Source organism: Sorghum bicolor, chromosome 10, assembly GCF_000003195.3.
Source record: "Sorghum bicolor cultivar BTx623 chromosome 10, Sorghum_bicolor_NCBIv3, whole genome shotgun sequence".
Classification (NCBI taxonomy): Eukaryota; Viridiplantae; Streptophyta; class Magnoliopsida; order Poales; family Poaceae; genus Sorghum; species Sorghum bicolor.
This window is the reverse complement of record NC_012879.2, coordinates 53,842,209-53,911,924: the sequence shown is the minus strand read 5'-3', so window position 1 is coordinate 53,911,924 and position 69,716 is coordinate 53,842,209. Positions and strand designations below refer to the sequence as shown.

The 69,716-nt window shown below is 44.0% G+C and overlaps 6 protein-coding genes across 7 annotated transcripts; all 6 read left to right on the top strand.

The window, feature by feature from the left end:
• LOC8067668 (cinnamoyl-CoA reductase 2) lies at positions 15,058-24,491 on the top strand. Its single transcript, XM_002438652.2, has 6 exons — positions 15,058-15,381; positions 21,647-21,816; positions 22,428-22,613; positions 22,890-23,052; positions 23,280-23,469; positions 23,884-24,491. Exons 1-6 carry the CDS (start codon positions 15,120-15,122, stop codon positions 24,014-24,016), a joined length of 1,104 nt encoding a protein of 367 aa, XP_002438697.2. The 5' UTR covers positions 15,058-15,119; the 3' UTR covers positions 24,017-24,491.
• On the top strand, positions 28,419-33,998 carry LOC8067667 (cinnamoyl-CoA reductase 2). The gene is made up of 6 exons (XM_002438651.2): positions 28,419-28,628; positions 29,706-29,875; positions 30,427-30,612; positions 32,219-32,381; positions 32,572-32,761; positions 33,502-33,998. The coding sequence occupies exons 1-6, from the start codon at positions 28,508-28,510 to the stop codon at positions 33,632-33,634; spliced, it is 963 nt and encodes a 320-aa protein (XP_002438696.1). The 5' UTR covers positions 28,419-28,507; the 3' UTR covers positions 33,635-33,998.
• Positions 39,039-42,575, top strand: LOC8067666 (cinnamoyl-CoA reductase 1). Its single transcript, XM_021449903.1, has 6 exons — positions 39,039-39,180; positions 39,308-39,477; positions 39,628-39,813; positions 41,214-41,376; positions 41,476-41,662; positions 42,310-42,575. The coding sequence occupies exons 1-6, from the start codon at positions 39,039-39,041 to the stop codon at positions 42,440-42,442; spliced, it is 981 nt and encodes a 326-aa protein (XP_021305578.1). The 3' UTR covers positions 42,443-42,575.
• LOC110430864 (cinnamoyl-CoA reductase 1-like) lies at positions 51,047-53,241 on the top strand. Of its 2 annotated transcripts, none has more exons than XM_021448995.1 (6): positions 51,047-51,296; positions 51,411-51,583; positions 51,684-51,869; positions 52,359-52,521; positions 52,623-52,809; positions 52,942-53,241. In XM_021448995.1, the coding sequence occupies exons 1-6, from the start codon at positions 51,158-51,160 to the stop codon at positions 53,072-53,074; spliced, it is 981 nt and encodes a 326-aa protein (XP_021304670.1). In that variant the 5' UTR covers positions 51,047-51,157; the 3' UTR covers positions 53,075-53,241. The 2 variants fall into 2 exon arrangements, with proteins under 2 accessions (XP_021304670.1, XP_021304671.1); XM_021448996.1 differs by having other exon boundaries at positions 51,148-51,296; positions 51,411-51,572.
• LOC8067664 (cinnamoyl-CoA reductase 1) lies at positions 58,470-60,480 on the top strand. The gene is made up of 6 exons (XM_021450448.1): positions 58,470-58,723; positions 58,868-59,037; positions 59,140-59,325; positions 59,521-59,662; positions 59,754-59,970; positions 60,077-60,480. The coding sequence occupies exons 1-6, from the start codon at positions 58,576-58,578 to the stop codon at positions 60,207-60,209; spliced, it is 996 nt and encodes a 331-aa protein (XP_021306123.1). The 5' UTR covers positions 58,470-58,575; the 3' UTR covers positions 60,210-60,480.
• Positions 64,367-66,034, top strand: LOC8083469 (cinnamoyl-CoA reductase 1). Its single transcript, XM_002438647.2, has 6 exons — positions 64,367-64,517; positions 64,621-64,790; positions 64,893-65,081; positions 65,188-65,350; positions 65,538-65,730; positions 65,802-66,034. Exons 1-6 carry the CDS (start codon positions 64,373-64,375, stop codon positions 65,932-65,934), a joined length of 993 nt encoding a protein of 330 aa, XP_002438692.2. The 5' UTR covers positions 64,367-64,372; the 3' UTR covers positions 65,935-66,034.

Genomic DNA, 69,716 nt, shown 5'->3' with positions numbered 1-69,716 from the left:
AGTGCCGAAATCTGAAATTTTTTCGAAAGTAAACAAGGCCTAGGCCTTGTTTAGTTCCAAAAAAATTTGCAAAATTTTTCAGATTCCCCGTCACATCGAATTTTTAGACGTATACATGAAATATTAAATATAGATAAAAATAAAAACTAATTACACAATTTGGTCGAAATGGACAAGACGAATCTTTTGAGTCTAATTAGTCCATGATTGGACGATATTTATCAAATATAAACGAAATTGGTACTATTCACATATTGCAAAATATTTTGGAAGTAAACAAGGCCTTAGTTCACCCTGAAAATCAAAAACTTTTTAAGATTTCCCGTCACATCAAATCTTGGAGCATATGCATGAAGCATTAGATATATACGAAAATAAAAACTAATTACACAGTTTGTCTGTAAACCACGAGATGAATCTTTTGAGTCTAGTTAGTCTATGATTAGATAATATTTGTCAAATAAAAACGAAAATGTTACGGTGCCAAAATCTAAAAAAATTTCAGAACTAAACAAATCCCTATCTGATCATTATGATGAGGAATCGAATAAAAGCCAACAGTGTCAAGTACGTACAAGTTCTTTGAATAGAAAAAATAAAAGCATTGACACTTTCAAATAAGACCAAATATTCTCTGAATAACAAAATAAAATGAAAGTACAGGTTCCTTGAATCATTATAGTAGTAGTGCGATGACAAATAAAAGTGAAATTTAGCTAATATAAATCTGGGTGTGATGACAAATAAAAGTGAAATTAGTTGATGGAGGTTTGGAAGTGGGTCTACTTTTTTAATTTTACTAAGCACATATGGCAAACTATTGGAGAGACTACAAAATTACATTTGCCATATGTTTTAGCAACTTGCCAAATCACAAGATTTGACAAGTAAATTTTGGCAAACTCTTGGAGATGCCCAGCAGCGACGCTCTTTCACTTTCCTTTTTATTTTTTTTCATTTTATTAATATTTAATTTCTTATTGTTTATTTCATTTATATTTAATTACTGTAATTTATTTATTTTTATTTTTGTTTCTATATAATTTATACCATTGTATTCTTGTATCCATGGTGGTGATATTCACTTGAACTATATCTTCTATATATAATAAGACTATTGTCATAATATTCATGAGGTATATTTTCATTATAATAGCTATGAGATGTTCTCATTGTATTCTTGAGATTTTCCATGCTATGTTATGTTTTTTTAACAAATTGTTGATATTCTATAAATGCCATATTTTTAGTACAATATTCATTAGATGTTCCATGATATACTTTAGGTTGTTATTAATGTGTTTTAGATTGTTCACTTCGCACGATAAAATGTTTTATTATGTATTGATGGATATTATGGAATAAAACTAAATTATTATCCTCGTGAACTTAGAATATTTTTCTTATGAAGACAAATTTTTTTTCAAACCTATAACATTGTGCATCTTATTAAAAATGTTATACTTTCATGGGAAAAATGTTATTCGATGAAATATTATCTAAATTTATTGAAGTGGGTCGTGTTTCTAAGGATATATTAGAAGAAAATTTAATGTTGCAATCGAGATTTAATTGGGTGCTAGGTTTATAAACTATAATTGTTTTAAGTTTAAAAATGTTAGCACATCCACGTACGAAAGATGTTCTAGTCGACGGTACCACACGTATTGCTAAGTGTTGCAATGGTGGCTGGGTGTGTCAGTTCATTCTCGGCGTAGCGCTATTTGATCCTGTTGTCTAATGTTTGTCTAAAGTTTATTTGAGGACAGTCAAAAAAAAAGTTTAGTTGAGGACTGAACACTTTAGTTCTCTTACATGATCTAAAGTTTTTGTGAGGTTAACTAAATTTAGATAACACTTTAGACATTCAGTTTGGATCCTCGAGAGCTAAGAGTATCTCAAAAAAACTCTCTATATCCTTCCTAAATGCTATAAATAGAGACTTTAGTGAAAAATATCCTCCAACAGCTTTTCTAAGACCTTGTTTAGTTCCTTGGGTGAAAAGTTTTTGGGTACTGTAGCAATTTCGTTTGTATTTGGTAATTATTGTCCAACCATAGAATAACTAGACTCAAAAGATTCGTCTCGCAAATTATAGGCAAAATGTGCAATTAGTTATTTTTTATCTATATTTAATATTCCATGCATGTGCTGCAAGATTCGATGTGACAGGAAATCTTGAAAAAATTTTAGATTTTGGAAGAACTAAACACGGCCTAAATTGTTATGTAAATGTAGCCATCTTTTATTTTAGTTTTTTCGGTAACTAAAACAGAAGACGACAATGGCTCTGAGTGCACATGAGATGTAGGAAAACTGTTGAAGAGTGAAAAGATATAGAGAGCGTATTTTATGCAAATGATTGTCCAAATGATGATTCAGAGGGTGAGATTTAGAAATGCTCTTGGAGATGATCTAAAGCGATCTAATGTTTAGTGGCTAAACTTTGAACCATAGATGATAATAGGGCTTAAATCGTATTATATATCTAAATGGTCTTTCAAATCACATCATTTATGCCCTACCGAGTAGTTATCTATATAAAACTAAGCTTGAGCAAGAGATTAGGCCACATAGCTTCATTTTCCTTGCCTTCCGATTTGCATGCCAACTCTGATATAGGCATCTAATCCGGTTCTCTGCCTCTAGCATCTACGCTATCCTTCTCTTCTCGCACGACGCTGCTGCCCCTTCTGTCCGGTGGGCCACTTGGGCCCTCACATGCACCCTATGCACCCTATACCCAATGCAAGTTCCACAATATGGGTAGACGCACTCGCACATCTTGAGGAGCTGATGGCACAACTCGAAGCTGCATGCCCAGCCACGACCACCACTGCATATCGAGCCCTAACCACATGCTACAACTATCTAGATCTGTTGTGTTGCAGCGCCACATAAAGACCACATGTGAAAAGCCAAACAGCCAGCAGCTCTCATGGAGAAGATGACGACCGATAGCTCAGATAGGGAAGTGCTCGCTCTCGTCATGCACCTCTTCTACCACTGGTGGCTCATGGACACGTAGCAACAATCCGAATAAACTACATTGTTGAAGAACACTGCGAAGTGGGAAGGGCCCCATAGAGCACTGGTACAAGATCATCTACGTCACTTTCTTTTACATTGTTGTCATGCAACTAGTTATGACCATGAGGATGCAACATTTTCATATACACATAGATCATAGATATCTGAAATGGATTGTATTTCCATTTCAATTTGTGTTGATGGCTAAAAAGTGATTAGGGAGTCAAATTAAAGATGGAATTAGAAAATCACATGCAAAGATCAAAAGGAGCTCCTCCAACTCTTCATGTCCAGCACGTCTCTTGATGAGAATGAGATATGACGATGTTCTAGATAACCTTGCCAATTTTATAGTTCCCTTATTGTGCAACTACTTAGCTAGTCTTATCAGGAGGTGTTTATTATGGTGTCAAGTCAGCCTCATCGACTTGCTGTTTGGTTTCGCCATTTAGACCTAACTCCCCTATGTATATTGTTCGTGTGCAGCCTACACTAGGAGACAAAACTTGAATAGTTTATTACAGTGTGATTAGTAATTGCTGTGTTTAGAACCTTCGGACGAGGGCGACTCCCTGCTCCGTCCATCTCCCGGCCATCGTCCGGCGAGGAGCTCGAGTTCCAGGGGCTAAAAAGTAGGAGAGACAACTCGGGAGACGACGCGACATCATCGGGACCGGTCAGTTTTCCGTTTCCCCCTCCTCCCCTTTTGCTTCGTTGCCGGTTTGGTGGGGCATGGTTGCCATGGCGGGAGAGGCGAAGCTCTGTGACGTCTGTGATGATCCTGCAAAATTTTTTTGTCCGGTGGATTCGGCTTTCCTCTGTGGTGATTGCGATGTACAAATTCATGAGGCGAACTTGATAGCTTGCAAACATCAACGATTGATGGTTGGTCTGATGGAGGATTCTCAGAGAACTGATGGAGGGGTGATTGCTTTGAACTGTTGGCTTGATTCTAAGGGAGTAATGCTGAATTCTATTAGAGGCTCTAGTATGGCAATGGGTGTTGCATCAACTCCAGGGGGTTTAGGGGGAGGAATCCGGGAGAAACAAAATCAAGGAAAGGTAGTGGATCCGACTCATGGTGAGTCAGAAGAATGGCCTCGGCTTGGTGCTAAAACAGAATCAAATCTCTCAATCCACATACAAACCTTCTACAACAGAGGGAAAACTGAGAGCTAGTCGTCTGCTTGCAGAAGAAATTCGTCAACAAATTTTTTCCCCCGAGAAGGAAAAAATGTTAGTTGAGCTTGAGGGATCTTATCAACAATTGGAATCATCTATGGAGAAAATGAAGGAAGTTCAATGGGGGAGTGCTTCTGGCAAACAGGACTTGTCCCCTCGAGGGGGAGGGAGAGAAGTCGCTGATGACCAGGTAGTGGATGTACGCTTTAACCATTCCTGGGTGCCTGATGGGCCGGGCCCTGGACCGGGTTGGTATTGGATACCTAAAGGAGACCTAACTTTGGATACCTGTTATCCTTTAATACAAGTGTTGACGGTCCTTAAGTATCAAATTTAATTATCAAATAAATAAAGAAAAGGATCCAAATGAAATTAACATCTAGACTTAGGGTTTTATCTGACAGAATTCCACGAGTTTTGGTGTTTGTCTATTTCTGTAGGGGGTTATCAGGAAATATGGAAGAAAGGCCCACATGTCGGGATTACGTAAAGATATTAACGTGCTGCGCAATTATCTTACATCTAGAAGACTCCAGAAGCCACGAGACCGAAGCGGAGGTGAAACGGGGCCAGAGGCAGGGCGCCCGCCCTGTCCTACTGGGCGCCCGCCCCCTCCAGGAGTCCAATCAGGACTCTGCTTTGCGGGAGATCTCCACCGACCTAAAGGATGAATCTAAACCATACAATCTATGTCGGTTTGATCCAATGGCCCATATTCACTTGAAGGGACTATAAAACCAGACCCCCTGGCCCCTGGAGGAGAGAGCCTCTCAACCCTAATTCATTGTTCCATCAAGAGAGAAGAAGCCTCTGATCAAGATTAGAGCCACCACATCAATTAGACATCTAGATTAGCATAGCTACATAGGATTAGAACTAGAAGGAGTCAATCTTCGATTGGTTTCCGGATCTGTCAAGAGGATTCTTGGTAATTCTCTAATTGTGCTTCTAATTGTTCTTCTAATTATATTTGTTCTTCAATATTATGAATATGACTTTGTTCTACTTCAATATATTGCTTATGACTTTGCTCTACTTGCTTATATTCAAGATTATATTGTTCTTAGTTTATCATAGTTATGTACTTGGCTTAGTTAGATTGGATCTATATACATGCTTAGGATCGTATAGCGTTTATCCATCGGATCCATGGGTAAATGATAGATATTGTGTAGGCGTGGTGCTTATACCGTATTTATCTGCGATTGTACCTAATATGCCAGATCGTGGGGTGGTTCGTGATAGTGACAGCTTCATTGATTCTTATATAGTCCCCCTCTCGTGTATTGGGCTGGCAGAGCAACATTATTACAGGGGAGTGATTGCTATGTTTCTCATATTCCTTGCTAATATCACTATGCATGGGCGTAGTCTTGTCTCACAATGATTGCTAAGTATGCTTGCACTAACTATGATAATGCTAGACTATATAGTTGAGAATAACTTAGGGAATATTCTTGTAGTTCGTTCTAATACCATGCTAATGACTTTCTAGAGTATCTAATTGAGGTGCTTATCATATTTATTATGTGGCTAGATCAGATTAGTTATCCTTGTCACTATTATTATTTCATATATCTTTTATATGACACTTATCCCTGTATGAAGAGTTAGATATAATGTTCTCAATTATACATGCAATGATAGATGCTCAATTTCATATTCTATTCTGTAATCATTAGTGATGATTTCTAATCCCTTCCCATTGGTAAAAATATAAATAACGATACCTGGAATACTTCCCGGTTAAAATGCTGCATCGGTATTAATCTGTACGCTTGCAGATCCAATTCATTATTTATTTAGAAGAGCAATTGCATATTTCAATACCGCGTCTCTCATGTCATGCTGGGGATGACAACTTGGCTTAAGTGGTGTGAGGGATAGGTTTGGCATTTTTGGCACCGTTACTAGATTTAGAGAACTTAGTCTACTTTTGGTAATGATGTTAAGAATACCCAACAACAAGGAGAGATAAAAAGGTTTGGACATCTAGCCAGGAGAGTTCGGCGTCTCCCACCTCCTGCGCCGCTATTGAGCTCTTTTGCCAAGGCTGTGGGGAAAAGCATGGCGAATCGGGGGTTGGATCGTCCGATGAAAAGAAGACAAGAAGACTGGCGGCAAGAAGGCTGGATGGATGAGGATGACCTTCTCGAGGAAGACTTCAAGCGGGAACAAGATCTACGGAGGCAGCTGCAACGTGTGGTGAGAAAACCAGGTGAGGGTGCTGTAGGGAGAAGATTGGAGATCCCAGGGAATAGAGTGGCTGGCTTTGGAGATCGTGGTCAGGAGTGGGCTGTGACGGGCAAGGGTGCCTTGGTTGCTCGACAGGAAGGAAATCAAGTGCAACAAGGGGGTTGGAGCCAGAATCCGAGTGGCAGATCCCAAGGGCACCAAGGCGGATGGGCTGAGTCTGAGCGTCGGCATGAAAAGGATGGTGCACGGGAGCGTGGTGGGTTCAGCAATGAAGCCAAGGGGAAATCTTCTGAAGGTTATCGCTCTATCCCTAATCAAGATATCAGGTGTTTTAGATGTTTGGGTACTGGACACCATCAGATTGACTGCACAAATGATCTTGTGTGTTACAAATGCAAGGAAAAAGGTCATATGGCAGTAGACTGCAAGTTGCATGAGGCAAAAAAGTTTAAGATGTTTGGTTTTGGGATTCCAGGTCAAGGCTTTTATGCCTTAAATTTCCCAGATTCCAAAATCAAGACCCACCAAGCAACTGGAATGTTAACTATCCTGCAAGGAGAGGCTTCAGAAGGAAATTTTGACAAGGAACTGAAGAATCTGGTCAGAGAGAAATGGGATTTCAAAGTGAAACAAATTCATCATCAAGAATATCTGGTGGTGTTCCCGGATAAAAGCTCTCTAGATACGTTTGCCAAATTCTCTGAGTTTCAGATGCCTTTGTATGGTCTCAAGGGGACTATTGAGAAAACAGAGCGAGATTCAGAAACTTCTTCTTTACTGCAAACTGTTTGGCTTAAAGTTCATGGGGTGCCAGATTTGGCAAGAGAGGTTGAAGCAGTCAAAGAAATTGTGGGACTAGTGGCTGAACCTTTAGTTATTGATGAATTGAGCCTTATTAGAAATGAACCTGTAAGGGTGCAGGCTAGGTGCAGGAAACCAAGTGCTATCAGAGGGTCTATAGAAATTTTCTTTAATGGGGTGGGTAAGATGATTGGATTTGAGGTTGAAGGAGGAAATCAGGGAGTTACTAAAGGAGGAAAAGGGGATCCTTCTAATACAGATAATCATGATGACAATTTCGACAAAAGAGGAGACAAAAATCAGCAAGAGGATAAGAACAGGAAGAGCTTTGAGAAATCTGATAGGTTTGGGAGAATTGACAGAGAGATGGACTCTAGCCATGAAGAGTCTATGGAGGAAGAAGGAGAAAATGGGCATAATGGAAACAAGTTTTATAGTACTCCTCTGGCTGCTTTTCATCCTACAGTTGGAATGATTGAGATGGTCCAAAAAGAATTCAAAGCTGGGTCCATGACAGAAAGGGGTCTGTTAGGAAACTCAAAAGGTATTTCTCAAGATAAAAATCCAGATATAACCTCAGACATGGATGATCATTTCATTCAAGTACATGATAGAGATGGAATTTACTTGATGGAGAAAGATAAGTGGCCTACCTTAAGGCTTCCTGATGAAAATGAACTGGGGGAAGTCCTCACACAAGAAGAATCCCTGCTGAAGCCGCAAGCAAGGGTTAATACTGAGCCATATAATCAAATCCATGAAATTGCACCTGAGGTTATGGGAGAAGATATGATGGACTCTCTTTCCATTGTGGGTAAGGATTCAGACAAAGATGATGAATGCCATGGGTGGCAACCCCCCAAAACAAAAAACACAAAAAAGAAATTCTCCAAGCAAGTGGTGATTGCTGCTCGTACAAGCAAGAGACTACTCAGAGGCAACTATACTAAAGCAGAGAATTCTTCCCCCAAGGGTTCGACCACAAATTACACAGCAGGTATATCTTCACCCAACCAGTTTACTGTTCTTGGCAATACTTCTCATGATATATTAGAAAATGTTTTGAATGATTTGAACTTAGTGGTTAATAATGTTGGGGAACAAATAGGGGTTTTTAAGGCAGAGGAGAGAGCTAGAGCAGCATTAGCTGAAGCTAATTACAAAGTTTTTTTAGAGAAACAGAAAGATAGAGATGAACCAAGGGAAGAAGAGCTTGATACTGACCTATCCATGGGAGTTATTGATAATACTTTGCGAATGAGTGGTGAGTCTCAACTTGATGATGAGATGACCATGGAGGTCGACCTCAAGACTGTGATTGATAATGTCATGGATAATTCCAAGGGTGGAAAATCCAGTGACAGAAATGCTTACCCAAAATTGAATCAATGAGGATTCTTTTCTGGAATGTTAGGGGTTTAGGGAAATCTTATAGGAGGAGATGGATCATGGATCATATCCTCACTGAAGACCTTGACATAGTGGCTATCCAAGAAACTATTAAAAATGATTTTACTGATTCAGAGTTGAAAGAACTCTCAGGGAACAGAGATTTCAATTGGATGTGGGTGCCTGCTAAGGGTCATTCTGGTGGGATCTTAACAGGGGTTAGAACTGATGAGTTAGAGGTAGAACATACTCATCTGGCTTCCTTTTTCTTGGCTGTTTTGATAAGACACAGAAACACTAACTTCAGGTTCTGGGTTTTAAACATTTATGGGCCAACTCAGCACACTTTATCTGAGGATTTTATAAATGAAGTTAAGGATTTTTGTAAAAATGAAACTCTTCCTATTCTTATGGGGGGTGATTTTAATTTGATAAGAAGTAATAAGGAGAGGAACAAGGGACAGGGGGATCCCAAGTTGATGGATCTTTTTAACTCTTTCATAGGAGATTTACAGCTGAGAGAGATTTTTGTTAGCGGTTTGAAATTCACGTGGTCTAATAAGCAACAAAATCCTACTTTAGTGAAGCTAGATAGAATTTTAGCTACTTCCTGTTGGGATACACACTTTAAATCTGCTTTTGCTTGTTCCAAAGCCAGGGTGGGCTCAGATCATTCTCCTTTGGTGCTTGATACTGGTGAACGAAGAGATAATAAGGCAAAATATTTCTATTTTCAGGAAAATTGGATTGAATCAAAGGGTTTTAAGAATTTAATCAAAGATAAGTGGTCTGATATAAAATCTTCCTTTCCTAGTAACTGTTACTCTCTGGATGTCTGGCATGGGTGCCTGCAAGCTTTAAGGAAATACTTAAGAGGATGGGACTTAAGGAATAAGGGTGCTCAAAAGTTGGTTAAGATGGATCTTACTAAGAGAGTGGAGGAAATTGATTTGATAGCTGAACAAAGGCTTCTTACTATGGGAGAATGGGAGGAAAGGATAGAATTAGAAAATAAGATTGAGAGTTTGGATAGGCAGGAAGATCTTCAATGGAAACAGAAAGCTGGGAAAAACTGGGTGTTACTTGGGGATGCAAACACTCGTTTCTTTCATCAATTTTGTAATGGCAGAAGAAGGAAGAAGACTATTACGGTACTAGATTCAGAAAGTGGAGACATTAGAGGGCAGAAAAATATCACTAATCATATAGTGGGTTACTATAAACTTCTCTTTGGTCATAATGATCCATGCTACTTGAGGTTGGGGGAAGAGTTTTGGCCCCAAGAGCTAAGGCTAAATGACTCTGAAAAGGAAAGTCTAATTTGTCCTTTCTCTATGGAAGAGATTAAAGGGGTGATCATGGAGATGAAAGAGAACTCTGCTCCTGGCCCGAATGGGTTTAGTGTTAGTTTTTTTAAGAACTATTGGGAGGTGATCAAAAATGATGTTTGGAGGATGTTTAAGGACTTTTGGGAGAATAAACTGGATATTAGAAGGCTGAATTATGGGGTGATTACTTTGGTTCCTAAAATAAAAGATGCAAATACTATAAAACAGTTCAGACCTATCTGTCTTCTGAATGTTGACTATAAGTGGTTCACTAAAGTCCTGACCAACAGGTTAGTTCCTGTGACTAAAAGAATAATTGGGAGAAACCAGACTGGTTTTATTAAAGGAAGAAATATTCTTGAAGGGGTTGTGGTTCTGCATGAGGTCCTCCATGAGCTTCATAAATCTAAGGCAAGGAGCCTTGTCCTAAAAATAGATTTTGAAAAGGCTTATGATAGAGTTCGATGGGATTTTCTAGAGAAAGTTATGGCAGGCAAAGGCTTTCCTCCCAAGTGGATTGAGTGGGTGATGAGAAGGTATGTATTAATGTCAATGGGGAGAGAAGTGAATATTTTAAAACTTTTAGGGGGTTAAGACAGGGAGACCCCCTTTCTCCTCTACTTTTTAACATTGTGGCTGATGCTCTTGGGGTGTTGCTACAGTCTGCTATTAGTAAAGGTCATCTATCTGGAGTTTTAGAAGAATTGATTCCTGGGGGGTTTCACATATTCAGTATGCTGATGATACAGTAATCATGATTGAAGCTACTGAAAAATCTATCAGAAACCTAAAGTTAATTCTTTACTGTTTTGAGTGGCTGACAGGTTTAAAAATCAATTTTCATAAAAGTGAGGTTTTTGTCTTTGGTGTCACACAAAAGGAAAAAGAAAAAATGGCTAATATGTTGAATTGTGTGTTAGGAAATTTTCCTATGAAGTATCTTGGGGTTCCTATTAGCTATAGACATCTACATATGAATGCCTTTAGTCATTTAATTCAAAAAATGGTTAAAAGGCTGGACCCTTGAAGGGCAAATGGTTGACCTCGGGGGGAGGCAAATTTTAACTAATTCATGTCTGAGTTCCATTCCTCTTTATTGTATGGGTTTTTACCTCCTTAAAGATGGGTTGCATAAAAAGATGGATGGGATCAGAGCTAAATTCCTTTGGCAAGGTGGAGAGGATAAGTTCAGATATCATATGGCCAAGTTTGATATGGTGTGTAGGCCTAAAGACCAGGGGGGTCTGGGCATTATTAATACTAAGATAATGAATGATTGTCTTTTAGTGAAGTGGATTTGGAAAATTTACCAACAACCGGATGAACTTTGGTTTAGAATTATAAAGGCTAAGTATTTGGGGGAGAAGGATTTTTTCAATTCCAAAGTGACAGGAGGTTCACAGTTTTGGAAAGGGCTTCACAGTGTGAAACACTTGTTTAAGTGGGGGGCTGTTTTTGAGGTGGGGAATGGTAGAATTTGCAGGTTTTGGGAGGACAGTTGGATTAGGGATGTTCCTCTGAAAATCGTTTACAGTGATCTTTACCAGTTGGTTAGGGATCCTATGATTCATGTTGCTGACTCCTATGAGGAAGGTTATTGGGGCTTATCTTTTAGGAGATGCTTGTCGGCTCAGCAGTATGATCGTTGGTTAAGTCTGTTAGAGCTTTTGAATGACTGTTCTTTAACTGATAATAGAGCTGATAAAGTGATGTGGGCTTTGGATAACAGGAAGATGTTCACAACGAAATCTCTTTACCATTTTCTGACTGATGGGGGAGTTAAGAGTAGAGTTGCAGGTCTACTTTGGAAAAGCAGGGTGCCTTTGAAGATTAAATTTTTTCTCTGGCAAATTCTTAATGATAAACTACAAGTAGCTGTGAACTTGGTTAAAAGGGGTGGAAAGGTCCTATAATCTGCTGTCTTTGCAATTGTGTTGAGACTGTTGACCATATTTTTTTCAATTGTCATTTGGCTGTTATGATCTGGGAGATGTTAAAAGAGATCTTTCATCTTGACTTTTATCCTAGATCTTGGGATGATTTTTGCAATTTATGGCTTAGGGGGAAGGGACACTTTCCGATTAGATTGATCATCTTTATATTTTTAGGGTTTGCTTGGGCTCTTTGGACGTCCAGAAACAAGATGGCTATTAACAAGAAGTTTCCCCAGGCTCCCACTGATGTTATGTACATTGCATTGTCATTGCTGCAGAAGTGGAGCATCAAGCTTAAAGAGGAGGATCAAAATCAAGTCTGCAAGATGAAAGAGTCAATCATCAGGTGGCTCAAGGACTTCAAGCCAGGATCAACTGCTTCCGATATAGTGGAGATCTGACTTTGTTTTAGGTGCTGATTGGCTTTAATTCCTGTTTGGTCTTTTTCTGTGAACTGGTATCCCCAGCTTGTTACTTGGTACTATTGCTTTCTAAAAAGCAGAGGAATTTTCCTCCTTAAAAAAATAGTTTATTACAACATGAAGGTGTTACACAAAAGCACACATAATATCATACACACATCTACTATGCCCTTTGAGGATGCTATGGTATGTCACTCTAACTCGTAACTAGCTATGTGTCTTGAATGATATGGTATGATAGGGGAGCACCTCTAATATAAGCCTAGGTGAGCCATGAATAACATGACAAGTGTCTATGCTCTAGAATTTTCTTAGGTTCTACACTCTTCTATGTTTATCATATGAACAAGTTATGGAATCATCCATAGAAATGTCACATACTCATTTATGGTGGAGAAGATTCTAGGAGATTCTCTTGTCTTCTTCAACACTCCATTTCCATGATAATCTCCATATCCTTCTTGAACTTTGTGGACTTGTCTTTATTTGCCATGAAATTTACTCTAGAATATTCTATGGTAAATATCAAGACTCATGTATTTTTGATAATCTCCCCTCGCCAGGGGCCTTTTCTATTTATATAGTCTAGAACGAAGTCTAGATAACTTGGTTGCCCCTTGATCAAGTCTCATGGCTTGTAGATATAATTTAAAACAATTATGATTCTCTCTCTTACAAATCTTTAATATTCAATCTGTATATATTAGTGAGCTATCGGGATACACATCAGATACATTAAGGAAGCCAAACTCTATCTCCAATGGTTAGTGAAAATTGTTGGAGATAAAGAGTGAGCGAGATGAAGAAAAGTGAGTGTAAAGAGGGGACAATATTAGGTGTGGGGGCTAACTGAGAATATTATTATAGTTGCTTTCTACCTACTTAAAGACGTGTACTATCATAAAGAAATAAATATAGGTTCAATTTTTAAAAGATAATGAATAAATTCAGTTTAAAAGTGACTTACTAAACATTAATTTAATATCTTATTTGATACAAATTGAGGTTTTATATAAAAAAATAGGAAGATGAAAGATTTTAAAATCATCATGTGTCTAGATTTGGAGCATTGACCATGGTGATCTTTTACCCTAATATTAAAATGCTTAAAGATGACATTATAGCGCTTACAAGGGTGATAGACTTAGATGGCTATGTGTTGTATAATAAATTCACATATTATGTGGACTTATATCTGTAGTATGCTTTCAAGAGGAGATAAAAAATATTACAAGGTGTGAAAAGTTTCATAGAAGTATAAGTTTTCATTTAAGTTGCACGAAAATTCATACTTGCTTTTTTGTCACTCTACTCTTGCATTTATTTCAGTGTTTATAAAAAGTTAAATAAATATTAGGAGGTGTATGTTTCTTTAAGTAAGAATGACCAGGTTGTGTATGCTATGTCCTCTGCTAGTGGTTCTCAATTTCTTTTACAACTCGCAACCTGACTATTTGTAGTTTTTCGATAATATTTGTCAACCGTATTGCAACAATTAGTGAAACTCATGTTGATATTATAAAGAAGCTAAATTGAAAAACATCTAATAAGTGCAGTTAAAAAGGAGAAGTTAGAATGTTGTAATACTATCAATTAATAATGTAAGGAGCCACTTATGGGCCTTATATAACGCAATGGTTATCGATGCTACATTTGATCCTTAGAGACTCTGATAAGTGCAGTCGTTCAACTACTTGGTGACTATTATTTTAATGCTTGTTGAATTTTTTGAGCAATATTATGTTGATCTAATGCATCACTTCCTCCCAAGCCAATGGAGCCGGGCCAGACCAGTGTCTTTGATTGCATCAAGTTGATTGATCGATGATCACGGATGTTGTGGCTAAAGCACCGATGTCAAGCTTCTCGACGCGCCTCGTCTTCTTAGGCTGCATTATGAAAAGTCAGAACTTATAAGGTCTCTTGAGTCCCGACCACTTCACATCTGCGTAAGAGTGTCACTAAGATAAGGCATGGCTATGTTTGCTCTCTAATCAACCATTCTTCTCAAAATAAATAGACTGATAGAGCTCTTTTTTTATAAATAAAATAAATAACAGAGCTCCAATCTAAATACACACGCATACATGTCTCAAGAAAAAATAATCATGCCTTCTTAAAATTTCTTTGAGATGACATCATAAACTTGTATATGTTCTCTCATGCACAAAATGATGAATCAACATTACAATGTCATACGGTTACGCTAAACTACCCGATCCACGACACCATAAACATTTAGAACTCAAGAGTGGCTTCTCAGCGGCTACCCTAAAGCTGAGGAGTAATCTGGCACTGGGAGAGCAACACCCTGCAAGTCCTCTGTTTTGTGACCACGTCTTCAGTCTTCCAAGCATCAGGTAACTTTAACTTGGCCTCATCAATGGTGCTTTAGATCATTATAGAAATTTATATACATGATCACAACAAAATGCTGTTTCTCCCATGATCTCTTCTATTGACGGCACATCTGCAGAAGCTATGCATGCCTTATACGTACACAGACAGAATCACAGGTTTCGTCGGGAATAAGAGGAATTTGGGCAGGAGTCTGCTTTCGTCTACTCAACTGCATCCACAGATCGAGTTCGGAATACAAAGAAACACCTCAAGGTCCATTCCACGACTTCCTGCCTTCCTGGATGCCAGCGACTGCGACTGAAGCTTCTGGCTTCTAGAAGTGCGGCGTCGTCTCAACTGTTTTTTCGCCCGCCCGAGTGCGGTTTTGGGGACGTTGGATCATACGGAACGCGTGTGATCGACGCTGTAAGCAGAGCAATCTTGGATCATACGGAACGCGTGTGATCGACGCTGTAAGCAGAGCAATCCGGTCTTCGATGGTGCGTAGTAGAATTTTCTTCCAGTGCCACCGCCCGCCACGCCAAGACTGCTCGTCCGCTCTAAACTGTGGTCCGTCGTGGAGTTCACTTCTTCAGCGGCAGCGTGACAACGAGAGCAATCAGAAGCCGAAAGAAACAATGGAGGCGGCGGGGAAGAGCGTGTGCGTGACCGGCGCCGGCGGCTTCATCGCGTCGTGGCTGGTGAAGCTCCTCCTCTCCCGGGGCCAGTACGCCGTCCGTGGCACCGTGCGCGACCCTGGTAAGGCTCTCAGACCTCCCTCTCATCGATCCGTCGCCGATCCATGGTTTCTTAGCTTCGCGGCGACGATTCTTGTGTACATGAGGTATATACTCCTTTCTGTTCGCCAAAAAAAGAGAGAGTATACTCTTTTCGTCCCAAAAGAAGTACACATCTTATATCCAATGAATCTCAAGTCTGACAAAATATATACAAAATTATGCTGATATTTATGAGACCGTATCATTAAATTAATCATGATACATATATTCTCATAGTAAATAGTACTGTGGTCCCTTGTGTATAGAGAGAAGGGAATGTGCAGTCTTCTTGGAATTTAGAAAGAAGCTCTTTAAGATCCAGATTCTTTTGTACAAAAATCAAGTACTGTGGTCCCTTGTGGAGAGAATTGTAATGTCAGAACTCCTGAGGAGTCCTTAGGAGCTGCAAGGTCTAGCCTAAGTACTTCATGTTACAAAAGTATACTTGGATACAAGAGGAACTGGGTATCATTTTGAAATTAGTAACCATTCGTACGATCAAACATGGAAAGCTACGGCAAAATAACTGATGTAGGAAATGAAGTTTACTTCCGTTTGGTGAAAATATTGTAAAACAGAATTCACATTGTTTCTAACCTGAAAATGAGATATACTCAAATATTGTAAAACAGAATTCACCTGGGCAATCTGGATGTGCAGGAACAACTGCATCTTCAGGCTAATACCCCCTCAATCAAGAACTGCAAATTCATCTTCAAGACTGAATTCAACTTGCTTCTATGCAGAGCAAGAAGAAAATATTTCCCCAGGATTCAAGAATGGATAGACAACCTAATCTAACCTGGTGTTACCTTGTCTGGGAACTGTATCTTTTCTTCTTCCCTTTCTTAGTTCCCTAGCTCTTTCACCTTAGTTTTTTTTTTCTTTGTTTTGTTCTAGCTTCTTTGCTTTTTTTTTTTACTTTGTACTTGTTTCACACTTTTTTTAATAAATTCCCTGTCCCTTCAAAAAAGAAAAAGCTACAGGGAGAGTTCAGACAGTTTCTAGAGTAATATAAATGTTTTATCAAGTATACACTAGGGATACTGTCATGTACGGGCGCACCTATAGTCGCCGTCGTGATGCCAGGAGGGCTGCAGGGCGCGCGGCTATGGCAGGGGCCACCGCCAGTAGCTCAGTTTAGAAAGATAAGATCTAGTTTTCTTTTGCATGCCTTAATTATAGGAGAGATTGGTTGGGTCTTTGGCTATATATTGCCGTGTAAAAGAAAATCAAGCAAGATCAATTATCCTAAAGTTGCTTCCCTTCCCCTAAACCTCTCAAGCCACCGGAGAGAGATCTCTCACGGTGAAGGCCTGGAGCGCGACTAAAAGTTACGTAGCCGCGGTCCGGCGTCGTTGGGCGCTGAGGCGCTTGACAACCTGGTATCGGTGTCGCGCAGATCCTCTCCCACCCGCTCCAGCCCCTCTCCATCCCCGTCCACCTCCACTGCTTCCACCGGCCACTCCACCACTATGACTGAGCCAACCATCAAGGACCTCATGGAGATGATGAAGTCGTTCCAGTCTGAGCTGTCCACCGTGAAAGCCGACATGGCTACCATAAAGGACAAGTCGTCCTCGTCGGACAATGGCGGCGGCGGCCATGAGGAACACCCTCGTGATCTGGACTGGCCCCCAAGGTTCAGAAACTCGACTTCCCCCGCTTCGATGGCAAGACCGACCCGGTGCTCTTCATCAACAAGTGTGAATCCTATTTTTGCCAACAACACACCATGCCTGAGGAGCGCGTCTGGATGGCCTCCTACAATCTGGAGGACGTCACGCAGCTGTGGTACATCCAGCTGCAGGAAGACGACTAGACGAGGGTACACCGCCATGGGGACGCTTCAAGGATCTCCTCCACCTTTGCTTCGGGCCACCTCTCCGTTCGGCGCCCCTGTTTGAGGGGGCGGAATGTCGCCGCACTGGAACCGTGGAGGAATACTCCAACAGGATCCAGGCGCTGTTGCCGCGCGTGGGTCCGCTCAACGAGGGCCAGCGCGTTCAACTCTACACCGGCGGCCTTCTTCCTCCCTTGAGCCACGCCGTCCGCATCCACAACCCGAAGACGCTCGCCGGGGCCATGAGCCTCGCCCGCCAGGTCGAGCAGATGGAGTTGGCACGACTACCCCCACCCGCCGCCCGCGGAGCCCCTCATGCCCTGCTACCAGCACCGGCGCCGAAGCAGCCTCTGCTCGCTCTTCCGGCACCACCAGCGGCCGCGGCACAGCCACGACAAGATGGGCCGCCGCTGAAGCGGCTGTCCCCGGAGGAGGAGGCGGAACGTCGCCGTCTCGACCTCTGCTTCAACTGCAACGAACCATACGACTGTGGCCATAACCGTGTCTGCCACCACATCTTCTACCTCAACGGCGTCGAGATCGCGGCCGTCGACAAGGAACCAGCAGGGGACGTTCAGCAGGAGGAAGCCCTGTCTTCTCACTCAGAGCCGTGGCCGGTATGCCCATCTGTGATTCCATGCAAGTGCGGGTTTCCCTGGGCGCCACCACCCTCGTCGCGCTCCTGGACACGGGCTCCACACATAATTTCATCGCCGAGGACGCCACCCGCCGCACTGGTTTGCCGGTCCAGCCGCGCCCGCGCCTCACGGCCACCGTGGCTAACGGCGAGCGCGTCACCTGCCCGGGCGTCATCCGCCGTGCCCCGGTCATCATCGAGGGCGAGACGTTCTTCATCGACCTCTTCGTCATGCCGCTCGCATGTTATCACCTGGTCTTGGGGACTCACTGGATGGTCACCCTTGGCCGGGTGGTGTGGGACTTCGTCGACCGCACTGTCTCCTTTCAGCACCAGGGCCGACAGGTCTCCTAGTTGGACGTCGCCGACCGTCGGCCGCCTCTTCTTGCAGCAACCATGACACCGAACGCCCTCCTCGAGGAGCTGCTGCACTCCTTCGTGGGGGTGTTCGCCGAACCAGCGGGGCTGCCACCACAGCGAGCACGGGATCACGCCATCGTCCTCAAGCCCGGCTCTACACCTGTGGCAGTTCGGCTCTACCGCTACCCGGCGGCCCACAAGGACGAGCTGGAGTGGCAATGCGCCGCCATGCTGGACCAAGGCATCGTACGCCACAGCGACTCGGCGTTCTCGTCGCCGGTACTGCTGGTCAAGCAGGATGGGGTTTGGCGGTTTTGCGTGGACTACCGCGCCCTGAACGCCCTCACCGTCAAGGATGCCTTCCCCATCCCCGTCGTCGACGAACTCCTTGATGAGTTGCATGGTGCGCAGTTCTTCACCAAGCTGGACCTCCGTTCCGGCTACCACCAAGTCCGGATGCGGCCGGCTGATGTACACAAGACGGCGTTCCGCACCCACGATGACTTTTATGAGTTCCTGGTGATGCCGTTCGGGTTATGCAACACATCGGCGACATTCTAGGCGCTCATGAACGATGTGCTCTGCCCCTTTCTCCGTCGGTTCGTCCTTGTCTTTTTTGATGATATATTGATTTACAGCAAGACTTGGGCAGATCACTTGAGGCACCTCCGCGCTGTCCTCGCCGAACTCCACCGACACGTTCTCTTCGTCAAGCGATCCAAGTGCATCTTTGGGTCACCTTTCGTGGCATACCTGGGCCATATCATCTCCGCCCATGGTGTGGCCATGGATTCGGCCAAGGTGCAGGCCATCCACGGCTGGCCGGCACCTCGCTCGGCGCGGGCGGTGCGTGGCTTCTTGGGCCTCGCTGGATACTACCGCAAGTTCGTCCACGACTACGGCAAGATCGCGGCGCCCCTCACTGCCTTGCTAAAGAAGGAAGGCTTTTCCTGGAACAATGACGCCCAGGCAGCCTTCCAGGCACTCAAGGCAGCCGTGACATCGGCCCCGGTGTTGGCGCTGCCTGACTTCACCAAGGTCTTCATCGTGGAGTGCGACGCCTCCACGCACGGCTTCGGTGCGGTCATGCTGCAGGAGCACCACCCGATCGCCTATTTTAGCAGGCCGGTCGCCCCCCGCCACCGCGCTCTGGCAGCATAAGAGCGGGAGCTCATTGGGCTGGTGCACGCCGTGCGCCACTGGAGGCCGTACCTGTGGGGGCGCATGTTCCTCGTCCGCACCGACCACTACAGCCTCAAATTCCTCCTCGACCAGCGCCTCTCGACGATCCCGCAGCACCATTGGGTGGGAAAGCTCCTCGGCTTCGACTTCTCGGTGGAGTACAAGCCGGGCGCCACGAACACCGTCGCCAACGCGCTGTACCGCCACGACACCAGCGAGGAGGGCTCGGTCTTGGCGCTGTCCGTGCCTCGCTTCGACTTCGTTGACCATCTTCGTCATGCTCAACGCCAAGACCCCGCCCTGGTCGCTCTCCGGGATGAGATAGCCGCAGGCACTAGGGGGGCGCCGTGGTCCCTACTGGACAGCATGGTGGCATATGCTGACCGTTTGTACATTCCGCCAGACTCACCACTGCTGCTCGAAGTGGTGGCTGCCACGCACGACGACGGCCATGAAGGGGTGCAACGGACTCTCCATCGCCTCCGCCGGGACTTCTACTTCCCAGCCATGCGCCGTGTGGTCTAGGATTTCGTCCGCGCCTGCGCCACATGTCAACGCAACAAGTCTGACCACCTGCACCCGGCGGGTCTGCTGCTGCTCCTGCCCGTTCCTCAGGCGGTGTGGACAAACATTGGTTTGGACTTCATCGAGGCGCTGCCTTGAGTTGGGGGAAAGTCAGTGATTCTCAGAGTGGTTGACAGATTTAGCAAATACTGCCATTTTATTCCACTGGCTCACCCCTACAGTGCAGAGTCCGTGGCCCAAGCGTTTTTCAGCAAGATCGTTCGCCTCCACGGGATTCCTTAGTCCATGGTGTCCGACCGGGATTCCGTGTTCACCTCGACATTCTGGTGGGAGCTGATGAGACTCACTGGACCCAAGCTGCACATGACGTCAGCCTTCCACCCGCAGTCCGATGGCCAAACGGAGGCGGCCAACAAAGTCATCGTCATGTACCTCTGGTGTTTCACCAGGGATTGGCCACGGCAGTGGCTGCGCTGGCTGCCTTGGGCTAAGTACATCTACAACACGGCGTACCAATCGTCGCTCAAGGACACCCCTTCAAGGTGGTCTACGGCAGGGACCCTCCCTCCATCCGCTCTTATGAGCCTGGAGAGACCCGGGTGGCGGCGGTGGCCAAGACAATGGCTGCACAAGAGGAGCTCCTAGCGGATGTCCGCTATCGCCTAGAACAAGCGCAGGCTGTCCAGAAGAAGTTCTACAATCGCCTGCACCGTCCGGTCTCCTATGCTGTGGGTGACTAGGTGCTGCTGCGCCTTCGCCAACGAGCAGCCTCCTCCCTGCCTCAGGCGCCCAGGGGCAAGCTGAAGGCGCGCTTTGTCGGGCCCTACCAAGTCACTGAGCGCATCAACCAGGTGGCTTTTCGTCTAGCGCTGCCCCCACGTGCCAAGCTGCATGATGTCTTCCATGTCGGCCTTCTCAAAAAGTTCGTCGGCGCACCACCAACTACACCACCTCCTCTCCCACCCACTCATCATGGGGCAGTGATGCCAGAACCGGAGCAGGCGGCTGGCAAGGGGTGTTCGGCAGGTGCTCATCCGCTGGAAAGGGCAGTCCGCTGCTGATGCTACATGGGAGGATGTTGAAGACTTCCGCGACAAGTTCCCACAGTTCCAGCTCGAGGACGAGCTGGTCGTCGAGGGGGGGAGAGATGTCATGTACGGGCGCACCTATAGGCGCCGTCGTGATGCCAGGAGGGCTGCAGGGCGCGCGGCTATGGCAGGGGCCACCGCCAGTAGCTCAGTTTATAAAGATAAGATCTAGTTTCCTTTTGCATGCCTTAATTATAGGAGAGATTGGTTGGGGCTTTGGCTATATATGCCGTGTAACAGACTTGGAGAAAATCAAGCAAGATCAATTATCCTAAAGTTGCTTCCCTTCCCCTAAACCTCTCAAGCCACCGGAGAGAGATCTCTCACGGTGAAGGCCTGGAGCGCGACTACGAGTTACGTAGCCACGGTCCGGCGTCGTTGGGCGCTGAGGCGCTTGACAGATACCTACACCTCTTTGCATTGAAAAGAAGTTAGAAGTTCAAATATGGAAGTTGAACAAACAGAAAAAATAAAGGAAAAGAACACTCACAGCTGGCTCAAGAGGATTCATGGCCTGATTAAATAAAAGCTGAATGGGTATCTGTTTTGTTATGACGGACCAAGAAATTTGTTATTTATATGATGAGGATATATCTTGTTTGTGCTCTAGGTGCTAGCAAGAATGCTCATCTCAAGGCGCTGGAAGGAGCTGGGGAAAGGTTGCAGCTTCTTAAGGCTGATTTGTTGGACTACAACAGTGTTGCATCAGCAATTGCTGGCTGTGAGGGTGTCTTCCATGTAGCTAGCCCTGTCCCTTCCGGTCGGTCCTCCAACCCTGAGGTGAATTTGTCAAGAGCATCTTTTTCATATTTTGATTCCTGAAGTTTTGAGGTCAAATAAGGATGTATAGAGATGGTTTGATACAATTATTTCATAGACTGCTACCGATGCTATTGATGGCAAGGCTTTGCTTGCTAGGCTTTTAATTCTAACTTGGACATATGGAATTTCTTAAAGTAGTTTCATAAACAGATTTTTTTTCAGGATTCCCTCAAATTATCATTAGTTCTTACGAGACATTTTCAGAATTCCCTCAAATTATCGTTTGTTCTTATGAGACATGCTGGATTCTTTGACTATCCAGAAACAGGCGTGAGATGGGAACATTTTGACCATTCCTTCAGGGTATCTGTGTTTAACTATGACTCAATTAATGGCAACAGAGAATGATTAATCCCTTGCTCTGCACGTCATCTTTGTGGCATACCTATCTGGTCGCATGCCCATGGGCCATGGCACCTGTTATATATTGTTCTTTTTTGTTTGTCCAGTGTTACTACTATACAAAGAAATTGTTTTTTTTTGCCAAAAGGAATTGGTTAATTTATTAATGAACATGTAATCTGATAGTTGTCCCTTTGTGCCTTTCACCAAATATTTCTGTTTTACAGGTGGAGGTCATAGGTCCTGCTTTAACAGGTACAACCAATGTGTTAAAGGCTTGCTATGAGGCAAAAGTTAGGCGAGTCGTGGTGGTGTCTTCATGTGCAGCTGTGTTTGCTAATCCTAACTGGCCAAAGGGTAAGGTCTTTGATGAAGACTGCTGGTCAGATGAGGATTACTGCAGGAAGAATGAGGTGATAACAGTTGTTCTGCAGTAAAGCAATGGCGTTGCTTGTGTAAATATTGACATAACATAAGAAAGTAAAGGATTATCTTGTCCTATTGCTGTTGGCTTCTTGCATGGCAATTCAAACTTCTCTAACTTTCTTTTTAGCCAAATTGGAGGCTGAACTGATTAGCACAGATATCACGTCCTAGTATCTAACCACAAAAAATGTTGCCGACTTGTTGTTTTGTGTTTGTTCATCATAAACTTCCTGGTTTGGCTTAGATATTTCATCATCCTGCAGGATTGGTATTTCCTTTCCAAAACACTGGCGGAACGTGGGGCTTTTGCTTATGCAGCAAAAACAGGGTTGGACGTTGTAACTATTTGTCCGTCATATGTATTTGGACCCTTGATGCAGCCTATAGTAAATTCGAGCAGTAAAGTCATCCTTAATTATTTCAAAGGTAGGGTAGTCGCATGTTATCTTAGTTTTCTACTGGTTTGCATTCAGTGATACAATTAAAATGACAATCTTGTCAATAGTGTTTCTCTATTGCTTGTTTCTGATTATTCATAAAGCATACTAATCAATTGCTACAAAGTACTGTATCTACTTAAGAACAAGCTTTCAGTTAACCTACTTAATTTAGCCATTTAGTTATTTTTTTAAGTACATACATTTATTCTGCAGGAAATCTCGAGACTGTTGAAAATAGACTCAGAAATATGGTGGATGTTCGTGATGTTGCTGATGCTCTTCTTCTAGCTTACGAAAACTCAGAAGCGTCTGGACGATACATCAGCAGTTCACATCCAATAAAAGTTTCTGATATGATAAACATATTGAAGACCTTATATCCAACTTACCATTATCCCAAAAAGTAAGTCTCACCCTCTGAAATAGTTCCGTTGTCTATAAGCATTTAGTTTTCTTCCCCTCTTAACTTCCGCAGCTGATTTTTATGGAATGGCCTTACAAGAGAAGGATGATGCTAATATGTAGCCGATTTAACAAACAATAATAAAATTCTACTATTTTTCATGTTAGGACACTTCTTGAATTCCTTGTGTGTAACCACACCATTAGGTAACTTGGTAAGTAGAGGTGGCTACTAAACAAAGCCTTTTGATGTGAGCACGACATTCATATCGACTAAATTAAATACTTCCATGCATGCATAGAATTTTGGGAGATCATACTGAGGAATTCTTGTTCATAATATATTGTTCTTCCGTAGTTTTGCACTCTATTGACTTGGTTGGAACTTATCTTTTCGTATCTCGATGTTTTGTAGTTTTGTGGAAGTGGATGACTACTCTGTATTCAGTTCTAAGAAATTGCAGAAGCTAGGCTGGACCTTCAGGCCTATAGAGGAAATCCTCCGTGACACTGTTGAATCCTACAAAGCATTTGGCATCCTAAATTGAGTATCCAACTGGGGCTGTTCCATCTCGTTGCCACCTCCGAACTCTAATAATATGGACAGTGAAACAACAGTTCCACAGCTGCAATTCTATCTGGTTCAATAACGACAACGGGACAGAGCAAAACTAGTATTATATATCTGGGTTCCGGACTACTCTCTCGGTCCCATAATGCTTGACCTTTTTAGACTTCTGCACTTATCCTGAATTAGTTGTCATTCTCACTTTCTAATATAGTTTTTTTCAATACAAATCCATCTCTATTTTTCTCATTCTGATTTTCGTGTACTGCACTTTCTTGGCTTCTCCTTAGTTCTCGTTTCTAGAGCTAAAAGGTCATCTATTATGGAACGGAGGGGAGTAAATAAGTAGGTTTGGTGTTGATTTTAGCACTTCACTTGTCAATATTCTGATGTTTTTTGAATTGAGCTTTTGGAAGGTGCAATTATATGATTAACTGATGAAGATCGATACCTAATTGGGATTACTAAGTCGGTGCCAAGAGACAGTGCATAGTGGAATGTTATATTAGGGGCAAATAAAGTTAATCCTTGTCTTAACTTCTGCACCCTTTGCCGCCACCGCTCAGCCCCCTTCTCCCCTATCGTGGGCTTGCTAGTGGTGAGAGGTTATGTGGATCCACCCTTGTTGTGGATCTAATCTTAAAGTTTTCCAATAGCAATCATCATCCTCATAAAATCCTCATATTGAGAGAAGTGTTGCTATTTCATTGCTCCAGCAGTCCTCAAATAGTGCTCTTTTTTGCCAAAAAAAAGCTCTAATCTTCCCTCAAATAAAGGGGAGTTGTATCACCCCCAAGCACCTTGTTCCTTTGTCCAACACTATTGTGGCTATGGGAGTGTCGTCTGCCTTGTCCTCGTGGTCAGGGGAGCGCCGCTCACTTCGTCACCTTGTTCCTTTGCCCAACACCACCACAACCGTGGAAGTATCATCTGCTTCGCCCACGTGGTTGTCACCTTGTTTCTTTGTTCAACATTGTTGTGGCTGTAGGAGTGTCGTCTGATTGTCACCTTGTTTCTTTGCCCATCACCATCGCGACCATGGGAGTGTCATTTGCTTCACCCTTGTGGTCATGGGAACACTGCTCGCTTTTGCCCTAGCGGTGTGTTGGCGAGGCTAGCACAGATCCCATCACGAGCGTGGCCACGAGGTAATCGCACCAGGCCATCACCTTGTTCGGGATATGATCTTGTGGTGGTTATCGGGGTAGATGTTCGTTGTGGCCTTGTTCTTCACATGCACACGCTCAAGAGGTCGAGGTGGGAGCATCATGTGCTAGATGGAGTCAGTGCCGAGCAGCAAGACCGAGTAGGTCGACGCCAATGATACATGGAGGACGCTCGCGCAAGCAGCCACAATTGATGTGTGGCCACAACGAGGTAGTCAAGCCATCGAGCCTGGGGCTCTATACAAGAGATGGTACAATCTCCTCTGCCTGCACATGCTCCAATGCTCCATCGGAGGAGGAGTTTTAGGCAAAACCAGATGGATGTCGATGCGGTTGTCATCGATGGGTAGTAGCGACATACTCTCAAGGAGAGGCTACTAACGTGTTAAGGGGTCTATATTGGGAAGCTGTTAGTAACTCCCACCACAATCATAAAAACTAGTAAGAGGACTACCCTAATATTTGCTTATTTAGAGTGAAGTGTTGGGGGCTGTTGAAGATGCTCCTAGTAGTTTAAGCTTGTATCCTTTATATGGATTTGCCTAGGATTGGGTCTTCCTTCTTCTCATTGTTGTATTGTGGTGGTACTTGCCACTGTTGTTATCGCCGCTAGCGCCTCAGTATGTGTGCTTGTGATGGCCTTTGGCTGCTTTGATGTCATCTCCAATGCTTTGCCTCTAGTCTCGATCTGTTCTTCGCCACACATATCTAGTCGCTCCTTTGGCTCTGTTGCCGATTCTCATTGCTGAGTACAACCTTGATGTTTAGTGTGCATCCTTCTCCATGCTTTGTCCGATAGGAGTTCGAGCTCTTGAACTCTTCATGCTCTTTGGCTGCCGCGTCGTTCTTTGTTTCAAGCGTCCTCCACCTTGGGTGTTGGCTTCGCTTTCATCTATACTTTGTCATCATTCATATAGTAACAAATCCTTCAACGAAGGAGGGTTGTGTCGCCTGTGAGTTGATCTCACCTTACCTCCATTGTGGATGCCCTATCACTCTGAGGTGAGATGACACTGGCATCATCATGCACCATAGGTCTCTAGATGTTTCTCACTCCGATAGACATCCCTGCGTAAGCATGTTTGTATTTGGGTGTTAGATCATACTTGATATGCTTGTAACTTGTATTCTATATCTTGCTTTATTTTGCAATATAATATCCAATTTTAAGAAAATGTTTAGAGGCTCATCTCGCCATCAAGGGTTTGGGAGGCTTGCATTGTCATAGAGAAAAATATGTTTGGAAAGAGAAATTGCCACCGCAGTGACCATGAATGAGTGAAGGGATAGCTATATAGAGGAGGGTACCATCATCAGCCGTCTTTGTGGTAGGTGATTGGTTTCTTAATCCTACTTTGGCATGGTAGCAGCACTAGTGGAAGCGTGAACATTTCTAGTGGGGTCGTTGCTAGGGATTGGTTGATAGGGCTTATTATGCATATGAAATTCTATTCATACCTTTTTAGGCAACCACTCATGTCCAAGTTGTATGTCGATAACTAGACCTGTACTAACCAATTGACAAGCTATTTAAATTAAACCATGGATCACACAACTCTCACTAAAAACCCTTTACCTGCTGTCATATAGCTCATGGCAAAAAAAAAACTGGGCTCAACTAAGAATACTTTACCTTAAGAGAACAGTCACAACTAAGAATACTCTATCTATTCTCTTAAGGTAAGCAATTGAGAAGCTGTAATGGCTTATATAGGAGAGTAGTTTCCTTAGGACGTCTCTAATAACCTTTACAAATCAAATAAAATATGAAAGAAATCGGAGAGGATAGCAAAAAGAAGAGTGAAGTAGCGTAGATAATATCAGAGATAGTGCGAGCTAAGCGATTTGAGAAGTCGCTAGCGGTTCCTTTTTATATATCTATATTTAATAATAAAGAAGTAAAATTTTAACCTTAAATTTAATTTGGATCAATTTTCGTCTAGCCTTGGCCGTACGAGCCCGGCCACACCACACACGTCGAACCCGACGCACCGTGCCCTACTCTCGTGTGGACGATGCTCTCCTAAAAATCCTACTTACTCGTGTGCGTGGATGGTAAAAAAAAGGCCGGTTGCCACTGTATCAATCTTCTACGCATGGCGGGGCCACAAGGGTGACGCCGAGCAGAAGGTACTAGACCCACCCGAGGCTGCTGTTGCCTCCGATGCACTTGTTGTCATAAATGGAGTTCGATTCTAAAACATATTGCTCCAGCTTATATGTGTTAGAACAACTCGTGTCTTACTTTTTCTAATATAAAACCACACAAAAGTTTGGCTGATTCTTAGTGGATTTGAATTTCTATCTAGAGCACTGCAAATAGTTCAAGTGTTATACAATTGTCATGTGTGAAGAAAAGGCACGATAGATGATTCCGACTTGCAATAAGATATGACGTGATTGCATTTAAAGGAGATAAATTTGAGCATGAGGCACGACAGCTGGCTTCTCCACCTTGCTTTCTGAATTTTCATTCCATCCATCTCGCTGACTCGTCTCCCATGGATTTTAGAAATTCTTTTCTTGGTCACATATTACAAATAATTAATAATATATACAAATGATATGAAAATAGTTTGATGATAAGTATTCTTTTATGTTACTTTTTTTCTCCCATTGTACGCACGCACAATTTGTTCTTCCATTCGATACGTCCTTAGAGAACAGGGAAGGAAAACCAGACATGTGCTCAACTAGGCGTATTTGTGTCCTCTCGTAATAATTAAAAAAAAAGTACTGAACTACGCTGATACTTCGCATTGCCCACAATCAACTACTCCTCTCCTATATTCAAGCACATGTTCGTTTATACTCACGCACATGCTAGTATAGAACTTTCTTTTTTTTAAAAAAAAAAAATCAGCCTACTTTTACAAAAGGTTCCATTCAGATTGAGTTTTATTTTTTCTAATAGAAAACTGTTTCGTGGGAAGCTCGTGAAATAAACAACACTTAGACCTTGTTTAGTTCCATCAAAAACCTAAATTTTTTTAAAATTTTTCATCACATCGAATGTTTATTTAGACACATGTATAAATTATTAAATATAAATAAAAATAAAAACTAATTATACAATTTACTTATAATTTGCGAGACGAATTTTTTGAATCTAGTTAGTCTATAATTAAACAATGTTTGTCAAATATAAACAAAAATACTACGGTAGCGAAAACCAAATTTTTTCATAACTAAACAAGGCCTTACAATTACGACATCAGAACCCTGTGGACTTCTGGAGTCTGGACTGGAGTCGACCCTCGACTTCGACGGTTCTCTTCTTCCGCGGCAGCGCTAAACCAAAGGAAATGGCGGCGGCGGCGAAGAGCGTATGCGTGACCGGCGCGGGCGGCTTCATCGCGTCGTGGCTCGTGAAGCTCCTCCTCTCCCGTGGCCAATACACGGTCCGCGGCACCGTGCGCGACCCTGGTAAGGCTCTCAGACCTCCCTCTCATCGATCCGTCGCGCCCCGTGGCTTCTTCTTGGCCGCTCGGCGGGCGATTCTTGTGCTCCCCCCGTCTCAAAGGATTGCAGTTTTTTTAATTTTACGAATAAACTAATTTTCAATTTGATTAAATATAAAAAAGGTAGTAATATCAGTTTAGATTTTTTCCCCCTGAAGAACCAGGAGTAGCCACCTACTGGTTAAAATATTTTATTTCTATTTTACGATTTGATAAGCGACTTCTTTTTAGACGACCAAAGACCTCACGGTCCTGCTGATAAGTGACTTCAATATGGATATCATTGATAAGTGACTTCAATAGATGTCATTGGTCAAGGGGCTGATGGAAGTCAGCAGCAAGAAGATGTGCTCAGTAAGCCCACAAGGGCAGACCACCCAAAAAGAAGAAATAATGAGGATTTTGACTTGGAAATATCAGGGGCAGACCATTAAAGAGGATTTCTTCAATATGATCTACTAGACCTAGTGAGGGCAAAAGTTATGGTGTGGGTTTGGACACCTGCTAGACTGCTAGAGGCAAATCAGGAGGCATGCAGATTGGGATTGGCACTAGCCTTCTGGGGGTTGATAAGAGTCTGATAATTGTTTATGGACCCTGCTCAGCATGAATTTTCTATGGATTGTATCCATGAACTCTCGGAGAGGGAGACAATAGGAATGTGGAATCACATTTTTTATTTGAGGATACACAGGGGGGATAGCTACACATCCTTCCACTGAAAAGAAAAGTTCCATTAAGGCTGAAACAAATTGTAGATATTTAGGCCTGTTTTTTCTTTAAAAACTAGGCCAATTCTATTCTATTCTACCTAATTGAAAGGCAGAGCTCCTGCCATTATGTTAAAAAAAAAGCTGAAACAAATTGAAAAATAAAGGAAAAGAACACTAGCAGCAGGCTAAAAAAACCAGGCATGATTAAAAAAAAGTTGAGCAGATATCCTTTTTTTTGTTATGATGGACCAAGAAATTTGTTATATATATGATGAATATGTATCTTGTTTCTCCGGTTTAAAAAAAGATATATCTTGTTTGTGCTCTAGGTGCTAGCAAGAATGCTCATCTCAAGGCGCTGGAAGGAGCTATGGAAAGGTTGCAGCTTCTTAAGGTTGATTTGTTGGACTACAGCAGTGTTGCATCAGCAATTGCCGGCTGTGAGGGTGTCTTCCATGTAGCTAGTCCTGTTCCTTCCGGTCGGTCCTCCAACCCTGAGGTGAATTTGTCAAGAACATTTATTTCATATTTTGTTTCCTGAAGTTTTGAGGTTAAATAAGGAGGCTTAGAACACAGTTATTTCAAAGACTGCAACCAATGCTACTCCTGGGTCCTGGCAAGGCTTTGCTTCCAAGACTTCAAGCTATCTGTTAATGAAAAGAGTTTTGAAGTTTTGAGGTTAAATAAGTATTTATTCTAACCTGACATGGAATTTTCTTTAGCATCTATTTTCATAAACCAGGAAAAGAGTCAGAATGTCCTCAAATTATTCTAATTCATATGAGACATGCTGAATTCATTTACTGTCTTGAAATAAGCGTGAGATATGCAACATTTGACCATTTCTTAAGGGTATCTGTTTTTAACTGCAACTCAGTTAGTGGCAACAGACAATGTTTTATCAATTCTTCCCTGCGCAGCATCATTGTGGCTTAGCTATCTGGTCCTACCTGTAGGCACATGTAAAACTTGATTAGTTTATTAATGAGCACGTCATATGATAGTTTATCCTTTTTTTTTTGCCTTTCACCAAATTTTTTTGATGTACAGGTGGAGGTCATAGGTCCTGCTGTATTAGGAACAACCAATGTGTTAAAGGCTTGCTATGAGGCAAAAGTTAAGCGAGTTGTGGTGGTGTCTTCTGTTGCAGCTATATTCAGTAACCCTTACTGGCCTAAGGGCAAGGCCTTTGATGAAGACTGTTGGTCAGATGAGGATTACTGCAGGAAGAATGAGGTGATACAGTTGTTCCTTAGTAAAGCAATGGTGTTGGCATAGAGAAAAAGAATCATCTTGTACTATAACAAGAATTAACTTTTGACATTCTTGCATGAAAGTTTGACTTCTCTGAGTTCCTTTTTGGCTAAATTGGGGCTGAACTGATCAGTACGTCTTTGTGTCAAGATTGCAGTCTTAGTCTACAGTTAATCCTCATAGTCCACATGATTTGAAACCCCTTATTTGCTGTTCATGCATTATATCCTTAATTTTCTTGTTGCACTTCCAAAAGGGAAGCTTATTAACTCCAAGAAACCACCTAAGGCAAGCCAATTGTCTGCAAGTAAAACAGGAGGTCCTAGGGGTCATCGATCTATCAACACACAATGATGCCCTTCTCATAAAAACTCTTCATAAGATCTTCAACAGAGTAGATCTCCCTTGGGTCAGTTTGGTGTGGGAGAATTATTATGGGAATGGGGCCCTTCCAATTTGATCATTTTGGTGGGGGGATATAGTTAAGCTCCTTGATATTTACAAAGGTTTGGTCTCCCCAATCACTGGAGATGGTCAAACTATTTTCCTCTGGCAAGATCTGTGGGATGGTTTGGCACCATAGCTGCAATTTCCTGAACTCTTCTCCTTAGTTAAGAACAAAAATATCAATTTTCAACAAACAATCCAACTAGAAAGTTTGTCACTAACTCTTCCACCTGCCCCTCTGGGTGCAAGCTTTTGATCAGTATCAAGGTCTTGAGTTGAAGATGTTGAGTTGCATGCATCGACCAGTTCAACCCGAAAGCTTTAGCTGATGAGGAGAGCCGGAGAGGTGGGCAATTCACTTATACTCCAACCAACACTCCCCCAGTCCCCCTCACGTGGAGGCTCCCTCAAGCTTGAGATGTGGAATAGGAGCGACCAACAATTATTTTATTTAATTGCGCTAACCAGGATTCAAACTTGAGACCTCTAGCTTTGACTTTGATACCATATTGAGTTGCATGCACCGACTAGTTCAGCCCAAAAGCTTAAGCTGATGGGGAGAGGTGGACAATTCACTTATACTCCAACCGACAGAAGCATAACATCTCTTTCTTCACAGCCCCTTTCCTTTCGATTGTTGGAGTCTAGTTTGCTGGAAGTGCCTTAGTTGATTGATCCGCATCTTGTGTTACAAGCTTTCAAGGAGAACCTAGCAGTTCCTTTCTTCATGGAGACCATCGTTTTACTCGTTTGTAGTATTTGGCTAGTGAGAAATGACTGCTTGTTCAGTCAAATCTCGCTTTCTGTGCAGGCTTGCAAATCCAAGTTCATTCATGAATTCGTATGGTATCGTGCGAAGATGAGTTATTCCCCCCTTATAAGTGACTAGCTAGATTTTTTTATGTAAACCTAACTTCCTTTTCTTTGTTTGTTTGTTTAGTTGTTTAACTATTTTTCTATTATATATATTTATTCAGTATGGGCGAACCCCTGCTGTTTCTAAAAAAAGGGGAAGCTTAACAGTTGATTTTCTGTATCATATAATGGCCTTGTATTAACCACAGAAAATGTTGCTTTGTGTTTCTTCATAGTAAACTTGCTGATCTGGCTTGCCTAAAAAGATATTTGTTTTGTCGTGCAGGATTGGTATTACCTTTCCAAAACTCTGTCCGAACGTGAGGCTTTTGCTTATGCAGCAAAAACGGGGTTGGATGTTGTAACTATTTGCCCGGCCTTGGTATTTGGACCCTTGATGCAGTCTATATTAAATGCGAGTAGTAAAATACTCCTTAACTATTTCAAAGGTATAGGGTAATCCTGTGTTATCTTAGTTTACTACTATGTTATCTTAGTTTTCTACTGGTTTGCATTCAGTTATTTTCACGTTTGGGCCTTGTATGTGGCCTTCAGTTATATAACTTAAGAACAAGCTTCAATTAACCTACTTAATTTAGTGGTTTAGTTATTTTTTATGTACATACATTTCTTCTTCAGGAGATCGTGAGACCATTGAAAATAGACTCAGAAATATTGTGGATGTTCGTGATGTTGCTGATGCTCTTCTTCTGGCATATGAAAAACCAGAAGCGTCTGGACGATACATCTGCAGCTCACAACCAATAAAAGTTTCTGATATGATAAACATATTAAAGACTTTATATCCAACTTACCCTTATCCCAAAAAGTAAGTCTCACCTCTGAAATAGTTTTGTTATCTCTATGCATTCAGTTTTGTTCCTCTCTTAACTTCAACAGCTGATTTTTATCGATGCATCAATAAATACATGCTGACAGAATGGCCTTAGAAGAGAAGGATGCTAAAATGCTACTGAGTTAACAACAAAAAAAAATTTACTGTTTGTTCTTGTTATGATACTTCTTGAACTCATTGTGTAACCACGCCATTAGGTAAGTAGAGGTGTCTACTGAACCAAGTCTTTTGATGTGAGTATAGCATCTTATAATTCTATAAAGATAAACCCCACTTTCTATTTCTCTCAACCTGTAAGCTGTCCAACTAAACAACCCACTGTCACACACAATTAAAAATTCACTAGCCCATGCAATTGTAGTGTCCACGTCAGCAAGTTACTATATTTCTCTCAACATGGAAGCTGTCCAACTAAGCAATGCACTATCACAAACAAAAGAAATTCACTATCCATACAATTATAATGTCTACGTCAGCAAGACATATAAGTATTTTATTTGCCCACATCATCATGCCACGTAATCCACCGCATGAGTATTCTCCTAGTTCATATCGTGTAGATACTTCCATGCATGCGTAGAAATTTGGGAGATTGGATTTTAACTAATGTTTTGATAAACTGTTGAATTCTTGTTCATATTGTTCTTCCTTTCAGTTTTTGCTCTCTCTTGACTTGGTTGGTACTTATATTTTCGTATTTCAATGTTTTGTAGCTTTGTGGAAATGGATGACAACTCCATATACAGTTCTGAGAAACTTCAGAAGCTAGGGTGGACCTTCAGGCCTATAGAGGAGACCCTCCGCGAAAGTGTTGAATCCTACAAAGCATTTGGCATCCTGAATTGAGCGTCCAACTGGGACAGTGAAACAGCAGTTCCAACAGTCCAATCCCTATCTGGTTCATGTAAACAGTGAACCAAAACATGTTGTTGATAACAGATTCAATAATAGCATAATGCTGGAACTGCGCTATATTTTTTTCCAGTGTTATCTGGGGATTCCGTACGAAATGAGCCGGCCAAGGCTGACTTGGCTTCTGGCGTAGTACTATCATCCATAGAGCTAGAAATGTACTATCTTGCACTATTGCACTTTTAAGGCAATAGTGTGCTGCAGTGGCGATGGTGAGTGGAGACGTAGAATCATGTGCTATGTCCTGATACCACTAATAGAAAATTACAAGCCAAATTTGATGGTGAGTTACCATTTATGCGATGCCATTTGACAGGTGATTTAATTTTCATGATTTAATTAACATAGGCCAAATAATAATTTTCTATTGATTAAGTTTAATACTAGGGCTACAAACAGTTGTGATGCATTCATGATGGTGCATAGTTTTTGCTCGAGTGCAGGATTTGCTTTATGTTGTTTTTATTAAACAAAGTTTGAATTTGATGAAAGTTTGAAAAACCAAAAATAAAAAAAAAGTTTCTTTTTCTCTTTTCTTTTTCTTTTCCTCCTTCCGCTTTTCTCCCCCCGGCCCAATTCCTCTCGGTCGGCTTGTGAGGCCAACAAAATGTCGCCCACGTGCAACACAACGTCCACTCTCGTTCCCTCCCTTTCCAGTCGGCCCACCAGCACCCATACCTTCTTTTTTTTCTTGCAAAACTGCAAGCAACGCCACTCCTCTACCTCATTTTGATTTTTGACTAGTGGAGGCAATCATGGTAGGCCATTGTTGTTTGGAGTTGACGGTATCGCGTTCCATAGCGCGCGCGCGCTCTCTCTCTCTGACCTCTCTCTCTCATCTTATAAAGCCACTTGTGACCCTAATACGTCTCCGGAGCTCGACCACTGGTAGGTACTCAACTAGAAGCTCCGCATGGATGAACTGCGCCTATAGGTGGTAGTTCCGCCCTCTCTCTTCCCCTGTCACAAGAGTAATCTCTCACCTGAGTCATGAATAGTCGCCGTGGTCAACCTCCAGATGTCAAGAACCTCTCCAGTGACTTCACTGTTTCATGAGTCCGTTTGGTATCGTCCTTATTGAGTTTGGAGCTCAAAATCGTCATTGAAGGGACCATGATGTTTTGGGGGTTGTGAATCACGATTTCTAAAAACAAAACTTGACATCTAATTCTACTTATCAGAAAACTATTGCAAAAGAGTTATACGACCTAAGTAAGCAATGTAAATGCAGAAACTTAAGTGTGATAGAGATGGAAACTCCCATTGACAATGGTGACTTTTTCTGAGGTACCTAGAAGCTCACGCTTTCTTCCCCTAGTCCTTGTTGGAGCCCCTTGGCCAAGCTCCTGACTGGGAAACTACGTGGAGTCCGTGGGCCTTCTCCACACGCAAGTGCATCTTTGCTAGGCCTTCTCTTCCAGATTGCGCCCACCATCTTCACTATCTTGTTTCCGGCCAAAACACCACAGGTCACACATTCTATATGTGATACACGCTTGGCGACCTCTCCACACGTCGGAGGGCATCATAGGACTACAAGCCCCTAGTGTATAAGCAATGGTGCGCACAATCACCAGGTAACAAGAGGTATGCAAATCTCATCATACACTAAGCCTAAGTCTAGAGCAAAGTGCCAGTGCAGTGGTCTAACTAACTGAAGCACTTTGCAAAGGCACTATGCTAATCACCTAATATTTCCTTAAGCATTTTTGGTGGCTAGATCACTTGGGTGAGTACCTCAACACTTCTACAACTTTAGCACACTCCGAACACTCAAAAGAGCCAGCTGTGGAGGTATATATATATATATATATATATATCCCCAAAGGGCAAATATAGTTGTTGGGCTCTGTCTGCACTTTTGTAGAGAGCACCAGAAATTCTGGTGACCCTATAAGAAAAATGGCACCTATGCTCTAGGGCCATAATTGATTTTGGTGGTTCATTGATAACATGATCAAATGGACTAATATTGTTTGCTAGTATACGATAAAAAGTTTAGTTAGATGCAAGGATGTATTGGACTTAGGCAACATGAATATATAGTGATCAAAACCTCAAACAAGACATTAAAAGCTTTGTTGAAGGCCCTAGAAGACTTGCAAGAAAAAGGGGCCTTGGAGAAATAGCTCAGTAACAGTCGACAACGACTAGTCCAACATCTAGTACACATGGCGGATTTCTCTGACGGGGTTATAAAAAATTCCGGTGCCACTATAGGAACTGTAGTTTAGCCACAACATCTAGTTTGAGTGTGTGGGGGCTATATATAACCCCAATCGACCATTTGAATGGTGAGTTTATTAATTTGCTATAAAACTAAAAACCTTGAGACTCTAATTCTGACTATAATAATAATTAATAAAAAAGAGCTCAACTAAACAACTTCGGTGTGCCAACGGCTCTCGAACCACATATATTTCTAGAGCTAGGAATCCTTCACACTCCAAATGTTTTCTAGAGCTCTGGCAAAGGGAGCCTCCGCAATAGGTAAACCCACCATGTACACGAGGCCGATATAAGAGGTTGCTTTATTTGCTAATGCAACAACTAAGGAAATCTATGTTAGGAAGTAATGTATCCAATGAGCTGTACAACAAGTACGTACAAAAAGGAAAATGTCTCTAACAATATAGCCAGCAAAGGGATGGTTCTGAACTATCCTGGCTCGCACTTTATTTTCTTGGATGGATGCATGCCAGCAAACAATATCAGCAAGGATGTACTGATGAATTCCCCCTCAATACTACTGTATAATGCTTTCTCGTGTAATCTGGCGTGCTCAGGGACATGCGCAAAAAAACAGGCCGCGCACAGCAACAGGTTCCCCTTTTGTCGTATATACTTTCTGCATGGGAAAAAAATTGTGTGGACTCTGGGCTTATTCCGTGGTGGATGAGCCCCCTCCCGGATGCACGACGCGTGGCGGCGCTTCTAATCTGACGAGCAGCGTTCCCTTGGCTCCCTCGGTAGCTCGTAGACACATTCAAGGTCGGCTGGCTCTTCCAAGGCTCTGGCTCCTACACATATATAGGATCTAATCTAAATTTTTCTAATAGATCGTGCCGTCATCACCGTCAGCAGTTGCACGCTGCAGAGTAACATGTGCAGCAGTTGCACGCCGTCGTTATTTTGTGATCTAAACTTCTCTAATAGATAGTGCGTGCCATCATCACGCTGCAAAGTAACCTGCTGTGTATAGGCAGTTGCATGCTGCCGCTGCCGTGCATGCAGTTCCGCACACGCCGCCGCTGCTTGCAAGCAGTTGCATGCCGTCGTCTCCACAGTGCACGTAGTTGCACACGGCGCCGTCGTCGCCACCGTGCAGCAGCACTTCGATGAATTAATCAACCTTGATGGCCGGCGTTGGAGATCAAGAAGGCATCACAACTGCCAACTTCATTAGCATGCATGACGAGGATGCGGTGCCCAGGTGGACACGCCCTGCTCTTAGACTATGTTCGACAACCTACTGCTGTCCTACATGGCACTATGTAAAAAGTGATATCACAGACACGCATTACGGTATCACAAAATTAATGCGCGTATGTAATCTCGTATCACAGCTAGACCCGCTGCTATTGCCGCCGCCGCTACCGTCGAGCTGCTGCGTGCGGCCTTCACGGCGGGCATCCAGGTAAGCTTGGGCGTGTCGACGATTTGGACCACCTGCTCCGGCGTGCTTGGTCCAGCGCCGAGTTCGCCGCCCCCACCCCGGCGCTGGCATGCCTGGCTCGGCGGTGCTCCTCCCCCGGGCCGGCCGGCGGCCCCCTACGGATGCTGTGCGCCTCTTCCGACGGCGACGTCTTCTGGGAGGAGCCAGACGACGGCTCCGGGAGCGACTTCGAGGACGACGGCCCGGAGCAGAGGAGAGCCTTGCGTTCCCCTTCCTCCTCGCCGTCCTCAAGGCTCGAGGCGGCGCGGCAGCAAGAACAGGACCTCCAGAGATGGTCGGGCCGGGGCTGAGCTCGCTCGACTCCAGCGTCCCGCCCCGGTGGCCTTGTGAGGGCTAGGGCGCTGCAGAGGCCGCAACGTGTGCTGCCCCGCACCGTGGTGGTGTGGGTAGCCATGTTGGCGGTGCGTCATCGATGCCATGGTGGTGTGGGTGGCGTTGCCTCGCCCGTTCACCGGCTCTCTGCACTCGGAAGGGGGCGCTTGGCGAAAGCCTGGTCTTCGGCCGACGATGACGACGCTTCTAGCGCCGTTCCCCTTCTTGGAGGCATCTGTCGCTGCGCCTCCTTTCCGACCGGCGTCGAACTTCTAGGTGAAAGCCTTGCCCGTATGGGCCGGCAATGGCGGCGCTTCCTGCGTCGCTTCTCTTCTTGAAGGCGTTGTCGCTGAAGTTCTTTTACGCGTGGCCTGCTGCCCGCGCGGCCCCTCGGGCGTCGTGCCGAGCCTTTTCATGCCTCTTGCTGCTCTCCTCTTAGGTTTGCTGGCTAGTGTTTGTTGTAGCTGCAGTTGTGCTCTTTCCGGTGGATGCTTTGCCACCGAGGTGTTTCCGGCGGATGCTTTGCCGCTGAGGTGCGTTGCTTTGCCACCAAGGATGCATCTCCGGCAGGTGGGTCGTTGAGGTTGCTGAGGTGGGAATGGATGCTTGGCCGTCGGTTGGTTGCTTTGCCACTGACGACGCGTCTCCGGCTGGGTTGGTCGTCGAGGTTGCTGAGGTGGAGACGGATGCTTGGCCGTCGGTTGGTTCGCTTTGCCACTGAGGACGTGTCTCCGGCTGGGTTGGTCGTTGAGGTTGCAGAGGTGGGGACGGATGCATGACCGTCAGTTGCCCCTTATTTGCGGCTCCGAACACTGCTGGCTACCTAGGTGTTGGGTTTTCTTCTTGTTTTTGGCTTAGCTGTTGGGGGCTGTTGGGGTTGTTATTAGGTGGAGGATGAGAGGATCCCCCTCATGTTTCTTGCTTTTGTTTGTGTTCTGGGTTTCAATGGTAATCCTTGGATTACTTGCGAACTCTTTGTATCGGTTACCTGCCGTTTCTTTCGGCTCTTCTTCTTAATGAAAAACACGTGAAGTCGTGATCTAAAAAAATATACAACTGTACAAGATGGCACTAGCACAGTATCTCCAAGCAATGTTCTGTACTGTATATCATCGTATTAAAATATAATATAATTAATAACTAAAGAAAATAAAACATCTGATTTTTGTCGTGGAATTAATTCCTAAAGTAGCTCCAGCGCATTCCTAGCTCAATATCTATCGTCATTGGTAGTATATGGTATATCTTTAAGATATATATAAATATAAATAGATAATACTACTAAGGAAAGGTAAATTTGCCTGATATATCTACACAAGCAAAGGTCCTACTCCTACCGTAGCAAAATTAATGGAGGCAGCAGGCGGGGGAAGAACGACGACGATGGAGACGGTGTGCGTGACCGGCGCGGGCGGGTTCGTGGCCTCGTGGCTCGTCGAGCGCCTCCTCGCCGCTGGCCGATACATGGTCCACGGCACCGTCCGCGATCCCGGTAACTTGTTGATAGACACACTGCGGCACGGCACCGTCCTGAGTTCTTCTTCTTATTCTTCTCGTGAGGAGCTAGTAGAGAGGCTGAGCGAGAGTGTAGATGACGATCTATCGATTCGTGTGTGCAGGCGACGCCAAGAACGCGCACCTGCTGGCGCTGGACGGCGCCGCGGAGCGGCTGCGCCTGTTCAAGGCCGACCTGCTCGACTCCGGCAGCGTGGCGGCGGCCGTCGCAGGCTGCGACGGCGTCTTCCACGTCGCCTGCCCTGTCCCCGACTATGCCCTCACTGACCCCGAGGCACCACCACTCGCGCGCCCTAGCTTTCTCTCCCCTCTGCGTCGATCGACAAATGCGTGCCCTTTTCCATTCGTGCGATCTCCATCAGAGACAGACAGACAGTCACCGTACTCACGTCTCCATATGTTGTTGTTGCTGCTGCTGCTGCAGGTCGAGCTTGTGGCTCCTGCCGTGACGGGCACCATGAACGTCCTCAGGGCGTGCTCCGAGGCCGAGGTCAAGAGGGTCGTCGTGGTGTCGTCTCTCTCGGCTGTGATGATAAAGCCTGAGTGGGACGAGTGCAAGGTCATGGACGAAGGTTGCTGGTCTGACGTCGGCCACTGCAGAACCACTGAGGTCACAAAAACCAACTTGAACCCTTTTGCATGCGTGCCCTCTGGGAAATTTGATATTAATAATGTGTTATCCATGTTTCATCTATATGTATAGTTGGATTGATCGTAGCACTTGGATGACCAACATATATGAGCTGATCGAACTTAGGGCATGTTTGGTTCAAGGTTCTGGGATTCTTCATTTGGGAAAAAAATTTGGTCCCAACCGAAATGGACGAATTTTGGGAAAAATTTGGTTCAATTTCGGACTCTATTCGTGAGATTTCGAGATTTGAAGCATAAAATCCGTTTTGGACCTGATCAAAATGGACGAAATTTGCCAAAATTTGGACTGTCTCGGTCGAATCCCTGATCCTTGGTTTGGTTCTCCACCAACTAAGACTGAGTTCGTTGGGCGGGTACATGGGAAACACGGGAATAGGGGACCTGTCTCCATGAATCCGACAAGGACTGGATTTTTTCCGTTTCAATTCATGTACGGAATAAATTGGTCTCATCCCTGTCTCCAAATAGGAGAATACGCTCCACGAGGAATAGACGATCAGGACCCATTGCCATCTCTACCACCAAACACATGCCACGTTGGTAGTAGCGCCACCGCAGACGTTCCAAAGAAAATAGACGCCGCAGTTGTGGCGAGAATTGATACGTAAATGAGTAGAAAATCTTGTGGCACATCACAACTAACTTGTGAATCGAATAGACTTACTTTTGTAGCAGCCGTTTGTGTGGTGTGGTGTGGCAAAGTGCGGTCCGAAAACAGGCCCTTAATCCCTCTCTATCAAACAAACCCTTACGCGTGGCACACACACGCATGTTTTATTAACTCAATTTCTTTTTGTTGCGTCTATATAGTAAGTCGTAACCAAAGCTATTTATCTTCTTTGACATAATGACACATAGTTTTCCTATGTGTTCGCAAAAAGAAACCTTCGTACAGAAAAGTACATATAATCACTGGATGTCGACTATTGAGTGACAGAGTGATAGGGATGCTGCTTAGCTAGATCGATTTTGGTTAAAACCTTTGTAGGGAAAAGTGCATATACTCATTGATGTCGACTGTCAACAAGTGACAATGATAGGGATGTTGCTTGTGCTTAATTTGATGCTAGCTAGATCGATTTTGTTAGTTAAACCTAGTGCTGCTGCTACTGCTATTAAACTATTCTACTGTAATGTGTGACTTCAGCTAGAGAATCAGAGACAAATATTCACTTGCATTAATTGTGCCTAACCAACTACTCCAACGGGCCAGCTGCATTATAGGTCCTTCAGACAACAAGAATGCGTATGATTCTGATTGGAAGGGTTCTTAACCTTTTCCTTTTAATACCTGCAAAACATGTGATTTTTGACCCACATTCTAATTTTTGTTCTCTCCCAATTTCACTCTTCCAGAACTGGTATTGCCTTTCCAAGACACTGGCAGAGATGGAGGCATTTGAATACGCCAAGAGAACTGGGGTCGATGTGGTTTCAGTCTGCCCATCCCTGGTAATCGGGCCCTTGCTGCAACCCACACTGAACGCGAGCAGTGCGGTCGTTGTTGATTTCCTCAAAGGTCTTACTATTATTTTCTTTCCTCTGATGAATTCTTACCCAATTTGTAGCACATCTTGTTGGCTTTGAGACCTGATGTGGTTTGTGTTATCTTGTACAGGAGATCGCTTGGTGAAAATGAAACTCAGACACTTTGTGGATGTTCGCGATGTCGCTGATGCTCTTCTCCTAGTGTATGAGACCCCAGAGGCATCTGGGAGGTATATCTGCAATTCGCACGCAAGGCTGGTATCTGATGTCATAAAGCTACTTAAGAGCTGGTACCCGACTTATCAATATGCCACCAAGTAAGCTTGTTCTTGATTATCAGCAATCATGTTACTTCTTCTGAACTCCGATCATACTAGATATATTTTTTTTAGAATTACATAGTACAACGTAGACGTCTACAACACGCACGCACACTCACCCATATATAAATATGTCTAAACTCAGTTTTGTTTAGTTCTGATTATTAGTATCCAAATATATGTGCTAAAAACTAGTAAATGTTGCACATGACGTCAAGGTAATTGTGGTACTTTTGATTATTATTAGTATCCAAGTGTACTTAGAATGCCATACTAGTGTTATTTACTGCTTGCAAAGGCGTCGCCCATTATGCTATAAATTTTGTGTTGTGCGTTGTGAATATATTAATCCTAAGAGCATGGAGTCTTATATCAAACTACAAATTGTAAAAACGGGCATATAATAAGGATATTATTATGTGGCCTCTCATGGAGAAGGGCTCTTAGAATGTCATAATAGTGACAGTACGTGTGTTTTTTTTTAGGAAACATAATAGTGACAGTGGTCCTCTGTACCTTATGCTCTGTTTGCTCATGCTGTTCCATTGAACTTCTGATTTGTTTTGGGGCATGGTGAATTTTGAAATGGCATGGTCACTGCAATCTGATGTACTGCATATATTTTGTTCCCCAACCAATGGCAGGTTCGTCCAAGTGAACCACGAGCCCCCATTCAGTTCCAAGAAGTTGCAGGCGCTTGGCTGGAAATTCAGGCCGTTCGAGGAGACCCTCAGGGACAGCGTTGAATCCTTCAAAGCGGCAGGTGTCTTGGATTGAGGAAACACTACTTCCCTGTTGCATTTGGAAATCAAAGTCGTTTCCTCATGCAGTACATCATCGTCTTGATCGACAATTGGGATGAGTAATGTAATCATCAAAATGGATCAAAGTTTGTTCATGTAATAGGCGGCATTTGGCAATAACATTAATAAGTATATGAAATTTACATGAAGGTATTATGTTATTGTTGGTCTTTAATTTGAATATCATGAATCGAGGGGGTCATGCACTACTATAGACTCATCATCACCGCTGACTGTGTTTTGACGGTGATCATCTTCATCATCGCCAACTTAGAACCAACGGTAAAAATTGATTAAAATATTGAGAAAAAGTACCCACACCCTGTTGGAATATTTGGCTGTTGGTACTGGAAATTCTAGTGTGTTACATATATGATGCTTTGCTTCTCACGGTAGTTAGTTGCGGCTCCGTAGGATATTCTCTAGGCTGTTGTATTCTTGTGTTGTAAGCTAGAAGGGATAGAGATGAGGTAGATTAACTTATTAGATGTAAGCACCACACTAGGTGCTCTTCCTAGCTATTTTAATATGGAGCAGTGAGCCTCAGAAGACATTACATAGCAACCATTCGCACATGGTAATCAGAGCTAGGTTGGTCCACAAACTTCTCGATGGCATCCTCCTCTGCACCTACTGCATCGCTCTCATTGATCGAGTGCCCAGTCACCAAGAGACTAGCCAAGAACAACTTTCCTCTCTGGAAAGCGCAAGTCATGCACTTCCTCAACGTCGACACGGTGGTGCCGCCGAAGGAGGTTCCCAAGTCAGCTGACCGAGCTCGTCCCCCAACCCTGACTATGATGCGTGGGTTGCCAAGGACTACCAGATCTTGAACTATCTACTCTCCTCTGTGTCCACAGACATCATGGTGCAAGTGTCCAGGTGCACCACTGCCGCCGAGATCTAGGATATGACGACGTCCCAATCTCGTGGCCGTGTGATCAATACGTGTATGGCCTTGGCCACTACACAAAAGGGATCATCTTCCATCGCAAAGTTCTTCGGCAAGATGAAATCTCTTGTACATATGATATGTTGGCCACCAACAAGAAGGTGGAAGATGAAGAAATTGCATCCTACATCCTCGCCGGACTTGACATGGATTCCAATCATGTTGTCTCCGCCATGGCAGCACGTGTGGAATCACCGTCCCCGGGCTTTACACCCCAACTGGTGAGTTGGGAGCAGAAGATGCATCTGCTACATGGTGGCTCTGGTTCCTCAGCTAATGTGGCCACACATGGTGGTCGTGGGGGCTTCAATCGTGACGGTGGTCGTAGAGGTGGCCGCAGCCATGGTCGCGGCAATAGCGGCAGTGGTGGCCTTCCTGAGCAGAACTCCAACGTCAATCGCCCCACTTGATAGCTCTTGGCAAATAGGGCCATACCGTGCTACCAACACTGCTACAAGAGTTTTGATGCTTCCTTCACTGGACCACCAGAGCCATGATCTACATTGATTGCTATGACCTCCTACAACATAGACACCAACTGGTACACCGACATAAGTGCTACTGACCACATCACCGGTGAACTAAAAAATCTCACTACGAGGGACATGTACCATGGCACCGATCAGGTGCACACCACCAACAGCGTAGGTATGAGAATCAGTTAAATTGGTCAAAGTTTTGTTCCTACCCCAAAACATAACCTTGTTCTAAAAAATGTCCTTTACATTCTCAAAGCTAGCAAAAAATCTTGCCTTTGTTCGTAGTCTTACATCCGATAATCATGCTTTTATTGAATATCATCCTGATTATTTTGTGATTAAGGACCATGCAATGAAGAAAATGCTCCTTATAGGGAACTGTGAAGGCAACCTCTATCCATTGAAGTCTAGGTCTTCCTCAAATAAAGTGATGTATGGCGCCATCAAGTCTCCATCGTCTAGGTGGCATAGCCATCTCAGTTAGCCTTCATTTGCAATAGTCCAACAAGTTCTTCACATGAACCATATTCCTTTTATTTATGAGTTGAATAAAGAGATTGTATATGATGCTTGTCAAAAAGGCAAGAGTCACCACCTGGACCTATCCCAGATCTACAAGTGTTTCATCTAGTCCTCTAGAACTTGTTTTTTTCTAATGTATGGGTTCTAGCACCTACTTCTTTAGGCAAGAATAGTTATTATGTGAGCTTCATTGATGACTTTAGCAGATTCACATGGGTTTATTTGTTGCACCATAAGTCTGATGTTTTCCAAAAGTTTCATGAGTTCCAAAATATGGTAGAACGTCAATTTGATAGAAAAATCATCAATTCCAAAATGATTGGGGATGAGAGTATCAAAAGTTGAACGCGTTTTTCCAATGCATTGGCATCTCTCATCATGTTTTGTGCCCTTATGTGCATCAACATAATGGCTCGATCGGCCAAGTGCAAACACTGCCATATTGTTGAAGTAGGCTTATCGCTTCTTGCTTATGCCTCTATGCCTCTTAAGTTTTGGGATGAGTTGTTCATCACTACTACTTATCTCATAAACTAACTCCCCGGCAAAGTCATCAATGGCCAAACACCTTTAGAGTGCCTCCTTCATAAAAACTAGACTACTATTCTCTCCAAACCTTTGGCCATGCATGTTGGCCTAATCTAAAGCCCTACAATAATTCTCACAAGTAGGGATGAAAATGGTACGGATATTTTTCGACCGTATTCGAGACTGAATTCGTTTAAAGGGGTTCAGATTTGTCTATATCTGAGTCCGAATATTCAATATCCGACACCGTATCCGTATCCGAATACTTAAATCGTATATTTATGATGTCGACATCCAATCGTATCTTATCTGACATGATTGACATTATTCATATTTGAATCCGAATTTGACCAGAAATATGAAAACAAATATGATATCGATGATATCCGTCCGTATCTGATCTGTTTTCATCCCTACTCACAAGCTCCAATTTCATTACAAGCAATGCGTGCTTTCAGGATGTAGCAACATGTGCAAAGGTTTCAAGTGTCTGGATGTCGGTGAGGGCCGTGTCTACATATATCGTGATGTAGTTTTTATGAGGATGTCCATCCCTTTGCTCAACTTCATCCTAATAATGTTGATGCACGTCCTAGATCTAAAATTCTCCTCCTTCTATTTACCCTGCTCAATCCTAGTTCTAGGGATGACGATTCTTCTAATCCATTTGATAATGATTCCTACGCACTAACCATTTGGATGAGCATGCAGGTTCTAGAGAAAATTTGGCTTCTAATGATCCAACTCCAATGGGGGTCATTTTATGCACCCACAACACTTTCCTTTTTTGGCAAGGATAGATGCTGACTTCGATGTTGATCCTCCTGCAACTTCTATTTCACTGTTGCCTAGATCTTCATTGGATCAGCCGCCAACCGTGTCTGCACCCATGACTCTCAGATCAGCAGCTAACCACGTCTGCACCCACGACTCCTCTGTCAACACCCTGCTTTACCTCTCCATATATGCCCCTAGCCTAAGTCCTTGCCACTGGGTTCTAAAGATAGGGGGATAGGGTGCTAGTGAATCCTCCTCAACATCGGTGCATGGATCTTCTACGCATGGTGCACCGGGTTCTCAGGTGGACAAATCTTCTACATCTCCACACTGAATGAGCCGGGACCGTCTATGCATCCTAGTTTTGTTCTACCTATTGTGTTTTCACCCCAACAACGACCTACTACTCGCTTGCAACAAGGTATTCAAAAACCCAAAGTGTACAGTGATGGTATAATTCACTATAGTTAGCTAGCTACCACTTTTGAAGGTCCTTCTAATTTGCAAAGTGCATTAGCTGATAAGAACTGGAAGCATGCGATGGACCTTGAGTTTGATGCTTTACACGAAAATAAAACTTGGTATCTTGTACCACCACTAAAAGGGAAGAATGTAATAGATTGCAAGTGGGTCTTTAAGATTAAGAGAAGGTTAGATGGGAAGATTGATAGGTATAAGGCACGACTAGTGGCTAAGGGGTTTAAGTAACGATATCACATAGATTATGAAGACACTTTTAGTCTAGTTGTTAAGTCAGCTACAATTCAACTAGTGCTTTCACTTGTTGTGTCAAGAAACTGGTGCTAAAGGCAATTTGATGTGCAAAGTGCTTTCTTGCATGGTTTTCTTGAAGAAGTGTATATGAGGCAACCTCTAGGATATGAGGACAAAACCAAGCGACACTATATGTGCAAACTTGTTAAAGCCCTCTATATGGTCTGAAACAAGCTCCCCGAGCTTGGTACTCATGTCTATGCCATAAGCTTTAGTCTCGGCTTTTGTTCCTTCCAAGGCTGACACTTCTCTCTTCTTCTATCAAAAGGGAAATCATGCTATATTCATGCTTGTTTATGTTGATAATATTATTGTGGCTGGCTCTTCACAGGAAGCAATTGATGCTCTACTCCATGATCTAAAATAAGAATTTGCTATCGAAGATCTAGGGGAGTTGCATGACTTTCTACGAATTCAAGTTCGTACAAAGAAAGGTGAATTGTTGTTGACACAAGAAAGGTATGCCTGGTAGACTTATGAGAGTCAATATGCAACTTTGTAAACTTGTGAAGACACCACTTGAAAGGTCCTAATATGGCTAGAGGGGGGTGAATAGCCTATTTAAGAATTCTACAAAAACACTAGAGCAAGAGGTTAGTAAATAACAAAGCGAAGCTTTTTGCTCTAGCTCTAAAGGGGTGTTTGCAAGCCACCTACCCAACAATTCTAGTTGCTATGATCACTATGCACACAAGAGCTAAGTCTCTACTTACACTAGATAGCTACCTAAAGTTTCTAAACAAGAAGTAAGCTACTCTAGTTTGCAAGAAAGTAAGAGAGAGTGTTTTAACTTTATACCACCGAGTAGAGGGGATGAACCAATCACAATATTATGAAGTCCAATCACCGGGAGAAATCCAATCAACAAATACAATGGGACACAAGATTTTTCTCCCGAGGTTCACGTGCTTGCCGGCACGCTACGTCCCCGTTGTGTCGACCAACACTTGGTGGTTCGGTGGCTAAGAGGTGTAGCACGAACCTCGTCCTCACTAGGACACCACAAGAACCTACCCACAAGTGAGGTAACTCAATGACACGAGCAATCCACTAGAGTTACCTTTCGGCTCTCCGCCGGGGAAGGCACAAGACCCCTCACAATCACCGGGAGATGGCCACGAACAGTCACCAACTCGTGCCAAAGCTCCTCCGCTGCTCCAAGCCGTCTAGGTGGCGGCAACCACCAAGAGTAACAAGAAAACCGCAGCCAAATCGATCCCCAAGTGCCACTAGATGCAATCACTCAAGCAAATGCACTTGGAATCACTCCCAATCTCACAAAGATGTTTAATCTATGAAGGAGATGAGTGAGAGGTGTTTGCTTAGGCTCACAAGGATGTCTAGTAGTCAAGAATGCCAAGAGAGTGAGCCCCAAGCCGGCCAAACACGTATTTATAACCCCTCAAACAAATAGAGTCGTTGGCTCTTTCACTGGGCGAAATACGGGGTCACCGGACACTCTTAAAGGGGCACCGGACGCTCAACACCAGTGTACGTCAGCCACGCGTCGTCTTTTGAAACGCTCGTGTCAGAGTCTAACGGTCACCTGCAGTGCACCGGACGCTGAGCAGGTTGGCACCGGACGCGTCCGGTGCACACCGGACTCATGCGCAGAGAGCTCCGCAAACTCGCAGGGTCACCGGACGCAAGCCACCGGACGCACCCTTAGCGTCCGGTGCTCACCGGACCCATGCGCAGAGAGGGTCGCAAAACGCCCGCACACCGGACGCGCACCCCCGGACGCTCAACCTAGCGTCTGGTGCCTATTGTCTGGTGCCTTACCCTAACTGGGCCAGGCACTGTCTGCACACCGGACGCTCAGACACAGCGTCCGGTGCCTCTGAGCCAGCGTCCGGTGAGTGTTCCTCAGCGAGAAACACTCCCGCGACTTCTCCAATTTTCCCACCGGCGCAATAGAAAATATGCACTTCATTTTCTCGAAGTGTGCTAACACCACAAAGTGTGTTAGCATTTTCACAATCATTTTCTTTGAAGGAGTTAAGTTAGCTCACTAGGTTCTAAATGCATGCACATGAACAATGACACCTAGTGGCACTTGATAACCGCTTAGCCAAAGAATTCCCCTCTTTATAGTACGGCTAACTATCCTAAATGTGATCACACCCTCTATGGTGTCTTGATCACCAAAACCAAAACCCTAAGCAATACCTTTGCCTTGATCTCCATAGGGTTTTGTTTTTCTCTTTCTTCTTTTCCAAGTTGAGCACTTGATCATCTTGTGGTCATCACCATCATCACCATGATCATCTCTTGCTCCATCACTTGGCATGTACCAACCTCATTAAGTCTACACACACTTAGTATAGAGGTTAGTACTAGGGTTTCATCAATTATCCAAAACCAAACTAGGGCTTTCACCACTTAGTACTATAGAAAAGTTGTCAGCTACTAGTGGAACTCAATTGGGGAAAAAAGATTCTACCAGGTATAGGAGTATTGTGGGAGCACTCCAATACTTGACTTCGACAAGGCCAGGTTTGTCCTTCATCGGCCTTGATCTCAGGATTAGAAGATCTAACTCCATGCTTGTGAATGTTTTTAGATGTAGACTGGGCTGGCTGTCTGGATAACAAACGTTCTATATATAGGTGGCTTTGTTGTTTTCCTTGGCTATAACCTTGTGTCGTGGTGCGCTAGGAAACAAGCAATGGTTTTCAGATCGAGTACAAAAGCTGAGTATAAGTCTTTGGCCAATGCTACTATTGAGGTATTGTGGATACAGAAACTACTTGATGAATTAGATATCTCACATCCTTAGGCAGCATGTCTATGGTGTAACAATATTGGCGCCAAGTACCTTTCAGCTAACTCTATGTTTTATGCTTGCACTAAGCATACAAAAATTGACTTTCATTTTGTGCGTGAGCAAGTTGCAACAAAGCGCCTGGATATCAGTTCAATTAGTACCACTTATCAGATTGCAAATGGCTCTACTAAAACACTTCCCGAGAAACAGATGGTGATGTTCACAAACAATCTTAACTTATCAGATGAGTTGGGATTGACGGGGGTGCTGGAATATCTAGCTGTTGGTACTGGAAATTCCAGTGTGTTAGGTAGATGATGATTTGCTTCTCATGGCAGTTAATTGTGGCCCATAGGATATTCTCTAGGTTGTTGTATTCTTGTGTTGTAAGCTAGATGAGATAGAGATGGTGCAGATTAACTTATTGTATAAGATGTAAGCGGCACACTAAGGGTTCTTCCTAGCTATATTAATATGGAGCCATGAGTTTGAGAAGGTATCACGTTACAACCATGCGCACACACACTACTGTCGGGCACTGCCCATGTATTGGATGGAAGCACAAGACGCCTAAAATCAATGTGTGCATGTTTGGTTGAGCTCGTACTGGAGCTGCCTAGCGCACACGGTGCTGTGCCATGGTACGAGCTCTAAACTTTTAGGTCAAAACTATAACTAAGTATGAAAACACATCAGATCAATAATGCCTCTCTTATATTTTAATATGTTTTCCTTTGTCCATATCAGAGTAGATAATACCGAAATAGATATTGCCTGTTGTAGAATTTTAAAACCTGGCCTTGGATTTTGTTTAAAGATGTACATTTGGCCCGTTAAATTTGGCCCGGTCCGTGGCACGGCCCGGTCCGGTGCTTGCGGGCCACGGGCGGCACGGCCCGTTGCCGGACCGGGCCATGGGCCGTCGCATCAACCTGCGGCATGGGACTGGTCCAGCCCGGTGGAGAAGGCGGCCCGGTGGCGGCCCGGTGGAGAAAGCGGCCCGATGGCTGCTTCTTTCATATGCTGTGATTTGTGAAAAAAAATTGACCTTTGTTAATAAAAACTGGTAAATTGAGACATGATATGCTTGTCGGGCTGTGGGCCGGCCCGAGGTACCGGGCTAAACGGGCGGCACGGCCCGGGAAAATGGCCCACGGACCGGACCATGGGCCGCACCCTCGGCCCGCAGCACAGTGGTGGCCCGGCCCGGTCGGCCCGTGGCCCGCCCCATGCCGTGCCGGCCCGGTCCGTTGTACATCTATAATTTTGCTGGCACAACCCAAACACAAGCATTTGATTTTAGGCGTCTTGTGCTTCCATCCAATGCGGGCGACAGGTTGGCTGTAGACTTTGTAAAGTGGACCTGTTTGGTATGGTTTATCCCAACTTCACAAAGCTACTTTTAGCTTCTTTTACCAAACAGGCTCTCATGAAATAGCTTCTAAGTTATTTGCAGCTTCTGGCACATGCACATTTTCTCAGGTGAAGCTACGTGAAACTGAAAATACTAGCTTTTTTCGGTTCTCTCTACTATCTTTCCTAAGAAGCTGATTTATCAGATATTTAAAACATTTTTAGCTTCACTGATCAAGTTGCTTTATATAACCAAACTAAAAAACCACTTCACTTGTGCAATTGAGCTGTACCAAATAGACCCAAACTCTATCACCGTGTGCATCATGGCTCACAAAGTACTGTATGCACATAGGATCCCATCGAGTTCTCTGCCCAACCAGTGTGATATATACATATCCTGGTAGTTCAGGAATCAGGACGTCACCTAGCGCCAAATTGTCAACATCCACAATTTGCACGAGGTTAATAGGAGTATCTCCCAATCGGCCAGCCGTAAATTTAATAACAGCCCGTAGGTCGTCGTGATCGGTACCAATGGAAGTCGCAGCAGGGAGGACGAGGCCGGGGACGGCGGTGTGCGTGACCGGCGCGGGAGGCTTCGTGGCCTCGTGGCTCGTCGAGCGCCTCCTCGCCGGCGGCCGGTACGTGGTCCATGGCACCGTCCGTGATCCGGGTACGAAATCGATCACTCACTGCTTGTCTTCTTGCTCCTGGTGAGCTGCCTTGTTCGTGCTCGTGCGAACATTTGGCTGATCGTCCTGTGCTGTGCGTGGCGAGCACCGAGCAGGCGACGCCAAGAACGCGCACCTGGCGGCGATGGACGGCGCCGCGGCCCGGCTGCGCCTGTTCAGGGCCGACTTGCTGGACTACGGCAGCGTGGCGGCGGCCGTCGCCGGCTGCGACGGCGTCTTCCACGTCGCGTCCCCAGTCCCCAGCACCTACCCAATCGGTGACCCCGAGGCACCACAGCTCAGCTCAGCTCAGATCGCCCTTCCGGCTGCTGCCCTGTTTCTTCCCTCGGCTGCTTCCTCATGCGTCTGTTCAATCTTTGTTGCTGCAGGTAGAGCTGCTGGCTCCGGCCGTGACGGGCACCATGAACGTCCTCAAGGCGAGCTCCGAGGCCAAGGTCAAGAGGGTCGTCGTGGTGTCGTCGGTGGCCGCCGTGATGGTGAACCCTGGCTGGCCCCAGGACGAGGTCATGGACGAAGCTTGTTGGTCTGATGTCGAATTCTGCAGAACCAATCAGGTGACAGCAAAAGCTTCCCCTCCTCTCCTCAACTCGAGGAAATTCGATGATTTGCACCAGGTGTTTCGCTCGTATTAAGGCCCTGTTTGGTTCCACCAACTAAATTTTTTAGCTAGCTAAACTTTAGTCACAGCTAAAGTTCCAAACACATTGACTAAAAGAAGCTAAAATAGTTTAGTTGCATTAGTTACCCAAGAGTAGCTGAAATAATTTTAGCTAAAGTTAGCAAGAGGAACCAAAACAGGCCCATAGAGTAGTACTACTTAGGATCGATTGTAAACAGCCAATTAGATTTATGTTGATCATTAATCCTCTCCTTCTGGCCAAAGTCCAAACAGCCATATGGCCAAATTGGCCATTGCTGTCTGCAACAGTACTAGTGGATAGCGATGCTGTCAAGTCGTATTAGCTTTAGCTTTGCATAGTTCGTACCCAATTATATGACAAAAAAAAAACACATTTGTCTCCTGTCGTTCGTTCCTCTGCCAGAACTGGTATTGTCTCTCCAAGACACTAGCAGAGACGGAGGCATTTGATTACGCCAAGAGAACGGGACTAGATGTGGTGTCAGTCTGCCCATCCCTGGTGATCGGGCCCTTGCGGCAGTCGACAGTGAACGCAAGCAGCTCCATCATAGTCGATTGCTTGAAAGGTAGGACTGAATATTAATAAGCAGCTCCATCAGTGTGCTCTCCAGGTCTGAAACTCTCAACTGAAATATTAGCCGCTTTGAGCACATCCGCTCTTCTGCAGGAGATCATGAGGTGAAACTGAAGCTGAGGAACTTCGTGGATGTTCGCGACGTCGCCAATGCTCTGCTCCTGGTGTACGAGACTCCGGAGGCGTCTGGACGCTACATCTGCGATGCAAATGCAAGGCAGGTGTCTGATGTCATAGCGCTGCTGAAGAACTGGTACCCTGCCTACAATCATGCCACCAAGTAAGCACAAACATACAGCAAGGTTATTATCTTATTATAGGCTTGTACTCGTAATCAAGCTATAATGACGATAGAAATCGCAAGCTGCTAGTACATAGGTCGGATTCTGATAGTAAGGAAAATGCATGGCAGGCTCGTGCAAGTGAGCGATGAACCTTTGTTCAGCTCCAAGAAGCTGGAGGCGCTGGGCTGGAAATTCAGGACGTTCGAGGAGACCCTCAGGGACAGCGTTGAATCCTTCACGGCGGCAGGTGTCCTGGATTGAACAAACAGTTGCCCTGTTCCGTATAACTTTCGCATTTTGAAAATCAAAGTTCTTGTCTTGTGCAACATCCCAACTTCCTTGACTTGAGAACTCAGACGGGTATATAATGTAATAAATAAACAAACAAAAGGGAAAAAGTTTTGTCGTATATTATGGCGCCATAGTTACTTTACGGTGTTTTAATTTCTAAATTTAATATTCCCTCTATTCCAAATCATACGATGTTTTGTCTTTGCTAGATACATACTTTTTGCTATGCACTTAGATTGTCTAGTTTAGATACATAGTAAAACCAATTTGAAAGGAGGGAGTATCTTACTTTTGGAGCATAAGAAATGGTGGCTCTGAGCTAAAAGACATGAAACACGACACTCACAAACACAAAAATACATGTCATCTTGTCTTACTATCACTAATTAGAGGTTTCAATGAAGCCTTCATGTTAATTTTCATTAGATGCACTACAAAGCAAAAATAAATCCTAAAAGTTCTAACGATGATTAGAAAAATTTAGCCTTGAATTTTATAGACTCTAATAACCATCAATAATAACCATTAGATCCATTGTACTTTATAAAAATTATCAATCATATTGTTATGAAAGATAATTTACAATAACCCCTAAATTTTATAATTTACCCAACTCTGCTATGAAAGTTAATTTAAAATACTCATCTAGATTTGCTTCTAAATAACCCACAATTACCCTTATCTAAATGATAATTCTAAATAACTGTTATCCAAATCACCCACCTCTTCCACTTTGAAATATAATTTAAAATAACCCCCTAATATTTGTTTTATAAATTACCCTTCTCTACCATTATGAAATTTAATGTGAAGTAAAATATTTAATTTGTATCTAATTTATTCATCCCGGACACTATAATGTAGAAACAAAAATATACTTCAATCTACATGTGAATACTAATACCATCTATTATGAAAAAATAATTTATTCTATAATGTAAGCTCTAAACATTTCTTAATTACAAACTTCTACAATTGTTAAAAGTAAGCATAATTATATGTTCCACCTCGTAGACCAATTTATATTTGTATAGTAGGATAAATATTTATTTTAATAATTTATCAAGCGTGTGAAAATATTCCCTTAACAAAACACATAGCAAACACATAAAGGCATATTAATACTCTATGATAATAAATATTTGAAGTTATTTTTAAAAAGTAAGTTTGTATATTTTGATTGAAACATTCTCGTGTTAATTAATATAACTAATTTAATTTTAAACATACTATATTTATAAAATAATACAACTATAATGTTGTGATATAACAAATTCAAAATATTGAGCATTGTGATGCAAGCGGAAACAACTGTTTACACCATTTTAATAACTAAAAGGGTAGCCTCGGACCTCAACCTTTTCAAAAATAAAAATGAAATTGAAGAGAAGATACAATAAGCAAATAAAAAATTGCAACAACTAAAAGTTCAAACTTAAATATATTTTCATGATGTCACATAAAGTGACGCAATAATATGTTTAGGTTTTAAATATTTATATATCGTGCTAGAGAAAGGAAAGATAAATCTTACAAATTCTAACTATAGGTCTCACTGGAGCCTCCAACTAAGGGTTTGTTTGGACTGCTCTGTTCCAACCTTTATAGCTCCACTTTAAAATTATCCAGCTAAACAAGTCTGGCTCTAGAAATTCTACTCTAAGAAAAAGGTAGAGTTTTAGGTCAACACCACGTTTTTCATGAAGCATCTCAAGAGGTACTCTAGAAAAAGTGTTACCCATCACTGTCATCCATTACATAAACTCAAGCGTACCGGTTCATTGTTTGTTTTCGTCTCTGGCACTCGTTCCCCTCCCCCGTGAGAGAGAGCACACGCACAGCCAGGGAGCCGCGCCACCCACATCCTGGCCGTCGACGACCATCCTCTGCCGGTGGTGATTGGCCAGAGGAGGTAGATTCGGTCCTCCTCAACCTCGCCCACCCCTTTCTTGCTCCATTCCCACAGGCCACGGCGGACCTCCATTGGTGCTTGTCCCATCTCTGGGGGCTCTACCCAGCGTGGGTGGGGGCATGGCGGCCTCCCTATTCAGCGCATGCGAGGGTGTCATGGTCGCTCTGTGTGACGCGGGTGGGGGCACAACGGCCTCTCTGCCCGGTGTGGGTGGGGGCGTGGCCTCCCAACCGGCGTTTAGGCCAGCGTCGTGGCTTGGAGCACATTAAAAAGGTGACTGGAGCACACACTCACACTCTTTTCCTAAATATAAATAGACATAAGCAAAAGCTATGTACCTAAAAGATTAGAATGACTTATAATTTTTGAACAGAGGGAGTAATAACTAATGCTTATTATATCTTCTAAGATTTAGAACATGTGAGAGCATAGATGGATGGACTAGTCCTTATTAAAGCACATACCCACACTCTTTTTCTAAAATATAATCTCTCTTCTTGATTTGAAATCTAGATTGACCATCCTATGTACTGAGTTTATATTACTTTAGTCTTTTTCTTCTTCTAAAACTGATTTGTTTTGGGTTTTAAAAATTAGGCTATGATTTTTTAAAGAAAAATAGGCTACAATACATGTAGGCATGCATCTTGACAGCTTGCACGTGAGAATATATGAAGCAAAGATTGATGTGGGCCGTAGTAGCATGGGCCGACAGTGGACTGAGCATGGGAGACGTGGTTGTGTAAGAGAAATTTTGTTTTGACGCTAGGCCCGGATCTGGAGTGGATAACGTACTCGACTAGACCTAAACATCGGATCTATTTCACTATTTGAGTCACGCACGGAAATAAAGCAACCAAAACTGCTGAACTCCAACAGCGAAGACAAAAACAGAGCTGTGCTGTCGAGCTCCGGCACGCCCCCCTCCCCGCTGAGCTCCGGCCCACCCCCTCCCTGCCGAGCTCCGCCGCTGAGCGTCGGCACGCCTCCTCGCCGCTGAGTGCCGGCACGCCCCTCCCCGCCAAGCGCTAGCATGCCCCCTCCCCGGCGAGCTCCACCACCGAGCACCAGCCCGTCCCTCCCCGCCGAGCTCCGCCATCGAGCGCTGGCCCGTCCCCTCCCCACCAAGCGTCGAGCCACCGGCGGGCGGATCTTGCCGACGCCGCGGTCCTGCCTCGACGTCGTCGTCCGCAGCCGCCGGACCTCCGCGCGCTCCCACTGTTGTAGTTTGGGTGGAAGAAGAGGAACGAGAGGGAGGAGGACCCAGCGTCGGAGATTTACGTTGTGCACAGAGGTGACACATATTTATCTTTTGCTTGGCCTTGTATGCAGAATGCATGTTGCGTTTGCGTGAGCGTGATTTGAGAACACAAAACACGGTAGAAGACAGATTTTGCGTTTAGGTAGTGCTTTGCCTACTCCGTTGGAGATACTCTAAGACTGTATCCAATAGCACAACCCAAATGCAAAATAGCTCGGTGGGATTCGGCGCTTTTTGAGAAAATGAAGTGTATATTTTCTATTGCGCCGGTGGAAAAATTAGAGAAGTCGCGGGAGTGTTTCTTAGCCACTGAGGCACCGGACGCTGAGTCTGTGCGTCCGGTGTAGTCAGTGCCTGGCCCAGCTAGGGAAAGGCACCGGACGCCAGGCACCGGACGCAGGCTTGTGCATCCGGTGGCACGTGTCCGGTGTGAGGTCCGTTTGTTTTCCTCCCTGGGTTTGAGTCCGGTGCTCAGCTTCCGGTGCCCTGCGCGTTTTGCAGACCTCCCTGAGTTTAGGACCGGTGTGCACCGGACGCGTCCGGTGGCAACTTGCTCAGCGTCCGGTGCCTTGCAGGTTACCGTTAGACTTCGACGCTAAGTTTCCAAAAGGTGACACATGGCTGTTTCTGGAGCACCGGACGCAGGGATTGAGCGTCCGGTGACCCCGTGTTTCGTCCAGTGAAAAGAGCCAACGGCTCTATTTGCTTGAGGGGCTTATAAATAGTTGTTCGCCGGCTTGGGGCTCACTCTCTTGGCATTCTAGCATACTTGACTTCCTTGTGAGCCTAAGCAAACACCTCCCACTCATCTCCTTCATAGATTATTCATCTTTGTGAGATTGGGAGTGATTCCAAGTGCATTTGCTTGAGTGATTGCATCTAGTGGCACTTGGGGATCGATTTGGCTGCGGTTTTCTTATTACTCTTAGTGGTTGCCGCCACCTAGACAGTTTGGAGCAGCGGAGGAGGATTGGCACGAGTTGGTGATTGTTCGTGGCCATCTCCGGCGATTGTGAGGGGTTTGTGCCTACCTCGGCAGAGAGCCAAAGGCAACATTAGTGGATTGCTCGTGTCATTGAGCTACCTCACTTGTGGGTAGGTTCTTGTGGTGTCCTAGTGAGGACGAGGTTCGTGCTATACCTCTTAGCCACCGAACCACCAAGTGTTGGTCAACACAACGGGGACGTAGCGTGCCGGCAAGCACGTGAACCTCGGGAGAAAAATTGGTGTCTCAATTGTGTTTGATTGACATTCTCCTGATGCTTAATTGTCTATATTGGTGATTGGTTCATCCCCTACAAGGCGGTATAAATATCTCATCCTATCTTTACTTACCGCAAAACTAGTGTAATTAGTTTAGTTGCTTACTTTGCCTTGTGTAGCTTAGTTCACTAGTGTAACTTATAGACTTAGTTTTTATGTGCATAGTGATTGTAGCAACTAGAATTGTTGGATAGGTGGCTTGCAAACACCCCTTTAGAGTTAGAGCAAAAAGCTTCGCTTGTTATTTACTAACCTCTTGCTCTAGTGAGTTTGTAGAATTTTTAAATAGGTTATTCACCCTGAGACTTTTCAACGCTACTGTAGCTCTTCCGCGCAAAGGGGCCGCCGCGTGCTCTCGAGCAGGGATGAGCAGTTGCGCGGGAACGAGCTATCGGCGGATAAGAAGGGACTCACCCGGGGAGCCGTGGGCAGACGAGCAGGGACTCACCGAGATCCGCAGGGGCTTACCGGGGAGTTGATCGTCAGGTCATCGGGGGAGGAGTCCGCTGCGGCACAGACTCACCGGAGAAGAGGAGCTGTGCGAGCAGGGAGCGAGAGCTCGTGCCAGAAGAGCGGGAGGAGCGGCTGCCGTCAGGAGGGCTCGTTCCAGAGGAAGGGATCTTCTCCAGGCTATAGTGAGGAGCTTGGAGCGCCGCCGTTGAGAAGATCTAGGAGCAGCTTGGACTGGGAGTGCTTGTTCGGGAGGAGCAGGCAGCACCAGGTGGAAGAAGAGGAAAAACTGGCCACACCATTTTTGGGTTCTTCTTTTAGGTTGGCTGTTGTTGGAATAGGCAACGTTTTAGGTCCATGACCCTTTTACTGTGGGTGACCCAAACTACGTCTCATATTTAGGTCGTATTATTGGAGATAGCCGTCCCAACAGGCCAACATGCACAGCCGGGTGCCGCAGGAGTGTCAGGCTCTGAACTGGAACCACGGTACACTTGTCAGTGCTCTTAAGCCACGTGCGGCAACACATGACGGCAGGTGCAGCCACCGCGCGCTGAACTGCTGGTATATAGCGCGAGGCCAGCCATGGACATGGACGGCGGCGACGCCGGCAAGACGAGGACGATGAAGACGGTGTGCGTGACGGGCGCCGGGGGCTTCGTCGCCTCGTGGCTCGTGCAGCGCCTCCTATCCAGAGGCGACTACCTCGTGCGTGGCACTGTTGACGACCCGAGTAAGCAACTCCTTCTCTACCGATCTGGCCTGTCGCCTTGATTTGATCGATTCAGAGGCGCCCCGCGCGACCTCAGCCGACAGCCGGTCGATCTCAATTTTCTGCAGTGATTGATCGGATCAGATCAAACAATTTGCGACGCAGGTGATCCCAAGAACGCGCACCTGATGGCGCTGGACGGCGCGGCGGAGCGCCTGCGGCTATTCAAGGCCGATTTGCTGGACCGTGCCAGCGTCGCCGCCGCCGTTGCTGGCTGCGACGGCGTCTTCCACGTCGCCAGCCCCGTCCCGGCCGTCGAGCCCACCAACCCCGATGTAACAGCGAGCGTTTCAAATCTTCATATCCAAAGAAGCTAAGAATAATCGCATATTAATTCTTTCATCTGCTCCGGCCCGATGTTCCTCCACTTCTCATAGGTGGACATCCTGGCTCCGGCGGTGACCGGCACGCAGAACGTGCTCGAGGGTAGCCACGCGGCCAACGTCCGCCGCGTCGTGGTGGTGTCGTCGGTCGCCGCGGTGCTCGCGAACCCCAGCGTCCCCGATGGCGCCATCGTCGACGAAGACTGCTGGTCGGACGAGGACTACTGCAGAGCCACTAAGGTGCAGCACGTGCTAGCTAGCTGCATCACCTATAAGTATATGGCACTCTATACAACATATAATCTTTAGCAGCCATATGACAAATCGCTGGGCTATATATCCTGCTTATGTTGAGCGATGCATGACAGCATGAGTCTCTTAATCTTTGACTCGCCTCTCTGACTATATCTGAGAGTTGGTCACCATGCCTATCAGAACTGGTACTGCGTTTCCAAGACACTGGCCGAACGCGAGGCACTGGCATACAGCGAGAGGACCGGGATGGACGTTGTCACCGTCTGTCCGCCGTGGGTTCTGGGTCCGCTGCTGCAGCCGACGGTGAACGCCACCAGCATGCATCATACCTGAAAGGTCAGTTCGTCGAGATCTAGCTTTGTCTGCATATTTCTGAACATCTACATCTATAATATATTCCAGGCCGGTAGAACACATGCATGGTTACTACGCAGGAGATAACACCTATAAGAAGTGGAGGAACATGGTGGACGTGCGCGACGTCGCAGATGCTCTCGTCCTGACATACGAGACACCGGAGGCGTCTGGCCGGCGGCGATACATCTGTAGCGCGCACGCCATGAAGGTGTCTGAAACGGTCGGCCTCGTCAGCAGCCTGTTCCCAGATCTGAAGCTGCAATACCCCAGGGAGTGAGAACCTGATGGCTCAGTAACTCACAAGATGAGTATGCACGTCAAGCTGAAAATGGCTCTGTAGCAACTCACGATTATTTGCATTGGCGACGACCATTTGCAGGTTTGTTCAGAGGGAAGACGAGAAGGGAGTGAGCTCCAAGAGGCTGCAGGCGCTGGGGTGGAAGTTCAGGGCGGTGGAGGAAACTCTGAGGGACACCATCGACTCGTACAAGGCTGCTGGAATCCTCAACTGATGATGAGTGATGGCGTCATGGAGATTGGACTGAACTGTAATAACAAATTGGAGTGACGTGGAAATTGTGCACGTTTGGTCCTAGCCAAGTCTTACCTTGCCTTGCCCAGCCAGGAACGGAAGATAGTAATGAGTTTTGTTTCCTTTCCTTGATAGTGGGTCCCGCGGGCAACTAATGAGGGATGGTCACAATAAAGTATACTTTTTTTTGACAAAAGTCACAATAAAATATACAAATCACTTTCAAATGTAATTGAGCCATTGAGAGTAAAGAGGGGAGGTTTCACGAAACTCTGCTTGGGAAACGGGTCGATTACTCAGGGTGTTCTGTCATTATTGTGGGTCCTCTCTTGGTTTCTGTGCAAGACAGTATTTTCTTGCTCAAGTAAGCTAGCTAAATAGGCTCTACTCAATGGGCAAGGTTAGGATTGCCTGGCTGAGCAAGGTTAGGCAAGATTAGATCCTCATCCAGTGACGATGCAATGCAAGACGATGCAATGCAAGGCATAATAATTATTAAGGGCATGTTTGCTTCCTTTTCCAGCCTCATCTCGCCTCGCTAGCCTTGCCCTAGGGCCTCTTGTTTACTTCCAAAAAATTTTGCAAAATATGAACAATACCACTTTCGTTTGTATTTGACAAATATTGTCCAATAATGGACTAACTAGGCTTAGATGATTCGTCTCGTAAATTATAGATAAACTGTGTAATTAGTTATTTCTTTTATTTATATTTAATACTCCATGCATGTGTCGTAAGATTCGATATGACGGGAAATATGAAAAATTTTGTAAAATATTTTGAGAACTAAACAAGGCCCTAGCCATGCCAAGTCAGGAGAGCCATTTTAGCTCTCCCTTATAACAAGAAAATCATTACCGAGGGATGGTTCCAAACAGGCCTTTGCTGGAAGTGGAGTTTTTTTGAGAAAAATATAAAGATATAATCTCACAAACACCACCGCTAAACAACATATTGGCGGCTATAGTTAAGAGTCGTTTGTACAATCGGCTAAAAGGATGTGCATTACAACCACAATTTATTAAATCTTCTAGTGAGGTGGACTTTTCTTAGTGTTTTAGTATTTAAAATTTAGTATAAACTTTTTCTACTAAATATCTCCTAATGAGATTCTCTAGTGCTTTTCTTAGTGGTAGTATTTTTTTACTACTTAAAAACACTAGGAGAATTCTTCCATTATTTTGGTAGTGCATACATAATGATTTTCACGCCTAGACCAAGCCCAAGCCTAATGGCATAAGTTATGGGACTTTTTTCTGCAAAAATACACGCGTGTAAGTTGTAACCATAACTTCCCCTTTGCATTAACCTTCCTTACCATATCTTACCACGAATATATATCGCTAATGACAAAGATAACCTTTCCATTTGAATCTTGTTGAAAACTGTTTTCACATGTGGTCCAAATGAGAAACCACCTGTGCAATGGCGGAGGGTGGAGATGAGAGTCGACGTCATTTGCTCCTGTGACCAAGCTCGTGACAAGGCCCGCTTCAGGCTTTGTTTGAATGTTGTCGGATTCACATCAATCCACATGTGTTGGAGTAGGTTGGAGTGGAACTTGGATTCACCTCAATCCACATGTAAAGAGCATCTCCAACTATTATGCATTTGAAGTTATGCATTTTAGGCAAATTGCAAACCCCCAAATGAAAATGGCAAGGCTAAAATCGGATGATCTCCAACCGTTATGCAAAATGCCAAGTCCATCATCGATTAAGAAGGCGTACCTGGCCGGCGTTGATGAGGAAGGCGTCGTAGATTCGTCCTATCGCGCGCTGCATCGTCCTATTGTGCGCTGCTTCGTCCAAACGCGCGCACGAAGCTGGCGAAGGAGGACGCGCGATGCTTCTCCTATCGCGCGAAGTGGTGGCGGCACGAAGGGAAACCGCGCGAAGGGAAGAAAAAAGCCCGCGAGGTGGAACCGAGAATCCCATTATCTCTATTTGCATAGCCAGACTCCTTTGGCATGCATATATGCCAAGTTTCCCCCTCCAAATGCATAGCTATGTAAAATGCAAAGTCCAAATGCATAACGATTGGAGGGGGTTTTTTTTGGAATTTTATGCATTTTGGTAAATGCCAAGTCTATTTGCATAATGGTTGGAGTTGCTCTTAGAGCATCTCCAACAGTTATGCAATTGGACTATGCATTCTAGAAATTTGTCAAAAACCTTAAAAATTGCTCTCCAACAGTTATGCATTTGACTTATGCATTTTGGCAAACTTGGCATTTGATGGACCAAACTTGGCATTTTTGTATAAGCACAATGGCTTGGCAATTTTGATATCCGAGTTTCCTAGACTCCTTGTCGTGCGCGACCTCCCCACGCGTTGCGGTAGTTTCCCGCGAGGACTCCTCCTCCCCGCGCGAACTCTTCTTTCCCCGCGCCGCTGCCTCCTTTCTTTCCCCGTGCGCACCTAGGAGATACGATCCATCGCTACGCAACTAGGCCGCGATTCACAGAAATGGTGGTGACTTGCGACTTCGTGGACTAGCGGCGACGGGCGACACAAATTCCCGCGCAGAGGAAAAATCTCGCGCGAAGCGCGCCAAACAAAAAAAAAGATCCCTGACAAAAATAGTTGGGTCCACTATTTTGGGAAATGCCAAGTCAAAAATGCCAAACACTTGGAGATGGACTTATTTTTCTTTTGGCAAAACGTTTAGAGACTTGACAAATTCCAACAAATGGCAAATTCTAATTGCATAACTGTTGGAGATGCTCTTAGAGTGGATTGGGGTGGAATTTAGTTCAAGTTTCACTCCAACCTACTCCAACACATGTGGATTGATGTGAATCCGACTACATCAAAACAAGGCCTCAAGAGGCTTCTCTCAGAGCTATGCGTTTGGATCATGTGAGAACAGTAAGATGGGTGTGTGTCTGTCCATTTTACTAACTACTCTCAGAGCTATGTTGTACACGTATGTATAGTATATGCCCAAGGCTGTTTCTGCTGTGGCCTCGATTCAATTCATTGTGATCTTTTGATTTCGCCTCGATCTGGTACATGGTGGGCTTGATTTTGTCCTCTTTCTCCATTGTCTAATCTATTGAGATTTTGATTTGATGAGTGACGGTGTGGATGCCTAGTACTCCGTATTTATAGTTTGCTTTAACTTGATTTATGCAAAGCGTAGGAGTCACCTGTGTTCTATTCGATTTGGTACATCAACGTAAAGCATAGGCTGGTATAGATTAGAGAAACAAAGAGCTCAAACACCCATAAATAGTATAATAAAACTATATTTATTATTATTTTGTTCTTATATAAGAAAAAAGGGAAACAAAAAAATTAAAAAACTCACGTACAAAACGAGGAAGGAGAAATAAAAAACAAAAAGAACCGAGAAGAACATACGGACGCCAATGTCTTGAAAAATGGACGGTTCTATCTTATAAAAAAATTTAGTGGCAGAAATTTTGTCGTTTTAATATTAGATATAGATATAGATATATAAACTAAAACAAATTTGTTTCGGGTTTTTAAATTAGGCTACGATATATGTAGGCAGAAATGAAAACGGATCAGATATAAATAGATATCACCGATATTATGTTTGTTTTTATATTTCTGGTCAGATTCAGATTTAAATACGGATAATATCAACTATGTGAGATAAGATGCGACTAGATATCGATACCATAAATATACGATTTAAATATTCGGATACGTATACGACATCGGATGATGAATATTCGAACTTAGATACGAACATATTTGAACTTCTCTAAATGAATTTGGTCTCAAATACGGTTAGAAAATATTCGTACCGTTTTTATATCACTATAGGTAGGCATCTTGACAGCTTCCACGTTCTCCATTTTTTTTGAGCGAAGATGAGTTGATGTGCATGGGCCGTAGCATGGGCCGACCGTGGACTGAGCATGGGAGGCGTGGTTGCGTGTCAGAGAATTTTTGTTTTGACGCTCAGGCCCAGAGTGGAAAACGTGACCCAACTACCGGTCCGGTCCCAACATGCACGACCAGTGTCAGGCTCTCAACTGGAACCACGGCACACTTGTCAGTGCTCTTAAGCCACGTGCCGCAACACATGACGGCAGGTGCAGCCACCGTGCGCTGAACTGCTGGTATATAGCGCGCGGTGGCTGGGGAGGAGCGAGGCCATCCACAGCCATGGACGGCGGCGACGCGGGCAAGACGAGGACGATGAAGAAGACGGTGTGCGTGACGGGCGCCGGCGGCTTCGTCGCCTCGTGGCTCGTGCAGCGCCTCCTCTCCAGAGGCGACTACCTCGTGCGTGGCACTGTTCGCGATCCGAGTAAAGCACCTCCTGCTCTACCGATCTGGCCGGCCGCCCGATCGATCTCGATATGTTCTGCAGTGATTGATCTCGGATCAAACCAAACAATTTTGCGACGCAGGTGATCCCAAGAACGCGCACCTGATGGCGCTGGACGGCGCCGGGGAGCGCCTGCGGCTGTTCAAGGCTGACTTGTTGGACCGTGCCAGCGTCGCCGCCGCCGTTGCTGGCTGCGACGGCGTCTTCCACGTCGCCAGCCCCGTCCCGGCCGTCGAGCCCACCAACCCCGATGTACCAGCTAGCGCTTCAAATCTTCATATCCAAAGAAGAATAATCGCGGATTCATCTGCTACGGCCTAGTATTTCTCTAAATAATGTGTGACTTGCGTGCAGGTGGAGATCATGGCTCCGGCGGTGACCGGCACGCAGAACATGCTGGAGGCTAGCCACGCGGCCAACGTCCGCCGCGTCGTGGTGGTGTCGTCGGTCGCCGCGGTGATCGCGAACCCCACCAGCATCCCCGATGACGCCGTCGCCGACGAAGACTGCTGGTCGGACGAGGACTACTGCAGAGCCACTAAGGTGTGCAGCATGTGTTGCATCATCTTTTGCAGCATGTGTCTCTACTCTCTAATCTTGACTCGCCTCTCTGACTAATGCGTGGAGAGTTGGTCACCATGCCTATCAGAACTGGTACTGCCTTTCCAAGACGGTGGCCGAACGCGAGGCACTGGCATACGGCGAGAGGACTGGGATGGACGTGGTCACCGTCTGTCCGCCGTGGGTTCTGGGTCCGCTGCTGCAGCCGACGGTGAACGCCACCAGCATGGGTTTCGTGAAATACCTGAAAGGTCAGTTCCTCGAGATCTACCTTTGTCTGCATATTACTGAACATATATATATATATATATATATATATATATATATATATATATATATATATATATATATATATATATATATATATATATATATATATATATATATATATATATATATATATATATATATAGGTCACTAGTTACTGTTACTGCGCAGGAGAAAACACCGATGAGAAGAGGAGGAACATGGTGGACGTGCGCGACGTCGCAGACGCTCTGGTCCTGACGTACGAGACGCCGGAGGCGGCTGGCCGGCGATACATCTGTAGCGCACACGCCATGAAGGTGTCTGAAATAATCAGCCTCGTCAGCAGCCTGTACCCAGACCTGAAGCTGCACTACCCCAGGGAGTGAGAACTTGATGGCTCACATCAAGTTAAAATCCCTCTGTGATTCACGATTTCCTGACGACCATCTGCAGGTTTGTTCAGAAGGAAGACGAGAAGGGAGTGAGCTCCAAGAGGCTGCAGGCGCTGGGGTGGAAATTCAGGACGGTGGAGGAAACTCTGAGAGACACCATCGACTCGTACAAGGCTGCTGGAATCCTCAACTGATGATGAGTAAAATGGCGTCATGGAGATTGGACTGGACTGTAATAACAAATTGGACTGACGGGGAAATAAAGTGGTGACCATGCAAGGCAATAACAATTAAGCTGCTAAAAAACACAATGGCGTTCAGTGAAAGAAAGAAAGAAAGAAAGAAATCGGAGTTTTTTTTAAAAAGAAAGAAAGAAAGAAAGAAATTATCTCACTAACACCACCGCTGCTAAAAAACACAATGGCGTTCAGTGAAGAGCCGTCTATACAAATTGGCTACAAAGATATGCCTAATTGCATAGATTTCGTGCCAAGGCCAAACCTCAACTCATAAATAATTACAAAGGCAAACTTCCATTTGTGTTGAAAACGATTTTCACATGTGGTTCAAATTTCTTGGCTATGACACCGTGCTATGGTATATGTGGGCCTGGATTCAGACTGAGGCCTTATTTACTTCCTCTCCAAAATCCAAAATTTTTGATTATCTGTCACATTAAATCTTTAGACGCATGCATGAAATATTAAATATAGACGAAATTTAAAACTAATTACACAATCTGTAATTTGCGAGACGAATTTTTTGAGCCTAATTAGTTAATAATTGAACAATATTTATCAAATACAAATAAAAATGTTATAGTGTTAAAAAAATCATTAAGGAACTAAACACGGTCTGACAGCTTGACAGGAAAAAGAGCAGTATGCCAGCAGACCCACAGGACAGCTGCAGTGGACCTTCTTTGGTGGCATTGTGCGGACTTTTAGCCTCACATCGCGCACGGCGCATCCGCCTAACGCAGCACCTCGTCAGTGGTGCTATAGGTCTTCAGGCTGACAACAAAGAGACATAGCACACGGTGAAGCAAGGTCACCTCCAGAGAGTGTGAAGTGGAGGGACGCCACCACTATTTCAGATCTTAAAATCAGACATTTTAGTGAAAAATTTTGGATTTGGTTACTGTAGCACTTTCGTTTGTATTTGATAATTATTATCCAATTATAAACTAACTAGGCTTAAAAGATTTATATTACAAATTACAGGCAAGCGTGCAATTAGTTATTTATTTTATCTATATTTAATACTCCATGCATGCGTCTAAAGATTCAATATGACGAGAAATCTTAAAGAAATTTTGAGAACTAAACAAGGCCTCACAGCCGATTCAAAACTCCCTTCCCTGCCCGATTTGCACCTCATCAGCAGTGTTATAGGCCTTCCAGGCCGATGACAAAGAGATGAAAAAGTGAAGTGGAGGGATGCCACCACTGCCTCACATTATGAAATCATTGTCGGTTAAAAAGCTCTCTTCACTACTAGAATTTGAACCAACACAATTAAACCGGTAGTGAAGGGGGGTATGCATCAGTGTCAGTTCTTGTAAACCGATAGTGATATGGTCTTAGAAAACCTCAAAAACGAGCTGAAAAAAGAGATTTTTTTTACTGAAAGAGATCACAGGATATTTTTTTTTTACCCTAGACACAAGTCACACAACCCCCGACCTCCTACTTAGCGTGTTTGTCCCCTAGCCACTTTACATGTAAGACGCTTGTGTCCATTAAGGATATTTGTTCTAGCCATTTTATGTTACTCTGGTTTTGAAATGACAATTTGGGATCTTAAACAATTTTAAATGAAGAGGTTATCAACTATAAAGTTTTATAACTTTTCGAGATCTACAACTTTGGTTTTGGTCATTTCTCCATCCGAGGTGATTCGAAGAATTTGATTATCAAATGTGAGAACATTCAACCATAATTTTCCTTAGATAGATGATTTCAAATGAAAATATTGCCAACTATAAAGTTGCATAATTTTTCAAGGTCTACAACCTTTATTCTAGGTGTTTCTCCATCCAATGTCATTTGAAAAAAATTAAAATTTTAATTTGAGAAATCCAACGTAGTTTTCGATATGCTTTCAAATGAAAATATTGTTAAACTTGCATAACTTTTTGAGATCTTCAACTTTTGTTTTTATTGCTATCCTTAAATACCACTAAAACCCTCACTTATGACAATAGAGCATGTCGCTTTATTTGGTGTTAACTTATATGAAAAAACTTGTGAATCAAATAGAGGGACATCATAACGACTTCAAACAAAAAGTTGCAAAATACAAAGTTGTATAACTTTTTGAGATCTATAACTTTTGTTTTGGATGCTTCTCCATCCGAGATCCGTATCTACCACTCATGGACGGATACACTGGGTATTCGTGGTATTCTCAGGAATACCCAACTTTTTTATGCAGTAAGTATATATAGGTATATTTATATATATGTATATCAAATATATTAGCATTTCTATATTTAGCAAATAAAATTTATCTCTCATTCTTTTTAATCTATACTTGTATTCATTTTTTCACACAGGTTCTATGTTAGCTCGATTACCGAAATTATTCTTTTTTGTTGTTTCTACAAACGAGAACCTAATTATTTATCTTCAGACCACATACATATTGACTCATGTCACTAAATATTAGTACAAATTATATCTTATTTCTAAACTCTTTTCCAAGTTAAGGCCTTGTTTAGTTCATCCTAAAAACCAAAAAAAATTTGATCTAAACAAGAGAATATGCACATGGCAACATGTATAATAAAAGTATTTTTTTCATGTGAGTGAACGAGGCATGAGTGGGAGGTAATTTCATAATCCTCATTTCTAAATCTCTGATCCTAGCTGACCAAGCATGACGAGGTGGCGACACTGCTGGTTCCCAGTGTCCTAAGCTCCTCTACTCCTGGCAGCGTGGGACATGCAACGTGGGCGCGGCCTTTATCTCTATGCTATACTTACATGGTGACTGGCGAGGGCACATGTCAATCATATGGTTAGAACCAGACACTAACAAGGGAATACCCAAGATTCAAATCCTGGCTCCGTCACTGCTACCACTCCACTCACTTATGACCATGAAGTATATGGACTCATTTGGTATTAACTCTACAAAATATTATGTTGTATATTTGAATATCCAAACTATCTCAAACAAAAAAATAATAAACTACAGAGTTGTAGATCTCGTCGAGTACTACACCTTTCATATAAAGTTTGTTGTTGCACATCATATGACAAAGTTATGATGTTTTTTTGCAGCCATGAAACGACAGTGATAGCATAGTAACAGTTTTAGCCAAAAAAAAAAACTGACAATGCTGACCCAATATCACTGCCACTTCTAGGCTAGAATATCAGTGTGGGTTGATCCTATTACTGCTGATTTGAGAAACATAATTAGGAAATTTTCAAAATCTAAGTCAACATTTTTATGCGCTAATTGTTCAAATATTGAATGGTATATTTAAAAAATTTTAATAGTATGTTCAGAAAATTTATTACTGAAACATGAAAAATGGATTGGATTAGTTCTAAATAAAGCTATAGCTCAAAATAATTTTGTATAAATTTATGGTACAAAATAAAATTAAAACTTGCACCCGTGGTCCCTTTCAAACCAGATCAGGTTATGACTAAGGCAAAATATTTTGAAGTACAGATTACTTTGTACTTTTGGGGGGCTCATGGCCAATTTTGCACACGTCCATAATTTGCATGATATGCACAAAATAAAATTCTAGATATTTGTAGCTCGTTGAGAATGACGTGCAGTTCAGGTGCAGATTTGCATGTATGTAATTTTAGGAAATTTTCTATGCAAATTATGTGTGAATCTGATTGAGGTTTATAAATTATGTAAATTAGATCAAAGAGTAATGAACATTATTCTGTACAACAATCCAGAAAATGTTGCCAAATAAGCAAATAAATACAGAAAAGCAAAGAGG

What these genes read in the sequence shown, in the direction of transcription:
- LOC8067668 (XM_002438652.2), top strand. Translation starts at nt 15,120, where the DNA reads ATGGTGCGTAGTAGAATTTTCTTCCAGTGCCACCGCCCGCCACGCCAA. An exon ending in TGGCACCGTGCGCGACCCTG is followed by an intron (nt 15,382 to 21,646) that starts GTAAGGCTCTCA and finishes TTTGTGCTCTAG; the next exon opens with GTGCTAGCAAGAATGCTCAT. An exon ending in ATTACTGCAGGAAGAATGAG is followed by an intron (nt 22,614 to 22,889) that starts GTGATAACAGTT and finishes ATCATCCTGCAG; the next exon opens with GATTGGTATTTCCTTTCCAA.
- LOC8067667 (XM_002438651.2), top strand. Translation starts at nt 28,508, where the DNA reads ATGGCGGCGGCGGCGAAGAGCGTATGCGTGACCGGCGCGGGCGGCTTC. An exon ending in CGGCACCGTGCGCGACCCTG is followed by an intron (nt 28,629 to 29,705) that starts GTAAGGCTCTCA and finishes TTTGTGCTCTAG; the next exon opens with GTGCTAGCAAGAATGCTCAT. An exon ending in ACTTACCCTTATCCCAAAAA is followed by an intron (nt 32,762 to 33,501) that starts GTAAGTCTCACC and finishes AATGTTTTGTAG; the next exon opens with CTTTGTGGAAATGGATGACA.
- LOC8067666 (XM_021449903.1), top strand. Translation starts at nt 39,039, where the DNA reads ATGGAGGCAGCAGGCGGGGGAAGAACGACGACGATGGAGACGGTGTGC. An exon ending in CGGCACCGTCCGCGATCCCG is followed by an intron (nt 39,181 to 39,307) that starts GTAACTTGTTGA and finishes TCGTGTGTGCAG; the next exon opens with GCGACGCCAAGAACGCGCAC. An exon ending in GCCACTGCAGAACCACTGAG is followed by an intron (nt 39,814 to 41,213) that starts GTCACAAAAACC and finishes TCACTCTTCCAG; the next exon opens with AACTGGTATTGCCTTTCCAA.
- LOC110430864 (XM_021448995.1), top strand. Translation starts at nt 51,158, where the DNA reads ATGGAAGTCGCAGCAGGGAGGACGAGGCCGGGGACGGCGGTGTGCGTG. An exon ending in ACCCAATCGGTGACCCCGAG is followed by an intron (nt 51,584 to 51,683) that starts GCACCACAGCTC and finishes TTGTTGCTGCAG; the next exon opens with GTAGAGCTGCTGGCTCCGGC. An exon ending in GCCTACAATCATGCCACCAA is followed by an intron (nt 52,810 to 52,941) that starts GTAAGCACAAAC and finishes AATGCATGGCAG; the next exon opens with GCTCGTGCAAGTGAGCGATG.
- LOC8067664 (XM_021450448.1), top strand. Translation starts at nt 58,576, where the DNA reads ATGGACATGGACGGCGGCGACGCCGGCAAGACGAGGACGATGAAGACG. An exon ending in TGGCACTGTTGACGACCCGA is followed by an intron (nt 58,724 to 58,867) that starts GTAAGCAACTCC and finishes TTTGCGACGCAG; the next exon opens with GTGATCCCAAGAACGCGCAC. An exon ending in AAGCTGCAATACCCCAGGGA is followed by an intron (nt 59,971 to 60,076) that starts GTGAGAACCTGA and finishes GACCATTTGCAG; the next exon opens with GTTTGTTCAGAGGGAAGACG.
- LOC8083469 (XM_002438647.2), top strand. Translation starts at nt 64,373, where the DNA reads ATGGACGGCGGCGACGCGGGCAAGACGAGGACGATGAAGAAGACGGTG. An exon ending in TCGAGCCCACCAACCCCGAT is followed by an intron (nt 64,791 to 64,892) that starts GTACCAGCTAGC and finishes ACTTGCGTGCAG; the next exon opens with GTGGAGATCATGGCTCCGGC. An exon ending in ACTACTGCAGAGCCACTAAG is followed by an intron (nt 65,082 to 65,187) that starts GTGTGCAGCATG and finishes CATGCCTATCAG; the next exon opens with AACTGGTACTGCCTTTCCAA.